This window comes from Mixophyes fleayi, chromosome 3 (assembly GCF_038048845.1).
Source record: "Mixophyes fleayi isolate aMixFle1 chromosome 3, aMixFle1.hap1, whole genome shotgun sequence".
Classification (NCBI taxonomy): domain Eukaryota; kingdom Metazoa; phylum Chordata; class Amphibia; order Anura; family Limnodynastidae; genus Mixophyes; species Mixophyes fleayi.
This window is the reverse complement of record NC_134404.1, coordinates 268,217,378-268,289,466: the sequence shown is the minus strand read 5'-3', so window position 1 is coordinate 268,289,466 and position 72,089 is coordinate 268,217,378.

Below are 72,089 nucleotides of genomic sequence, written 5' to 3'. Positions count from 1 at the left end.
TTATGAAGAGCAAAGTCAGATATCATTAACCACGAGACAATAAGTTGCAATGCTGGCTATCAGGAAACAGGAGACTGCTGAACTGCTTAATGTAAGGTCAGAAGCCACTGACACAATTACAGGAACCAGGAAGCTAGCGTGTAATGCTATCACTAGCAATGAGTGCAGGACAGGTGAGAGCTTATAAAATGCTGCCTTCCATTCATAACTCAGGGGGAAACACACCTGCATTACATAGCATGTTTAAGTAAAAGGCTTTTGTTGTATACAGCAATTAGTGTAAAAGAATTTCTCCCAAATAGTGCCTTTTGGTAACATAACAAGATTCTTACTGGAATACTGTTTTTGTGTCATCACTATCAGGACATTTATGTTTTCCTGCAGAATGTAAGTGAAATATATCAAGACACCATCTTTCTAGGACCTGCTGATGACCTCTATTATGAAGATTATTGTCCTATATTGACCTACTGTTATTACTACTCAGGATCGTGGATACATGCTAGTCTTCCAAAGGCTGCCCTGCCCAGTTTGTATTCTAGTTATTTACTTGTGGCTATATTTATTACTAGACTTTTCCTGGCAATGACCATCTTGCCCACTGACATGACCACTTCCTCTCAGAGACCATCTTAGATCCTATAAACCTGACTATTTCCATTGTCACTGTAGAACTTTGCAATTGGTAGTGCTTACATTAGCGGTATAAGCATTTTTTTGTACTTCATTGCAGACATTCTCTCTGAACTCTGGCCATCGCTGCCAGCCCTATTTCCTGACCTCTTGACTGAACTTGACCATTCATTTATTTTACAAATCTGAACCAAATCTATATCAGCTTCTGGTCTAGCCATTGTAGCCCACCTATCTACCTTGCATTGTTGCATAAGATCGGATAAATGACTACTTCCTGGAAGATTAACTGAAGGATCCAGGTGAAAAATTACAAGACTATCTCCCCAGACCTAGAGTTATATAGTTTTTTTTTTCTAGAGTGTTCAGCTAGCTTTTAGTAATCTCAGCCAGGGATAATGATTGGTGGTTGACTTACAAAATATAGCATGATCATGAGCTAAAACTGTGAAAGAGTGTTGCTTTCTGCATTGCATTATCTTTAAACTGCACAGCATACAACTTTAAGAATTTAACAAAGGTAAATGTGATTAACCAGCTATGCCCTGACTGAGCCATGTGTTTGTCTGTTCTGAGGATGGTAATTGAAAGTTGAAACAGTTGCTGATGTATTTTGTATGTTGACTTATGTACTGCTTTTTGTTGCACATCATAAATAAACGATAATAATAATAATAATAATAATAATCATAGGCCTGATTCATTAAGGAATGTAAATGCAGATATGGTGCTATATTTTGTGCAAGCTCACACTGTGCATGCCCAGAACCGGACCATATGCCAGTGAATACAGCAACGTCCAATTTATCATTTACTGCAAAGTACTCTTACTACAGCCTACGATGCCATGGGCGGAACGGAGAGGGGGCTGGCCGTATACATATAATGTAGAGTAAGGGAGTGCTAAGCTCGAGCACACATAGCAACATCCGTTTCAAGCATTGAGCTTCTCAAGGTACATGTTTTACTGTTGTATCATTTGCACCAGCTACAGGTCTGGGGGTAAATGTATCATCTTCCGATTTTTTCAACTCGCCGGAAATTTGCGACTTTGCATTGAAAATTTATATGGTAGCTATGTACAGTGTCTGTATGTGCAATTCACTGGAATACATTGTCTCTCAGAGTATCAACCCTCATTATTATTTCACCCATAGGGGGGAACTCAATTGGCCGAGAGGTTTTTTTTTCTGCAGCGTAAAAAAAAACAAAATCCCACGCGGGTTTTTAACTGCTATAGCGACCATTTTTAGTTAACGCAGCGTTAAAACTTGTGCAATTCAATTAAAAAAGAGCTAACGCTGCCCCTGCGTGTTAATAATTGGTGTAAATATATTTAATTAGTGATTATTTTTTTTTTTCATGTTTGTTTTTTTCATTATTTTTTTAAACAAAATCAACTTTTACATATTATGCATTACTGATAAACATAGTTTATCTTTTTTTTTTCATTATTACATGATTTCAAATAGTTTTCTTAGGTTTTTTAATTTTTAGCACACCCCAAAGTCGTGCAAGATAAAACAGCATATTGGCCTGTTTAACGCACCGTGTTAAAAAACAATTGAAAAGCTTTTAACGCGGCAGGCTCTCACCTACTCTATACTTTCAATAGACCTTCTACTGGAGCGCAAAAAAAACCCGATGTGTTAAAAATGGAAATGAATCGCGGGTAAAGTTAACCCGCTCAAAAATGATAAAAAAAACAGTGCTAAAATGATTTAACGCGGTGTTAAAAAAAAAACTTGCGGTCATTTGAATTCCCCCCCATAGTGTAATAGTGGAGTTTGTAGATAGGGGAAAATTCTCCTGCCACTCTCTTTCACTTCTATTCTCCTAGCAACCCCTCTTATGGTCCCTCATTTAGCTCATGCTGAGACACTGAGTAATCACATTGTGAAGGATAATCAAATTTTCCTCTCTAGAATTAATTATCACATAGATCTGGTCCAGCTGCATTCTGTACCATAACACTCTGCTTCTCTATAACATCTTTTGTTTTGAAATCATAATGTCCTCTCTCTTCTAATCACTTGACTGCCGACAAAACTCAGTTGAAAGGTCTCTCTCTCATTACTCTCACACTCTTGACTCCTCCTACTCCGGGAGTCAAGTGCACAATTGTTTAAAAAGCTGATGTAAATTGTCCCTGGATATAGTTGCCTGTAAAATGACTGTGATGAATTTGCTTTGTCTATGTAATAGTGAGTGCAAGGAGCACTTATTACAGCTTCCGACTTGGGGGAGTGAAGTCGGTGGAGAAAGGGCATTTTGAAGTACTCAATGTACAAAATGGACATGCCAAACTCGAATGCACGAATCCATGGCCGTATCAAGCTGTATGGCAGTGTCTCTTGCACCAGCTCTGGGGCTAGTCTTAGTCCCAATCAGTACTAATAGTAGTCTTGTATACAACCTAATACATGATTTTGCAATCACATCAACTATAAAAAGTATTTATTTGTTTAGTAGAGATTACCAACATTCTAATAGATGTATTTCATTAAAAAAAATCACTGTTTTATCATTAACGACTTTATTATTACCAGTTGACATTAATTATATATTTTTTTAAATTTCCTACGCTTTCTTTTGAGAATGTTTAATCAACAAAGGAATAAGGCGTATCCTGCAGCATGTTGTGAAGTAGAGAAAAACAGACCAACACCCGAATTCAACAGCGCATGTATCTTGATAAATTCAGCAGTCCGGAGCTCACGAATATGTGAGTAAAATATGGAGCACAACTTGCTGTCAGAATGTGTGCCTAATAAGTCAGGCCCAAGGAGGCTAAAAAGGTAATCAGATGTGCAAATGCACAAGCTGAAGAGAAAATGGCCCATTCAGTAGGTGAAGGGAACAAAACACTTTTTTAGGTATATAAGTGAAAGCAGAAAAACACGAGGAGGAAAAATAAGGCTAAAGGCAGAGAATGATAATCTTGTTGAGGGAGACAAGGTAATAGCAAATCATCCTAATAATTATTTTTGCTACAAAAATAGAGGAGAAGGGGCCACAGTTAAGTTTCAAGTATATTCATAAAACTGTTGCAGATACAAGTACAAGTACAGAGGAGAAGGTCCTAACAGAGCTCTCAAAACTAAAAGTGGATAAATCAATGAGGTCAGATGGGATACATCCAAGGATACTAAAAGTGCTTAAAGGGGTGCTGATAACATCATTAACAGAATTATTAAAGCAGTCACTAACTACAGGATTAATTTCAGACGACTGGAAATGAGTGAATGTCCCACTGCACAAAAGTGGAAGCAAGGAAGAGACAAGAAACTACAGACCAGTGAGCCTTACATCAGTAGTAGGGAAATTGATAGAAACACTATTAAAAGAAAGAGTTGTAGAATATCTAAAATCTAGTAATTTATAGGATCCCAAACAGCATGGGTTTACTGGGGGGAGCTCTTGTCAAACAAATCTTATTGACTTTTTTGACTGGGTAACTAAAGTAATAGATGAAGGAGGTGCCATAGATGTAGTTAATTTAGACTTTAGTAAGGTTTTTGACACTGTCTCACATTGCAGATTGTTAAATAAACTCGAAATCTTGGGATTAGATTCTAAGATGGTTAAATGAATAAGATCTTGGCTGTAGGATAGAAAACAGAAAGTTGTAGTTAATGGAGTGCTGTCACGAGCTGGGTAGTTGGAAGGCCTCACTTGCTGGTATCAGCGCTACTACATAAGGAGGCACTGAGTCTAACCACGCCGGAGTTTTGGACTTGGCCAATGGGATGTGCCGGTTGCGGCCCTCCCAGGTAGCTATCAGCGAGGTCTGGTGAACAATCGTAGTCGACAATCCGGGGTCAAAACGGAGCGGGTAAAAAGGTACAGAGGAATCCGAAGAGAGTAGTCAGGCAGGCAGGGGTCAAATCCAGGAAGACTAAACAAGCACAGGGGCAAAACAGGAGCCAAGAGACTGGGACTAGAGGGAGACTAGATATTCTGGCACCGTAGTGGTACCAGAGTCTAATTTATATACTGGTGCTCCCTGTTTCATTGGTGGACGTGGAGGTCGATGGTCAGCTGGTCTGACCGCCTACAGGAAGTGCCGCTTGGCGTCTGCATTGCCTAGCAATGGAAATGCGATGTTCGGGCGCATGCCGAAAGTGACGTCCCATTGCTAGGCAATGGGGCGAGCGGCTGGGAAGTGGACGTCCGTCCCCGGCACCAGGTAAGAGTGCGGGACGGCGCCTGACAAGTGAATTCCCAGGAGGGAAAGGTTACCAGTGGATCCATACTTGGACCAGTGCTTTTTAATATCTTTATTTATAACATTGCAAATGATATGGTAGGGAAAGTATGCCTTTTTGCAGATGACACAAAGATATGCAACAGAGTAGACACACCAGGGGATAAATGTCGCAAACTGCGGATTTTGCAAGTGATCTATATTCTGTGACTTTGCAGGGGAAATTTAAAATGTCAATGTCTGTAAAGGCAAGTAAATAATAAAAAGAAGAATAGCAATAATATTAACACAAGAGACAGTCAATAAAATGAAAAAGACCCTCCCATCACTACAACTGATTCAGTATGTAGCATCCTGATTGTCTTCTTTCAACTTATTACATCATGGTACTTCTCATATTACATGCAACCTTGTCCTCATATGATTGTTGAGGGTACAGGTTTCTATTCCTGACTACTTTAAAAAAGGGTACACGCAGACAAAAAGGAGATTAAGAATGATTGCAAATAGTAGATAGTTTAAGATCGGCCCTGCAATGAAAAATATCAAAATCTTAGGGCACATATACTGCAATATGTCATTAAAGGGATTCTACTGTATGGCAGACTGTATGGTATGGTATGGTTGTCACATTCCAAGGGGCAGGTCCCATCTTACTGTGTGAACACAAACATGGAAGGTCCAGTACTGCTTAAACCTCATTACAAGGTCTATATCTTACTGGGCTTCTTGATGATGGCTCCCACTTCCCCACTGACTGCAGTGCTGTACACACATAGGTTCAAACCTAAGCAGATATAACACTTATAAAACATTTTATTTTTTAGAATATGACACTGTCTCATAGGGACTACAATAAAATCACCAGAAAAAACACAGATTGACAAATACAGTTCCAACATTGAAATCAACTAATTTACAGTTCTGCAAATCTTCCTGAAAATACAGTGAATGCTTTCTTGCCTTCCCACCATGAGAAGGGGACCATGGAAATTTCTCCCTGCTTTCAGTGTGTAGTCAATTTACAATAGCTGCATTCATAGCACTGTAGCATTGCCTCTGTCCTAAGCACTAGTAATTTTCCTCTTCAACCATCTAGGGTAGAGCCAACCCTCCAACCAGACATTCCATTGTTACAGAAAATAAATACTGTGAGCCCTTACTACCACATGTTAAGTCCTAGGGGCATTGACTACTAGTGTGTATATCAATTTATATTGGAAATGGAGCTACTACAGATGAAGCAACCTGTAGGTGGTTCTAGGAGGCTCATTTCTGGCATCCCACCAGCAGTGATATCTGGAGAGTAAGATACACTAGGCAACTCAAAAGCACTAACAGTCAATGTACATGATTATTGTACTATTGTACTATTATACTGTTATTGAACTATAAACTACATGATATTGATGCTTGTTTAACACTGCACAATAAACCTCTTCTTTAACACATTAAACTTATTACAGTATTCATGAAATAAAGACACAGACACTGATATTCACTTAAATAAGGTCACAGTTGGCAGAGAAAGCAAAATGCGAGTTCAGCTAATCAGACTAATACTAAACCAAACTAGTGTATGAGCAAATGGTCTGGAATCCACTAAACCAAGAATATTATCCTTACTGAATGGCCAACACTTAATTTGGCATCAGAGAAACTACACCCCCTCTAGACTCACAATTAGGTGCTTACACAAAACAGGTCCAAGAGCCACTTTTACTTCGATGACATCAGTGACCTGTGGCCAATCAACGAAAGCTTCTTGATTCAGCCACTGACAGCAATGCATTCCTGCCAATGCTATGGTCATAATTTCCAGTAAATCTGTTACATAAAATGCCACAACCACTCATCCGTAAAAGGGACCCCATCTTGACTAAACAAACAAGCCTGGTCCACTGTAATTAAGGGATGTTTAATTACCATACCACCGAGTGCCCTAATGACACAGCCAGTAGCCCTATTAAGTTTTCCCAGCAGACTCCTCATAATGGGGGCAGGAATATCTCTCCCCAGATCCTGGGGATGACATCAGACCAGCACAAGATTACTGCTGGCCATCTATTCTTTATTACCTTAAAATCCTCCCTGATTTTGATCAACAACTCTAAGGATTGAACAAACAGCAAAGCCTTGGGTTACCGAGGGGAAGGGTCAGTCACATCACTGTAGTAGGTCTAGTAGGTCTTATATATCTGTGTAGACATCAAACTGCCATCCCTTTGACAGTAACATAAATGCACATTATTTTGCTAGTATACATGATCTTGCAAGAAATGTTTTTCTCATACAAGCAATTTTGTGAAAGCACAATATTAAGTATTATATTTTTTAGAAAAGGTTAATAAAGTATATGGTCACAGGAAGAGATTAGATTTTACAGCAATGAAGGAACTGAAATATATTGTGAATTCTAAAACTTCTACTTCAACTGATTGAATTTATGAAACTCATAGATTTTTTTTCTGTCTGCTACTGCAGATCATTAATTTTTACAAGGCTAAGGTTTTCAGCAGTGGAAACTTTTTCTCATTCATGACATACACTTGAAAAATATTAATACTTTCTGCATTCCCTTTTCCCGCAATAGGGAACCATTAATGTTTGACAAAGAATATAATAGGAAGGCTACTTACTAAGAGCATTTGTAATTTTGAAAAATATATGATTCTTCCTTTTTAGTACATTTAAGCACATTTTATATTTCCCCTAGAATCTTGTGTGCATCAAAATAGCATCTGATTTTAATAATTGAAATAGTAAATGTTTATGCAGAATGCTCTGTGGATATATTAAAAATCCTCCATTAAAAGTGAAATAATACTTAATTTTAATATATAAATATTAATTATCCTTTTTTTAACTTCCCATTTTTTTCTAATTAAATGCAACAAAATTCTACATCAAAATTTACTAAATTAAATATTATTTGCATAATAAATGTTTGCTTTCTTAGTTTTTTTGTGCTCTTCTTTCTACTTAATTGTAATTATTTTCTAATATTAGAGATGTAGGGCCTCATTTAGAGTTGCTCTAAAGATGCACCAAGAATGTTCACACAAAAATGTGTCTTTAGATAGGTGCAACCTAAAATAGTGCATGGATGCGTCCAGGGTAAAGGAGCAGCTAATTTAAAGTTCAATATATAGATAAAAGTTGCACATTAGAGTTATGTACAGAGTTACTGTGTAATACTATGTCGTACAGACCATGTAGTAAAGTGTTATATTATGCATATTGTTATGTTTGCATTTGCCGCTACTAATATATATTGTCCAAAGCGATTATTGTGGTTTCAATGCACAAAGAAATTTAATAGCAAAAGATACCAGAATTACAGCAAACTATGATGATGAATGAGAATGTATAACAAAATACAGGAAAGTATAATCGAAAACATTACACCTGCGCCCCTGGATCCAAGGTACAGCTTCAGAAGTCTGCAGTTAAAAAGATTTAATACTGGGCCAGGGACTTGCTTAAATACAGTTTGAGTTAACATAAACAGTGATGATGTCACAAATATACACAGATAACACTAAGAAAGTTCTTCATTGGTCTAGGGTTTATGATGTTCTGTAGACTGCTGGTCATAGGCCAGTTCGTTTGATCTCTCTCCAAAGGCGGGGGGATATCAAGTGCATCTGAATTATGGCCTCTCTTGTCATAATGTCACAACATGTGAGATTTATTTACGAATGAGTATCGCCTTGTCCATTTCCAACTTGCCTTCAGCTCCTTGGTCATCAACTCCTCCTCCTGATCCACTCCCTCGTCTGGCTTTGCCACCTCCATTTTATCCTCCTGGGCATTGCCAGTTAATGCTTGCAAATATATAAACATTTTAACTTCTCGTGTCGTTTGATTTGCTGTTTTGAAAATGACATTATATCTGTATACATGTAAATTATGTCTAAATTTCAAGGAAACAAATATTTTAATACACCAACATTATTTGATTATATATGCAAATATATGTGCAGTAACATTGAAATGAAAATATATTCATAGAGAATACACATCGGAAACATTGGAAATAAATTTTCTATATCACACATATATTGTTATATGTGTATTTTTAATACATGAACTAGTGTAATATTAATGGTAGTAGGAAGCAATGGTCCCTGCATCCTAGCACACCTTCAAATAGAGAGAAAGCAATATATAGCAGTATAGACAGTACATAAGATAATAGTGACAAGTTTCAACAGAAGAAAACATTAGCAATATCCTGAAAATATGACATAACAAGATGTGAGTAATGTCCGTACATAAAATTATATGTTGACTGCAAGATGTTCCATTACCAGCACACCTGAGGCCAATCATGTGCAAAACCTTTTACAATATCCTGAGATAATTGTTTTGTAACTTGCCCATAAAGAGACACTGCTTAGTTTATTTATATACACCACACAAAACTCTAATCTGAAATTACAATTAGAGATGCTCATAAATTGATTCTCAAACTGGTTTAACAAAATGATTATAACATTTTAAAGTTTGATAAAATATCTCAAATTTTCGGTTGATTTAAAAAATATAACCAAAATCAAGAAAGTTTTGACTATGTTCAATCTAGTTTGATGCATGTTCAAGCCAGTTTGAGCATGTACAAGCTGGTTTTCACAAGATTAAGCAAGTTCACACAAGGATTTTGTTGGCTTTTAATTTAATGTAAACTGCAAACATTGAACATCGAATTTCGAATGCAGTAGTGTTCAAAGTTTGATTTAAAAGAAGTATGTTGAAATATTTTTTTAATATTTAAAAATATTATTTAAGTATTGTTTAAAAACAATTGAAAATAGTAATATAGATATGAGTGTGAATGTCGAACCTTGAGGGCAAACTAGATCTAGAATGCAAATCGTGAATCTTGGAGACTATTAGCAAAAGCAGACTGCAAATTATAAATGCAAACTTTGAATGTCAAACTACAATTTCAAATAAGGGTCTCTCGACGTCTCTACCATGAACATAGTCATGACCAGCAGACCTGTGAAATGCTATTGAATTTTGAACCAGTACATTACATTTTCAAGCATGAGAATCATTGTACAATGTAATATTAGAGTACATTTTTTATAATATCATTATGTATTAAAACAATCACTTGTTTTCTGAGCAAATGTTAATACATAATGAGTTCAGTAACCATCATACTAAACTTTAAAGGATGACTTTCTATTTTCCTTATAATATTCCTGATAGCACATTGCTGCTACCAGTTTATATTGCTCCATTACCTCCATCTCATTTCTTTTTGTTTAATTTTGTTCTGTGTATTGAAGTTGTCCTCGTATTTTATAATGAGGAACAATTCTGCTTTTGAGAAGTTTCTGTTTTTGTACTTGACTAAAAGCTGTTCCTGCCACCACAGCTATCACTATCTGTGATGAACAAGAGGAACAGAAATGTAACACAGCCAATAATTTAGTCAGTGGTGGCAATGTAACATGTGATACAAGCAATGTCATCTATCTGTTAGAGTCTCCATGTGGAACTCAGTACATAGGATGGTCCACACGTAAACTCAAAATTCAAATTATTGAGCATGTAAGAAATATCATGAAAAACTTTCAACTACATAGTGTTTTTCAACATTTTACAAAGTTTCATAATAGCAATACAGCAGGACTCAAATTTCTAACGAGCAAACAAGTAGAAAGCAGCTTGAGAGGAGGTGATTTTTTCAAAAAGATAGATAAGTAGGAGGCTTTTTGGATGTCTAATGAAAGACATTAGCACCTACAGGGATGAATGTAGATTTTGATATAAAATCACTACTGAAATAAGCAGGGGCGTGTCTTAATAACTCCCCCATTTTTTTCATTTTTTTTATAACAATGTCCACGTCCCCTACATATATAATGAAGTGCGAGGATAATATCCAATAAGCATCTAACATGCTATACTGTATCATTTGCATCTAAATATTAGCCATTAAGAAATAATGATCTCTTTTATATATACAAAGCTATATAAAATTATGCTTGTATAAATTTCATTATAGTTTATAAATTAACCTCGTAGATACCATTGCACTGACTGACAAAAGATTTTCACCATATATATCTGCTGAACAACAGATATCTGTTTGTCCAGTTGGGAGCACAAATTATAAATTATAATATTACTAAGTTTAGTTATATAAATCATAGCAATTAGTTCTAGACTATAATAAATAAGAATTGCATATCATATTTCATGATAAAATTTGATAGGCTGATATTCACTTATTTCTTTATTTTTCTAACAATACTAATCCAATATTTGGAGAGATTAATTTTCATTATAGACATGCATAAATGCTTCATAGGTATATGATAATCTTGATAAAAGTAGGACTCATAACTACAAATTAAGAACAAATTATTCTTAAGTAGAAATAAATAGGTCTCTTTTTACTGAGGACCACAATTTTACCAAGAAGTTTAATTAATTAAACAAATAATAATATTAGTTACGCTTTGGGATGTGAAAGGCTTAAAAAGTATTAATGTAGGAAGTTAATTAAAATAATATACAGTATTTACATAATATCTGGAGCACTTTACTAGTGACCACTTATAAACTATTGATTTTTAATGTGTAATAGACAGTAACAGTAACACTAATGGAAGGTGAACGCTATATTAGTTATCGAGTAGATGTGAGATCATAGAAATTTGTGATAAATAGCACCATTATATATAGTTAATTGTATATTAATTAATACCATGTGTATACATTCCGAGTAAATTTTTATAAATGTTTATTTTTATTAAGCCTTTAGTTCAGTATCTTACAATGGAAATTAGACATTAATGAATCAAACACAGGTGCAATAAGGCAAACTGCACAATTGTTAAGTAACAAATTCAGAACATGGGCTGGACCTTTAACAATACTCATTTATAAAGAAGCTACTCCATGGACAAGTCAACCACTATGCCACTATGGAAAAGTTCCACAAGGAAGGAAACATGTTGAGCCCACTCCATATACTAATCGGTTCTGCGGTATTGAAAGACTGAGAGACCTTAGCAAGGAAGGAAATGCATTGAGCCCACTCTATATAGTAATCGGTTCTGTCGTAATGAAAAACTGAGATACCTTATTTATACTTGAAATGTTGTACTACTTCTGACAAACCGTTTTGATTTTCAATATGACTTCACAACATGACTGAGATAAATCCAGCAAGGAGTGTGGACGATTTTCACTGATAGTTTAAGGAAATTTTACATTTGTTGACTGTTTTCAAATGCAAACAGAGTTTTATCCATGTATGTATATACGTTGATTTAAATTTACATTAACAGCCAGTTGAGACTTATCCTGATTTGAGCGCTGGAAGCATTTGTGTATAATATAGTGGTGGCATTGCTGTCTGGATACTTATCAGAGATTTAAGGTCACTCTGAATTGGTTTAAAAGTTTGTAGGATAACCGTATCACCTACTTGTCACGCACCCAATGAGGCCTTCCCAAAATGTTTTAGCTGCTGAAGCTCCACTGTTAATATTTGAAGCAACTGCCCCTATAAAACTCATTAACAAAAAAAGACAAGAAAAGGATGTTACATATGTGGATTATACAGCCCAATATTTAATACATTTTAAATGTGAACACAAGTTTACTTTAATGCAGGGACCTCATGCTGAACATATGCTTCACACTTCTCACGTAATTATTAACAATGTGCAAAGTGTTTTTAAAAAATGTATATAAACATACATAACATACAGTAAATGTGTGATATACCTGTGGCATATAGCATATATGTGCATTGTAAATTATAACATTTTCAAAGAAATCTGCTTATCTAAATAGGTACATCTGGTAAAAAGATACATAAGCCATCTTCGTCAACACATAAACTTGCACAGGCTTTTGGATATACAAAAAATATGCCTACTAAAAAGGTGTGTACACACTTAAAAGAGGGCACATTTCTACAGAGCGTGTTTAAGTTTTGTACATCCATACCATACTGCATTTGCACGTCAACATCTGGTCCACTTTTTCAAGCAAAAGGAGTCACTAGTACAAGATATGTATAACAATAAGTACAGGCAAAAGCAGTACATCCAACTCTAAATGATGCCCATAGAAAGCAATTTGCTACAAGTGATCAAAGGGGCAATATCTATTACAGCAATATGCTCTATAGCACCTTCACTAAATTTTTAGCAGATAACTCTCATCTTAAAGCGGGAATTTTGATAGTTTAGAATGAATAATTGACCTGCTACTCCACCTTTTATATGATCCCTCCCCCCCATTCATGACTAGCCAGTCATTCTGTCATCAGTTATTTTAGGAATCCACTTAAAGTATATTGAATAGTGGGGTATTTAAAATATGAAATACAGACTTTTCTAATTTACTGTGTTTAAAAAGAACCTTTGTAATTTTTTTTTCCTTTCTGTTTCCAAATCTATACATAATGAAAAACAATGTTGCAGGAAAAATAGCATAAATATGACATACATTTTTTACTATTGCTAAAAAAATAGTTAGACGATATCATGTCACTGAAAGAGGATCCGGACTTTCAGTCTTCTCGCTCCGGGACACAGCTTCCCCCTCCCTTTGTTTTTTCGTTCGGATGTATCACTCAGACAGAGGACAATCCTTCTGAAATGAGGTGTGCAGTGAAGGAAACAACTGAGGAACAGGATCTGTGGCCACGCAATCAGGTTCTGCTTTAACAATATACTGTAACGGTTAATCCCATATATGAATTGACAGAATACAATTTGATGGTTGAAGGGAAAATGTCTTTAAATGTTAAGTTGTACTGCAATTTGATGAATTGTCAAATGGTTGAGAGACACAATTGACCTTGATTTTATGGAATTAATACTGCAATTGTTCTGCAAATGCTCATTATGATATTATAGATTGTTTTGAGTGATGTATCTTTATATCCCATGATGTTTATTTTTTTTATTAAAAGAAATTACAATCCCTGTCCTTAGCAAATTTATGTTGTAGTACACGTGTAAATTAAATTACACAAAAGATCAACAATTTTTTATGCTACTTATTATGTGGCTGAATTGCTTATATTTGGAGAGCCATCTGAATTACAGAGGTATTCTGCATCACTCTTTGTAAGAGTGTTCTATAATTGAATTAATTAATACATTGCTTTCAAGCAAAGACCTCTGCTTATTAAAATCTTTCAATACTGTCTTACTAAGTTCCCTCACAGTACCGCACTGTGACTTTGGATTTTTGCAAAGGACTAACAATGGACTTAGAAACTATCAGTTATTGTTGTCAGAGGAGAATGTGTGAATGTCTGAATCAATTTATAATTAGCCCTTCTCAGAATATGTCAGGTAATATTATATAGATAAAAGTACAGAACCAGATGCAAGTGCTAAGGCAATTCTTATCAATTTTTAAAATTATTTCCATGGATTCTACTGACTTATTAAATAAAAAAGAATAGATGGAGCTGTACATATAGATAAGACAATCAGTTTCAGGCAAAGCATATATTACATTTTTTTTTCTTCAATATGCAAATTTTTACAGTAAAGCCCTTCTTCAGATTACAGTTTATAGTTCATTTGGTAAGATAACTTTGCAGCATTAGAACACATTATAGCTATATAAATATAAATTGTGAAACCGTAAATACTGGAATTATATCCAGTGATCAAGTGTGACAGGGAAGATTCCTGCATCTTACAAATGCATAAAATACATTATTCCTGCTTCCTTATATGACACACATTTACAAAAAAATATAATTTCTTGAGATATGCCATGTGTTAATATTAGAGATGCTCACTGACCCCCCTGTTTTGTTTTTGTTTTTGGATCTGAATTACCTTCTGGTTTTGGTTTTGATTTTTTACTAAATTTCATTTTTTAGGGTAAAATCACATAATTTCATTATTATTTTGTGCCTACATAATTATTAACCTCACTAACACTAATTTCCAGTCATTCCATTTTTAGGAGAGGTAGCATGTACAATTTATCAAGCAATGCAGTTCATCCACAAGGAGTGACACTTTTGTGGCTGAAATGCTTATTTTCTTTTGGCCCTCAATAAACAAGATAACAATGTCACCCACAATTAGGAGAGACAGCATGAACAATTGATCAAGCCGAGCAGTTCATTCACAAGGAGTGGCACTTTTGTGGCTGAAGTGCAAGTCCAACATGGCCCTCCATAAACATACTAACAATGGGCTTGTTAGAGTAATGGCAGAAACACACATCAGTGCCAGGAAAGATTAAAGGTGCAAGATGGAATTGTCCTTGGGCCCTCCCACCGACACATATGTTGGATCTTACAAAGGACATGCACACTTTAACAAACCAAGCACTTCAGCAACAAGGGCTACCACTTTTGTGGCTGAAGTGCTTGGTTTGTTTGGGCCCCCACTAAACCAGCTATCAAAGTCCTAAAGGCAGGTTAGACCAACAGTGCTGTCAAATTAATTCTACACTGTCAAGATGTTGTCGTCATCATCTTCAGCAATATCCTCACCCTCATCAGTGTGTACATCATTATCACAGACTATTAATTCATCTCCGCTGGAATCCGCCATTAGAGAATTGTCAGTACTTAGATGTATTTGCCGGTAAAGGCCTTCCTCATGGAAAATGTAGTTCGTTTTGATGAACATCATCTTTTAAACATTTTTAGGAAGTAACCTCCTACGTCGATCACTGACAAGGTTCCCGGCTGTGCTGAAAACTCTTTCTGAGTACACACTGGAGGGTGGGCAGCTTAGGTATTGTAAAGCAAGTTTGAACATGGGTTTCCAAATGGCTTGTTTTTCCTCCCACTATGGAAAGGGACTGTCTGACAATTTGATTTCTATGAAAATAATCCACCGCCATCCTTTGCATGTTAATAGTAGGATCGGATGGAGTTATGGCTGAGGTCACACTTTTTTTGGTAAAATCTTTCAAACCAGCCCAGATGTCAAACTGTTGTGGTCTGCCACCTGCATCATCCCTGCTTCTCTTTAGAAAGTGCAATTTCTTATGAGCAGCAGCTGCCTGAGAAACTGAAGGAGGAGACGTCGTCAAGCCAAGGACCAGTTGAGCAGTCAACTTGCTGACCAAGAGCTCCTTGCATCTGTTCAGATCTCGGTCATTTGGAAGCAAAGAATCGATGTAGTTCTTAAAACTAAGAACAAGCACAGTCTCCAAAACATAGTGATTCGACTTCAAGATTTTAATAACTCTTGGATCATTGCGAAGCGTATTAAGTTTTTGATCTACAAGGACAACATACTTTGCGGAATTGCTTCTTTCATCTCCTCCTTCAGTTTGTCAAGCTGCTTTTACATGTCACAACTTCAAATGATTTCAGCACCTTGCACAACACAGAAAGGAATCTCCACTGTGCAAGACTGAAATAAATTCCAGCTCCTTTACCCAATGTCATGGCTTGTGCAATACGCTAGTATGGCTTTGCGCTGTTCCTCTATCCTCTGAAGAATGTATAGGGTGGAATTCCACCTTGTTAACACGTCTTGCTTAAGTTGGTGGCAGGGCAAATTAAATTGTTCTTGGAGCTGCTGCAATCTCCTACAAGCTGTGGCATCTCCTGCACCTCACGGTTATTATATAACAGCGCTATATTAGGATTTCAGCACTCAGAAATTAGGCTCTTTTAGAAGTGGGTATGTGAGACCCCAAACACTTTGTAGTGCAAATTCAGAAAAATACAGTGCTATATTAGGATTTCAGAACTCAGAAAATACAGCTTTTTTTATAAGGGGGTATATGAGACCCCAAACACTTTGTAGTGCAAATTCAGAAAAATACAGTTCTATATTAGGATTTTAGCACTCAGAAATTAAGCTATTTTAGAAGGGGGTATATGAGACCCCAAACACTTTGTAGTGCAAATTCAGAAAAATACAGTACTATATTAGGATTTCAGCACTCATAAATTAAGCTCTTTTAGAATGGGGAATATGAGACCCCAAACACTTTGTAGTGCAAATTCAGAAAAATACCCACCCTCCTATTTCTACTCTATCACTTTGCCTGCTCTATACTGTGACCTAACCCGTCTCTGTCCCTCTCACAAATGGCGCTAGGTCGCTGTGGAGGCGGGTATTTATTGATTCAAAAACTTGCGAGATCCGACGACGTCACAATGATGTCTTGCCTTGTTTTGGAATCCAAATATGCGCGAGAGTATCTAGCCGACTCGGCTCGGTACTCGGAACTCCAAAGTTCGGGTGGGTTAGGTTTTAAGGAAACCGAGCCTGCCCATCTCTACTTGAATCCCACACGGTAAATTACAGCATAAGTGAACATACACCCCTGCTGGCCTGAACGGGCACGTTTGCAAAAAATTATACCCAGGACATTCCCACAAACTATCCTAACAGAGATATATATCAAAATGAGAAGAGTCCTGCAGCCTGACAAACTCATGTGCCATGTATTAACCGCTTACTGCATTGTTTTCCTGCTGACTGTGCCTTGTCTGAATAAGGAAAAGAAAGTTAACAAAATTAGCAACACAGCAGAGCATATATAGACTAAAGAGTCAGGAGGGAAGGATTTTCCTGAGGCAAAAAGAATGGCTTTCTGTTCCTGCCTTACTATAAAGGCCTGCTTATCCACTCCCCTTCAAACCAATTAGATAACTCAAATTCAATCTAAGAAAATTAACCCTTTTCAGCAAAGTACATTGATATACCACAAGCCTAGCATTTAGTGCATTTATCACTTGACAGGTTTTCATTTATTTTAAACGCCAAATAGCTGATAATCTCCCAATGCACAAACCCTTCCTACATCTTATTACCTTATCTATTACCTGACGAAAAACATACAAACACTTGGTTAAATTTTGGCACACTGAGGAAACATATTTATTGTAAATGATGGTGGCAACAAAAGCAGATGCTAATTCAGTTAAACAGTTAATGCCCAATCAATAAAGGGATGGCCAACTGGCCCTAATTCCCAGGCACTAAATTATGGCGTAAGTGAAACTACTCAACTTCTGGCCTCAACGTGCAGGTTTGCAAAAATCGATACCCAGGGCATTCACACAAATGACTCCAACAACGACATATATCAAAAGGGGAAAAATCCTGCGACCAGACAAACTCATGCGCCACATACAAACCACTGACTGCATTGCTTTCCCGTCAAGAGCTGATGTCTTTTAAAGGACAATCAGCCATCCGCCACCAGACCTCAAAGATTCTGATAGAAAGCCAGAAATTTGCGCAATAAGCAAACCTAACCCTTCATCCGTGAATTGCACCCCATAAGGCCTATAAAGCTGAAGCAGGCCAAACTGAATAGACGGGTGTTGAATTATCAAGCCATCGGAGCCCCTCAAGAATTTAGAGACTGAACTTTTGACCTGACTCCTGACCCTATTCATGATCAGAATGATGTGGGACCAGCATATCTTAACCGCTGACCACCCAGCAGCAATGAGCCGCAAGTCAACAATAACATGCCTAATAAGGCCCACCACCTTACACTTACAGAAATAATTCCCTCTTAAATGAACCACTAAGATGTCAGGAGCCCACCCTCTGGCAATCATCTAAACCACTACATTTTTTTAAGCTGGCAACTGGCAGCCTATTGAATGAAAGAGTGGCCAACCACCCAAATCTGTACTGGCTTTAGGGGACTCTCTGTAAATCAGACAACATTCCAAATATCAATACAATTGCATATAAAATGCTTAACAAGAAAACATTGTAACATACATAGCAGCAATAAATGAAGAGATGCATCCTTTAATTTACAGCAGGCCCTGTCAGTGAGCCAAATCCTAAAGGGAAAAACCATGAGGGGAAGGTACGACAAAACCCATGTGAAGGTTAAAACCGTAAAAAAAAACTTGGACATGCTATGAGGTCTTTCCTTTTGAAAGAAATCATTTCACACCCACACCTGTAAAGGTGAAAAGCGAACCAGTCTAGGGTTGCCAAGTGGAGAGTGACTACTATAATTTAGTGTGTCTAACTGCTTAATGTCTGCCTAGCTGCTTAATGTACTTCACAGAGGACCCTTCTACTACCACCGAGGTGGGCGCACGAGTTATGAAGGAATGTCTTCCGTAGTCATCAGCATTAAAACCTATTAAGGACACACATTCCTGAAAATGAAGCTAAATTGATATTTGGTCAGGGGAGTTGAGTCCAAAGCAGCCAAACATGCCCCCGAAGGGGCCTAACCACCAGTAGGCCCTAGCCAGGTCGACTGGGCAAATATCCATATCTAATTGAGCTGCCATCGTGACTCAGCATCCCTGTTTTGGATTTATGTAAGTTACATAGTAAGAATGCATCTTGCATGATCACATTTTCAACTGAAAAAGCAGTGCCAAAAAGCAAAGTCCAAGCTGCACCAATAGGTTTACGCAACATGGTAATGTAAATAGGCTGCCTATTATCTCCCCTGGGAGGCTTAGTCCTACCCTTCCCCCCCCCCTTCAATGCCTTCGGATTTAAAAATTCTTTAGTAAAATCCACCTCCATGTAATTGGGCCATGAATGAAATACCAGCCAGCACGGATAACATTAGAGTTATAGAAACGCTCAATGTAAACTTGTGCCAGATGACATCAAGAATGCATTGTTGCTGTCCAGTGTGCTGACAAAGAAATACACCCAGTTCTGCCAGAACACCCTATATGCCCTTAAGTTGGAATGGGCCACAGATGTCCTCACAAGTCCTTCTATATTGGTTCGATCAGCTGCAAAAGTTATGAAAGACAAGTAGTACCATTAATATCAGCTGTGGGGGCAATCTCCCTGAATTTCCCCCAGTGAAAATGAAAAAGTGCACCTGCTAATTCATATTAGCACTCAGCACATGTCTGGCATGGAAACTAATAATGTGCTTGAGACAGCACAACACTAAATGCTTGATCAATCTAATCTCAGAGGAAGGGGGTAGCGCTTTGTTTATTTATGGACTGGACCACCCCTATATTGTTATTCCAGAATGTGATGTCACAGTCCTATTACCAATGTGCCCACAGCTCTACCACAACAATGATGTGGAACAACTCCAAAACTTAAAGGCTGGACACTAATCCAGACATGGTGCATGCCGAAGGCCACGGGGCAGCGCACCATGACCCTTGGAGATATGCCCCAAAACCTTTTAAGTCCACTGCATCTGTGAAAAACTGGAGTTATCGTCTATAAACTTAAGGACTGGGTCATATACGCCACCCCATTAAAGTCAGCCAAGAAACGCAGAAATTTTTCTTAATTTCCTGGGAGATCCTGATCTGGACATGAGCTTTGGATGCCTCCGCCTTTGCCCTCTGTAGCTCCCTACAAAAAACCCTACCCATGAGGATAATGTGACAGGAAAAATGTAGGCAACTACTCAGCAACTACTGATCCTGTCGAAGGGACACTTTACCCACCACCCAGATTGATCTAATCAGAACCTGCAATTTGTCTACTTTGTCCATGGGAAGGTGGCAGCAACCCGCCACTGTGTCAATCTTGAAGTCAAGGAATGACAGACAATGACAGTATTTAACTTATATGCAAAACAGAATACTAATTTGCACGCCTTGCATTGTAACATGGTTTTGTCCAGGAGACTGAAATAAGAAGTTTCTCAAGTTAAGATCCTTAATTAATCAGGCCCTTGGTGTGCATTCTGGCACCCATCTTGAATAAAGAGACTAAATCAATCTGTTGGAATATAATGCAGAATGTGGCATATCTGAGTCTTTTAAGTGCCTTAACCAGTCCTCATCTGTAATCAGACCCAAATCCATCTCCCATTTAAATTTAAGTGTGAGCAGATTATCAGGTGCCTTTATAAAGTTTATCTTGGAGTAAAGCGTATCAATCACCTGTCTATTACCCATAATAAACAGCAAGTTTTTTTTATAATAAAAATAGAAAGTTGTTGGGGGGATACTCTAAAATAAGAGTGAACTATGTGTCTCATTTGCAGGTATAAGTTCAAAGTCTTATTGTAGCTGGGCAAACGTTTTAAACACTCCTTTTGAGTATATGTGGCCCAGGCAGGACACACCATGTCTGAGCCAAATGCTACCACCAGTTAGCATTTGTAGCTCTTTCAGCTTGCTATTGTCCTAGAGAGACATGTCGGGGTCATATCCCTCCCCACTCAAAATAGTACCTGTGACCAGACCTCTACAGCCTGCCTTATCAAGGGAGCGGTTCTCCTTCCTCATCTGCCTGCTATGAGTAACTGGTATGGCTAATTGGAGGACTCCATCTGCTCAGTCAGGAAACCCAAAAGGGCGCAGGTGTGCTAGGTCCAGATTGATTCAATTAGATGAAACAGTTGTGCAGTGATGTAATAGAGTCTTAGGTTGGGAGGGGCCAGTCTGCCTGACACCTTGAAGCAACAAAGGGTATTCAGTTTAATTCATAGTCTCTTTGCCCCCCAAATAAAGGATGACACAAATTTATATATAGAAAGGAATAAACTATTTGGGAATGGCACAGGTAAATGTTGCATAACATAGAGGTACTTTGGATGGATAATCAGTCTAAATAAGTTGATTTTCACAGACATTGTGAGAGATAGTCTAACGCAGGAGTAAGATCTAGATTTAAAATATGCATTAATGGGGTCTGCGTTAAGTGCTGTAAGTTGTGTGGGTTGCAGAGAAATCCAGATCCCCAAATATTTAAAGCAAAGTGTACATGGTAGGGAGTGAGATGGCCAGAGAATTGTCTGAAGTTGTCCACTACAGATAGGAGGTTACTAAGCGAGTGGTCTAAGTCATGAAGGAACAGGAGCTTGCCATCTGTGTAGTGGACAATTTAATACACAACCGCCAGTTGGAAGGCCCACAATTCCTGTGCACGTGCATATAAGGACAGCCAGTGGTTCTATAGCTACAGCAAACAGGGCTGGAGCTAGTGGCACCCCTGGCGAGTGCCTCTACCCAAACAAAACAGGGTTGTGGTGTAGCCAGTGACACCCTGTCTAGCCACCATAGAGGAATATAATAACTTCAACCACATGATTAAAGGGTCCCAGAGACCAAAGTGGACCAGCACCTGCCACAGGTAGACCCACTCAACCGAATCAAAGGCCTTGGCCGCATCAAGAGGCACAACCACTGCCCCTGGCTTAGCTAAATGGGCGATCTAAAGATGTGTGAAGAGGTGGAGGAGGTTAGTCGCAGTAGGCCTAGCCTGCATGAGCTCCGTCTGGTCTGAGTGGACTTGCTAACCGATTACATCATTGAGCCTGATAGCTAGGGTTTTGGCTAGGATTTTAACATCTGATCCCAGGAGAGAGATGAGCAGGTAGAGATGGGAAGGAGGGGATAACTTCCTTGCTTTGATGAACACTACTATGAGGGCTTCGAACATTGAGGGAGGCAACGCGCCCATTTCATACAGACAATGGAAACATTCTAGTAGTTGGGAGATTAAAAAGTTACAGAACCTTTTATATACTTCTATGGGAACACCATCAAACCCTGGTGCCTTTTTATTCGGAAGTGTGGCTATAGCTGCATACACCTCTTTGACAGTTATAGGTGCATTAAAGAAGTCCACTGAGCCCTGGGGAAGACGGGCGAGGCATATATTATTCAAATAGGACATAGGTGACCCGTACAATGTCTTATAGAAGTGTCAAAAGGTCTGAGCTATATGCTTGGCTTCGAAAGTGTCTAGTGTTATACTCATTCAGGATAGCTGGAATGTTTGTTCCAGCTAAATAATCCCGGGCCAGGCATGCTAAATAACTACCCCCCATTCCCACCAAAAGCATTGTTATTAGGACTCCAAAGTGCAAGATATGATGTTAGGGAGATCTTTAAACTATTCCCTAAGTAGAACATGTAAGTAAATCATTACTGTTGAGGAGAATTGATTTCTGTGCAATGTTGTTTACATTATTAAAGTTTAATTACAACATTAAATGACATAAGATGCATAACACCAGTTTACATTTGTTTTTTAAGGTGTCATTTGAAAACAATGGATAGCAGTAGATTATATCATTTTACACCTAGCATAAGAATGAGATATTTTATATTGTTAAGGTCCCAATTACTTATTACTTTCTGCTTAGCACCTCATAGCCCATGGAGACCTGAATAAATGCCTTTTCATTAAAAAATAAAAATATTTATTAACAGCATACAATCAAGGTACAGACAAACATCCGAGGTTAAATGACATTAGGATAAAATTTGTTACAACGTATTGTTTGCAAGTGAGTGCAAAGTGAATGTAACTGTACAATAAAAGCAAGGTAAATAAAACATTTTGAGGCTTGGTTTTTATGTTAATTAAACAGAAGGGAAAGAATAATAAAGGATGAGGGAGCTAAGAAAGAGGGGAAGAAGAATAGAAGAAAAATCGAATGAAAAGGGTGTGGATGTGTACCAGAGCTGGATTCCTGTGATAATACTGCCCCAACACCGACAGAGGAAGCATCTACTTCTACTAGGAAGGGTTTGTTCTGATCTGGCTGAGCAAGCACGGAAGCAGATGCAAAGCCTTCTTAGGTAATTCAAAGGTGGAAATGGCCTCCGAAGACAACTTCTGGGGGTTAGCTGACCTTCTTGTAAGGGCGGTGATGGGAGCAATGATGGAGGGAAATTGTGGAATAAACTGCCGGTAATAGTTGGCAAAGCCAATAAATCTCTGAATAGCCTTTAGGCCCATTGGTTTTGGCCAATTGAGAATGGCGGATAACTTCACTGGATCCATCTGAAGACCGGTTCCCGACACAATATAGCCTACAAAAGGAATCTGTGGAACCTCGAAGACACAATTCTCGAGTTTACAATATAACTTATTGGAACGTAAGCGAGATAAGACTTCTTTCACATGAAGACGATGAGATGGTAAATCAGGAGAGAAGATTAAAATGTCGTCCAGATAGGCTACCACAGAAATGTAGAGGAGGTCTTGAAAAATGTCATTGATAAAAGACTGGAAAACAGCAGGGGCGTTCCAAAGGCTCGAAGGGCATAACTAAGTACTCAAAGTGCCCTTCTCTAGTACAGAAAGCAGTCTTCCACTTGTCACCTGGGCGTATGCAGATGAGGTTATACGCCCCTCGTAGATCCAACTTAGTAAAGATCTTTGATCCAGCGATCCTGTCAAAAAGCTTGGATATAAGTGGTAAGGGGTACCTGTTCTTGACGGTGATGGCATTCAATCGCCGGTAATCAATACAAGGTCATAAGGTGCCATCCTTCTTTTTAACAAAGAAAAATCCCGCGCCAGCGGGGGAGGTAGACTTCCTGATGAAGCCTCGCTGGAGATTTTCAGTGATATAAGTAGACATTGCTGAATTCTCAGGGAGAGACAATGGATAAATTCTGCCCTTAGGAAGCAGCTTATACCGTAGTAACTCAATAGCGCAATCCCAGGGGCGGTGAGGAGAAAGAGATTCAGCAGCGGTTTTGCAAAACACATTCAGGAAGGAGATGTAGAGAGATGACACTGGAGGGAGGATTGTCCAGGTTTAACGCTGGAGAGGCAGGACTTGAAGCATCGGGGGCCCCATGAGATAACCATCGCACGATTCCAATCAAATTGGGGAGAATGAAGCTTGAGCCAAGGCAATCCCTAGAATAACAGAATTCACAGAATGAGGTAGAACCAAGAACTCGATAACTTCAGAATGTAGTATCCCTACCGTCAGCCGAATGGGAGCGCAGATGTGAGAAACAGAACCATTGGAAATTCGATTCCCATCCACAGCGGTGAGGAACAGCGGCTGAGGCAATATTCGAGAGGACAATTGGAGTTGTGATGCCAGTGTGGCAGAGATGAAATTTCCGGCAGAGCCGGAGTCCAAAAAGGGCCAACCAGAGTATCCAGGAAGATGGGCATGAGGCAATCAGTGCCGGAATTAGAATAGGGAGTAGTCACCCCAACTCTTAGGTCGGCCTCCCTGCCCCCGACTAGGAGGGAGCGTTTCCCGGTCTCTTCTTGGAGCAAGAAGAAATAACTTGACCTGGTTCCCTGCGGTATAAACAGAGATTCTGCTTGAAGCGTCGCTGACGTTCTTCTGGGGAAAACGGGGAATGGCCAATCTGCATGGGTTCCTCCAAAGGTGCAGGGTTCTGAAACAGAGGAGCAGGGCGTGGTGAGATTCGTTTGGTAGAGCAGAGTCGCTCCCGAAAACGCAGATCAATGCGATTGCATAGAGAAATTAGGGAGTCAAGATCAGCAGGGAGTTCACGTGACACTACCTCGTCTTTGACGCGGTCTGCAAGGCCTTGGCAGAAGGTAGCCACTAAGGCTTCATTATTCCACCTGAGTTCGGATGAGAGTGTGCGAAATTGAATCGCGTACTGACCGACTGTCAGAGATCCCTGGCAAAGGTTCAACAGACTGGAGGCAGCAGAAGATACCCGGCCCGGGTTCATCAAACACTCTCCGAAAAGCCTCAATAAATGTAGATACATCAGACAAGAGAGGGTCGTTCTGTTCCCACAGGGAGGAAGCCCAGGCAAGGGCTTGTCCAGATAGGAGGGATATAATAAAGGCCTCCTTTACCCGCTCAGAGGGAAAGGATGCAGGGTTACACTCGAAGTGGATTAGACACTGGCTAAGGAATCCTCTGCATCTCTTGGGTTTCCCATCAAACTTGTCCAGCGGGGAAAGCTGTAAGGAAGCGGTAGAAGCCACAACAGAAGAGGATGTGGTAGCCGCGGCCCCAGAGGTCGTCACAGGAACAGCTTGAGCAGGGGTCACAGAAGCCTGGAGAGATTTGAGACGAGCAGCGACACCCTGGATGCACTGGAGCAACTGCGCCTGTTCGGACTCCTGTTTTTCAACTCTGTGGGCAAGGTGGAGAAGTAGGTCTCTGGCAGACGGTTCACCGGGTGTTTCAGTCGACATGGCCAGAGCAAGCTGTCACGAAGAAGATTGCAGCATCTGCGGGTATTGGCACTGCTACACTAGGAGGCGCGGAGTCTAACACGCCGCCGGTCTTCACCAGGGACCCCCGCAAGGAAATGTGGACTTCGCGGCGAACGACGTGCAGGTCGCGGCCCTCCCAGGGAGCTTCCTGTGAGGTGGCGAAGGTTATCGTGGTCGTACAAGCAGGAGTCAGGAACCGTGCGGGCAGATGCAGTACAAAATCGGGAGGCAGAGAATGGTCAAACAAGCCAAGGGTCAATCCGGTGAGTAATATGCAGGACCAAGGGAGAATCCAAAGGAGGGTCAGGAAGAGCCGGGTCGGTACACAGGAATACAATCAGACTATATGATATATATGAGGAGGCTAGAATACAAGTAAACTAGTTGCTCTGGCACCCTAGTGGTGTTAGAGCAGGTACTAAATACACAGGGGTCAGCCCTAATTGGTGGGCAGTGGATCGGCGGTCAGACGCACTGACCGCCGACAGGAAGCTGAAGAGCGTGTCCCGTTGCTAGGCAACGGGCGCGTGTGCGCAGGAGCCGACCGGAAGGAGCGTCCCCATTGCTTAGCAACGGGGCGCTCCGGAAGAAGAAGACGACCATCCCCGGCAAGTGAGGCACAGGGACGGCATCTGATAACGTGTCCCTTAAGTCTTTGGGTGAAAGCCTGGCTAAAGTTAGACAAAATAAGTGGAGCCTTAGAGACCTTACCATCAAAGGGAAAGTATCAAAACAAATGTATTGGTGCTGCACAATGAGTTTCTTCCATTTCTGCAGTACATAGCCCTGGCTGTGTCCATTTCTGAAGTTCTGCATGACCATAACAAGGGCAGTCTTTCACTATATCTGGGGCTCTAACATGGACAGAGTAAAGCGGGTAGTTATGTTCAAGAAGCTCCTAAAAAGTGAAAAAGGGATCCCAGACATTCTCACAATGCTCCAAGTCCTCTTTGTCTGTAGCTTTATCTACAGAACTCATCTTGAGGTAAATAATGGCTCTCTGGGCAACTCTGTGTCTCCCTGCTTCCTCCAAAGCCTCCAGAGTAGACATTTGGTTTTAGCTGGATGTAGAAAAGTTTGTGAGCACCAGCTGGAGGGAAGCACAGCTTGAATTGTGGAAATGAAGGACTATTCACAAGTTCATCAAGACTAAGGATATGATGGAATCTATATCAGGGCTGCCTGCTGCCACACTAAAGACTGTGTGTGAAAATGCGGTGGGTCATCAACAGACACAATGACTTGGCATGGATGGCAATCCAAGGCAGTTTGCCCCACAGGACTTTTATGCCCACCTGAAATCTTTATAGATATAGCCATTGTCCCGGGTGCATAGTAAAAAAAAACATCTGTGCACTTCTGTTTTGACTGCCTCTCTGCACAGGCCCTTTTAATTGGTCTAGAACATGATCCCAGATACAGTGTGCTCCAATATAGTCTTTTGTACCAATTGGTACTTTAAGCACTATTTTATTGCACAAATAACTACAGGGGGATTTCACCAAATAGAGCAGTAAACTACATTGTATCCATGGAGTTCATTGATTCATTTTATCAATGGAGGCTGACATGCAACAAAGGGATTGTATATAGTCCACAACCAAATCAGAATCCTTAAGTATTCAGATATTTGACAATATTGGGAAACAAAATAGAAAAGAAATAAGCTCATAGGTTTTGATCAAAATACAAATTGATACCTCACATTTTGTTAGCTACATTCAGCTTTGCAATAGTAAGCATAAGTGCTGACAACAACTGTTTCTTGTTTGTATTCATATAGGGCAATTATACTGTCATGCCAGCTGGTGGCATGGAATTTATGGGATTAATTGAGCACTGGCTTATTTCTTGTCTTGACTGCTGTCCATCCAGCCCATTGAAAGCTGTATTTGTTGCATGTCAGCCTCCATACCTGCATTTCAGTGTTGTTTGAAGCATAGAGGTTAGTGTAGGTCATGCAATAAAGAGGATTTTGGATATTAGGTTGCAAGCTTAAATATTTTGATCAAAGTATAAACTTATACCTCTTACGTATCTTTTTATATTATACTTATATTTTAAGCAAATGTTCCAGGATTAGTGTCAGCTTGTTCAATGGTGGAATCCTTCTTGCTTCTTGATTAGGAGAACTGGCAGATCTGGAAGAAGATGAAAGAATGGTTACTCCTCTGAATTTCTTCAGGACCAGAGCTCCCCTCTCAGGAATTTTTGCAAAAAGGGATCTAGTATCTGCAAATACTTGAAGCCTGAAAGGGAAGCACCATTTGTACTTCTACCTATACTATTTAAATGCCATTGGCTTAAAGGGCTGGTATGCAAATGACTTTTAAGGAGTAGTGTATCCTCCTGAAAAGCAGTGTATTATTTACATAGTCCTATTCATTTTCTTTTTTGCCATTTAGTAGTTTATAAGGGTCTGTTATTTTTTTTTATTTTGGGGGGGGGGGGAAATATCCCAAAACATCCCTAAGGTATTTTATCCTAGTAATAATCCTAAAACAAGATACATGGGCTATGTACTTTCTTTGCTAGTGGTTTGCTAGTGGTTTTGATGTTAGTAAGCCCAGAACAATGTTAGTTATTATGTAATTGCATAAAGCAATTGCAAGTTCTATAATATGTAGAAAAACAACCTTTTACCAGATTTGTTTTTCATCTATTTTTAGCAAGTAAATTATGTTCCAATATTCACATTTAAATGAATGGAAATAGCATATGTTCTTAAGTCTGTCAGGTGCTTAAAACCACATTTTATTATTCAATTTATTTTAACTGTTGCCTGATAACAGACGTTTCAATGTTCTATTTGAATAGTTACATCTCATATTTTCTGTCTTTATATTTCTAACTTTCATTGATTCTCATAATTATAATAAATCTGCAAAACACAATTGGACGTGACTGTTATTGTGCAATATTATTTTATGGTTATGTATATATTGCAGAGACTTCTGGATCGGTCAGTTTAGGTTTCAGACTGGTAAAATTGATTTGACACTCATTATAAAAAGTCTGTTCGCTTCAGGTCCAATTTCAGGGATTTCACATAAACAACTCCTTTGCTTGAAGCTCCTTAGAAAGAAACTAAACTGAGAAAAAGAAAATATAATGATATATGTTACTCATATATGTGACAGTGTAAAAGAGATTTCTTATTTTTAGTACATACTGATTTGCATCACCTGTACAACTTAGCTTCCATGATGATTTCTTATTGTACAGCACATCATATCTGAAATTATTTTCTATAAATATCTATTTTAAAGTGTAGTACACAAGTAGATGAAGTAGTTAAAGCCATGTCTGCTATTGCCTACAGTAGGATAGTATTTTTGCTACATCTCACTCTGACTAGGTGGAACAAAACACAGAGGAGAGGTGTAGGTGCAGATGCAGATAATAACCTCCTCAACTTTGTCAGGATGCACATTTAGCTTCATCTGACCCTTTTTGAGACTGGGTTTTTAGCAGGATCATCAATGATATCAAGATCACACTCCATACCACAAGTAAATAAACTATTCACAATCATGCCTCAAATAGTCCAGACTGATTAGAAGAGTAATCCACAGTAATTGTTTGTCAAAAGAAAAATCAGCCCCACAGAATGAAATCGGCCAGAATGAGAACTGTTAGTCTTCTCCACTTCTAACACCCCAATGTGATTGCCAACATTTTTGTCTATGGAACCTACGTCCCAATTTGGCTGGATGCTGGGAGAGGAGCTAAGCTGATAGATAACTGTCACTTGTTTCCTTCCCCTGTGTCACGATAAGAGAGGAGGTTACTAGCAGGTATTTGCGCAGCTGAGCAAGGAGGCGCGGAATCTAACGCACCCCCAGTGTTCACCAGGGACCCCTGCAAGGGTGTTTGGGCTTCACTGCAAAAGGGTGCGCAGGTCGCAGTTCTCCGAGACAGCCACCAGCATAGTAACAGAGTGGACTATGCATAGTCAATCAAACCAGGTCAGAACCAACGGGAAGCAAGGCACAAAAGGAAATTCCAAATGGAAGGTCAGAGCGAAGCCGGGTTAGAAACTGGATCAGAAACCAAATACAGACAAGGTGCTGGAGCAGGTTGAAACAATGCTCTGGCACCCTAATGGTGCCAGAGACTCCCTTATATACCCCTGTGTGGCTCTGACAGGTGGGCAGATTATCGGTGGTCAGAGACGCTGACCGCTGACCGAAAGTTACAAGACGTCCCTTTGCCTAGCAATGGGACACGAAAAGGACCGCACATGAGCATGGCGGCCCGGAAGTGGGGGAATCGTCCCGTTGCTAGGCAATGGGATGCAATGATCGGAAAGACACAGAGGGTCACCTCTTGCACCTAGTGTCAGTGCGGAGGCGACGCAAGACAATACCTCCCTCCCCTCTTCCGGTAACAGAACAATTAGTAGACTGGCCTTCTTGTCCACCCAAGATCTCTCTTCTGAGCCATAGCCTTTCTATTGAAACAGGAACTGTGTTCTGCCACGAATAGTACGGGAATCTAGGATAAGCTCAACCTCATATTAATTACCCATAAATAATTTGACAGGAGGAAGATGATTTCAAGAAAATTCATTAAGAATTAGAAGTTTGAGCAGAGATATATGAAAGGATTTGTGGACACGGAGAGAGAGAGGCAACCAGAGTTTGTAAGTAATAGCATTGATAATATGCGAGATGCAAAAAGGCCCAATATAACGGGGTGCAAATTTCATAGATGGAACTTTGAGTTTGAGATTACAAGTGGACAACCACACCTTGTCTTCAACATGAAGAACTGGATGGGTTCTGCGATGGCGTTCAACAAAGAGTTTATGTCAGTTGGAGGATTGTAACAATTTGTCTTGAACCTGAGATCAGATCCTGGAAAAGTCAAGAACCATACCTTGAACAGCAGGGACAGGGACACTGGAATCCTCAGTAAGACAGTATGTCTACCGAAGATAGTGAAGAAGGGAGATACACCGGTGGATTCTTGCTGATTGTTATTATGAGAGAACTCTGCCCAAGGAAGATGATCACTCCAGGAGGCTTGATGGTCCGACTAATAACAACAGAGGCAAGTCTCCATATCCTGGTTGACTCGCTCAGTATGACCATTGGACTGGGGGTGGTAGCCTGAGGAAAATTTTAGCTGAGTATGTTTGCCAAGATGTTTGCCAAGACGTTTGCAAAGGAAACCCACAATTTAGAGAAAAATTGTATTTCTCAGTCAGAGATGATCTCTAAGTGACAACCATGGAGGCGGAAAATGTTGTTGATAAAAAGGAGAGCAAGCTCAGAGGCAAGGTAATTTCTTGACAGGAGCAAAGTGTGGCCACTTTGCTCCTGTCTGGGTAAATCCACCACTGCCCAGATTGTGTTGAACCCATTACTATTGGGTAGATGTGTGACAAAATCCATAGAAATTCCATCGAGATACTGGAACTGGAAGTTGAAGAAGAAGCCCAGCCCACCACAAGAACAGGCTTGTGGTGGGCACAAACTTCACAGGTAGCAATATATTTGTGGACATCAGAGCCCAAAGAAGGCCACCAATAATTACGGGATAAGAAAGCAATGGTTTTCTTAATGCCCGCGTGACTGGCAAATAGGGAGTTGTGGGCCCAGGATAAAATATTGGAAGAAAAGATGGATATCTACAAAGGAACGCCCAACTGTAGGTGTCTTAGGTGAGGACTTGGTGAAGGCTAGAATATTGAGTAGACTGATGATGGGTTTCGGAACGGAAGAGCAGGAGTCAGTCGGATCAAAAGACCTTGAAAGAGCATCAGTCCTAACATTCTTGAAGCTGGCACAAAAGGTCAGAATTAGTTGAAATCTGGAAAAGAAGAGTAACCAATCGGCCTGCCGCGGATTCATACATTGTGCTGACTGTAAATAAGTGACATTCTTATGGGCTGTGAAAACCATGAAGCTTGAAGGCCAACTCGACGGATATGAAGTTCCCAGCAGATCCAGAGTCCACAAAGGTTGACAACTGCCGGGAACCGACCGGTGCAAGGAGGACTACAGACATAAGGAATTCGTCATCTTTAGTGGAGTAGGGAGTAGTTTAAACTGAATCCTAGGATGATCCCCCTAACATTGCCAAGGATGGAGCGATTCCAGGTCTCTTGGAACAAGAATATAGGTGGTGACCAGACTCACCAACATAAAGACAAAGATGATTTCTGATGCATCTGTCTCGTTCCTCCTGGGAAAAATGGGATGTGCCTATCTGCATTGGTTCCTCGGATGAAGCTACGGGAGATTGAAACTGTGGAGCCAGATGAGGAAAGGTTTAACAAGAGCGGTCCCTCTCTTGGTTACGTTCTCTATCCACCTTGATACATAGAGAAATTAAATTGTCCAGGTTAGGTGAAAGATCATGGAAAGCCAGATCGTCTTTGATGCATTCGTTTAAGCCTTGCCAAAAGGTGGCTATGAGTGCCTCATTATTACAACGCAGCTCAGAGGCAACAGTCTGAAACTGTACTGCATATTGGCCAGCAATTAGGGAACCTTGATGAAGAGCCAACAATCCAGAAGCAGCAGATGAAACCCAGCCTGGCTCATCGAATACCTTCCAAAAACTCTCAATAAAACGAGAATAATTCTGGAGCATAAAATTGTCCCTCTCCCAGAGGGGGGAAGCCCAGGCTAGAGCTTGACCCGTGAGGAGGGAAATTATGTACACCACTTTGGAGCGTTCTGAATCAAAATTCTCAGAAGCTAAGTCAAATTGGATAGTGCATTGGTTGAGAAAGCCCTGGCATGTTTTGGGTTCACCTTCAAACTTTTCAGGCAAGCGAACACATAGACCTCTGGAAGTTGAATTGCTGACGTTAGCAGCTGTAGCAGAAGAGGAAACTGTGATGCTACAGACACTGGGTTCGCAGGCAAGTATCCCTGAAGAGTGTCCAGACGGGATACAACCCCCTGTAGGCACTGCAAAAGTTGAGCTTGATTTGACTTTTGCCGATCCACTCTCTGAGCGAGATGAAGCAGAGAATCTTGAGTAGAGGGATCATCCTGACCACTCATTTTCTTGGCCAGAGTATACTGTCTTGGTCAGAGAGGATGTTACTAGCTGGTATTTGCGCAGAGACTAATGCACCCCCGGTGTTCACAGGTACCCCCGCAAAGGAGTTTGGGCTTCACTGCAAGAGGGTGCACAGGTCGTGGTTCTCCAAACAGCCACCAGCATGGTAACAGAGTGGACTATGCATAGTCAATCAAACTGAGTCAGAACCAACGGGCAGCAAGGTACAAAAGGAAAATCCAAAGAATAGTCAGAGGCAGGCCAAATATCAGGAAACCAGGGCTAGCGGCAAGGTACAAAGCGGAATCCAGACGGAATGTCAGAAACTGGGTCAGGAACCAAATACAGACAAGCTGCTGGAGCAGGTTGAAACCAATACTCTAATGGTGCCAGAGACTCCCTTATATCCCCCCATGTAGTCCCTGATTGGAGGGCAGATTATCGGCAGTCAGAGACGCTGACCACTGGCCGGAAGTTACAAGGCTTCCCATTGACTAGCAATGGGACGCAAAAAAGGACCTCGCCTGCGCTTGGGGGCCCGGATGTGGGGGAATGGTCGGAAAGACACAAGCGGACACCTCTCGCACCTAGTGTCCCTGGTCTTTTTAAAAATATTTAAAATCTGAAGATCACTTCTGATGGCCTCTGTGTACAGATATCTTCTGGACAGTTAAGCTAGAAATTATCTGGCCACTTGGTCCCTTAGGTTTCACCAAATTGGACATTGCTCTCAATCTGTTAGAAATGCAGTGGGAGAAAGAATATGCTTGTGTTGTGATACCACATGGTTTATTGACTTCAACAGCAGATAGGGAACAACAACAGATTAACAGTACAGTGCTGGCAATGATGATATACATGATAATATGGAGATACATGGTGTAGCAGAAAATCGCTGGCAAAAGACAGTTACTGGTAATATAGAAATATTTCTGACACTGATTCAGAATAGCAAACAGTCTCTGTTATAGATGATGATCGCATAAGGCATGTATGCAGAAAGGCTGATGATAACACAAAAAAAACACAAACAGTTGTGCACTCAGAAAGAACAGCAGAACTAGTGAGACAGGCTCGGAGTCTCTCAGTGTGGATGGAAGAAATGATGATCCGAGAGTGAGTACTGTAGCATGTAACTGTAGAAGAGCTACCTGTTAGTAGTGTGCTGCAGACAGAGGAAGTGTTCATAAAGCAAAACAGTCTGTGCCAGAAATCATTGTAATCAGAAGCCAGAGACAAGAACCAGTGCCAATGGAGATTCAGATCCAGAGATCAGGAGCCAGAGGTCTACATAATGCAAAGCCAGGGACTGAGAGCCAGAAATCAATGTAATACAGAGCCAGGGGTCATGAGCGAGAAACCAACTAGAGCAGAAGGTACAGGACCAAAAGTTAGCATTTAAATTATATCACCAGCAAGTATATATTTATATACCAAGCTGGGAAAAGAACAAAAATCACATGGAAATCATTTGTGGTAGGATTTCCTCATGTCTGGCTAATTACAAAACAGCAAAACAAAAATCTGCAACTGATTAACAAAGTGGTGAGCTTCATCAGTTCAAAACTTGAGTTCAAAATTATTAGAACTAAACTAATGCTATTTTTGACCTACTAGTTAGTATTTTAGTCATCTAGTTTTCTCACTAATGCCAAACTTTACAAAGAAATCATTTATGTGTTATAAAGCATACTAGCTCAGTGGCAGAAAGCTAATAAAGTAACATAGTGCCATTCAAAATATGCATATACATGCTCATATCTCCTTTAAAAAAGAGCACAGCATTTCAGCATAGTTCTGACTATATTCAAATCCAAGCAGATCTCAAGATACAATTCCAATTGAAACTGGGTGTAAGTATGTTCTGCCTAAACATTATGTGCCCTATGTTGACAGACAGTATAGACTGTAGTATACACACATGCACATGTGTAAAGTCACATCAGAATGAATTTTAAAAAATCATTATAAGCTAAATGAATAACTATATAGTCTAAAAAAGTTACTAGGGAATTTAATAAGCTTGCTTACAGAGGTGAGTTTTCAGTAAAAAGGTTTTGAGGCTAGTGGAGTGTGGATGAGTGAAACAAATCTTAGACATGGTGGTGAGGTCGATTTAGGAGATATTTTGAGACAAGGGAAGAGCTGTTTGATAGTGCTAAAGGCTTTCTAGGTTATTGGAAGAACAATGTAGGGACTGACCTATAGGAGCAGTAGTTGTAGAATGTTTTGCAAGGACACTGTGCTCTATATTAGGGATGTGCACCGGCGACTTTTGAGGTCTCGTGTTTTGTGTTTTGGATCCGGATTTTCATTATTTTTGGGGTTCGGATTTGTCTCGCAAAACACTTGACGAAAGGTCTCGGTTCGGATTTAAGGTTTTGGATTCGGATTTTTTTTTAAAAAAACATAAAAAAATTAAAAATCAAGTTTTTGGGCTTATTTTCACTCCTACGCTATTATTAACCTCAATAACATTCAATAACAAGCATTTCCACTAATTTACAGTGTATTCTGAACACCTCAAAATATAGTTATTAGTCCAAAACGTTGCAACGAGGTATCTTTCTGGACTGCGTAGAAGAGTGGGTCACCACAATATATATAACAAGAAAACCATCAACTTGTATGATTCGCACCAATAAATGTACCTGGACTGCGTAGAGGAGTGGGTCACCACAATATATATTAAAAACCCTGAACTTGTATGATTCGCACCAATAAATGTACCTGGACTGCGTAGAGGAGTGGGTCACCACAATATATATTAAAAACCCTGAACTTGTATGATTCGCACCAATAAATGTACCTGGACTGCGTAGAGGAGTGGGTCACCACAATATATATAACAAGAAAACCATCAACTTGTATGATTCGCACCAATAAATGTACCTGGACTGCGTAGAGGAGTGGGTCACCACAATATATATTAAAAACCCTGAACTTGTATGATTCGCACCAATAAATGTACCTGGACTGCGTAGAGGAGTGGGTCACCACAATATATATAACAAGAAAACCATCAACTTGTATGATTCGCACCAATAAATGTACCTGGACTGCGTAGAGGAGTGGGTCACCACAATATATATTAAAAACCCTGAACTTGTATGATTCGCACCAATAAATGTACCTGGACTGCGTAGAGGAGTGGGTCACCACAATATATATTAAAAACCCTGAACTTGTATGATTTGCACCAATAAATGTACCTGGACTGCGTAGAGGAGTGGGTCACCACAATATTATTAAAAAACCCTACATAGGTCTGAATTCCACCCAAAAAGTTTATGGACTGCGTAGTGTAGTGTTCCCCACAATATTATTTAAAATTTTTGCAGCAACAGTCAACGTTGTTTAATATCTGATACACCTCTATCTGGATTGCATAGTGGAGTGGCCCCGGTACCCAATTTGGTACTGGGGCCACAATACCTCCTCCAAACATGGTACAGACCATTCGTCATTGAGATCCCATCAAGTATGTTAAAGACAGACAGGGTCGAAGTGTTATTGGTTGACTTTGTAAACCAAAAAACTGTCCCTGTTGCACATAGTCGTGCAATGAAGACTGACTTTTTCATTTAAAGGCACCATCTTTCAAGTGTAGTGTTTGTAAGTCTAAGTCATATTATACTTTTGGTAAAATTGGTTTATTTTGTTCCTCTTTATGGTAACTACTAATAGAATTAAAGTATTAAATAGAAGCGGCAGTTCCTCTTTATGGGAATTAGTAATAGAATTAAAGTATTAAATAGAATTAAAGTATTAAATAGAGTGGTATAGAGTTGTAGTGTGGTATAGATAGAGTGGTCCCCACAATATAATAATAAAACCCTCAACTGGTCTGAATTCCACCAAACAAGTATCTGGACTGCGTAGTGGGGTGGCCCCGGTACCCAATTTGATACCGGGGCCACAATAAAATAAATACACCCTCAACTGGTCTGAATTCCACCAAACAAGTATCTGGACTGCGTAGTGGGGTGGCCCCGGTACCCAATTTGATACCGGGGCCACAATACCTCCTCCAATTTCCAAGTGTAGTGTTTATAACATCTTAACACTACACTAATTCTAGCACGTCAAAACCTCTTGTTTTAAATAATGACAGGGCATTTAACTTTTGATTTAATTTATTGAATTTGTTGGCATTTTCTTTTACTTTTTGAACATGGCAAACGACTGTTGAATGGTCACATAATGCCAAAAAAAAAGTTGCAAGATGGAATTGTCCTTGGGCCCTCCCACCCACCCTTATGTTGTTGAAATAGGACATGCACACTTTAACAAACCAATCATTTCAGCGACAGGGCCTACCAAACAACTGTGGCTGAAATGATTGGTTTGTTTGGGCCCCCACACCAATAAAACAATTCATCTCTCCCTGTACAAACTAAACAGGCTCTACTGAGGAAAGATGTCATCCTCATCCTCAACCTCTGATTCCTCTCTCCCTACAGTGTGTACTTCCTCCTCCTCACACATTATCAATTCGTCCCCGCTGGACTCCACAACCACAGTCCCTCTGTACTGTCTGGAGGGCAGTGCTGTACTTCATTGAGGAATTGATTATTCATTTTTATAAACATCATTTTTTCTACGTTGTGAGGAAGCAACCTCCTTCGCCGCTCACTGACCAGGTTCCCCGCTGCACTAAAAACTCTTTCCGAGTACACACTGGAGGGGGGACAACTCAGTTAAAAAATAGAGCCAGTTTGTACAGGGGCTTCCAAACTGCCTTTTGGAGTTCTACCACGTCACTACCTCTAGTTAATTTAGATTGCAAGGCTTGTAAATATAAATACTTTGAAGATAAAAAAAGCAGGCTGCACAGACTGTTGAGCTAGAAAGTGAAATTAAATGGACCACGTTACTTTGGTGGCTATCTATGCCCCCCCCCCCCCCGCCCTACACTTGTAGTTGAATATAAATAAAGCAGTCTGCATAGACTGTAGAACTAGAAATTCAAATATACAAAGAAATGGACAAAGGCAGTTTGGTATCTGTCTGCATCAGATACCCTCTCCACTAGGAGTAAAACAGGAAACTTTTCAGCCGTTATATAATTTAGAATATAAATAGAAATTGAGAAAGGCAATTTGGTATCTGTCTGCATCATAATCATCAACATCCTCCTCAGCGCCAGCTACATCAATATCCTCCTCCCAGTGTACAACATTCACACCTTCATTAGCCAAATCTGTAACTGGACTGTGGGTGATCCTTCCAGCATATGCAGAGGGCATGCTGCAAATGCTGGATGGAGTCACCTCTTCCCGTACAGTGATGGGAAGGTCAGGGTTCACAACCAACAACACCCTTTGACTCGCCTTGGGGATTTGTGATGTCATCTGTTTAGAAGGCAGAGTTCTTTGCTGTTTTGTTGTTGTTGCTGACAGCATAACTCTCTTAAATTTTTTGTAGGGGGGGGGGGTGGGCTTAGATCCTTGGGTGAAGCTGGACCACTAGTCATGAACACGGGCCAGGGCCTAAGCCGTTCCTTGCCACTACGTGTCGTAAATGGCATATTGCCAACTTTACGTTTCTCCTCAGATGATTTTAAGTTTCTCTTTTAGCTATTTTTTGAGAACTCGGGCTTTTTGGATTTTACATGCCCTATACTAGGAGACTGGGCATCGGGCTTGCCAGACGACGTTGATGGCATTTCATCGTCTATGTCATGACTAGTGGCAGCAGCTTCAGCATTAGGAGGAAGTGGGTCTTGATCTTTCCCTACTTTATCCTCCAAATTTTGGTTTTCCATTATATGTAGCACAAGAGAGCGTACCCCTAAGCCACACACACTCGGCAAAGCCTTTAAAAATTATATGCGGCACAGGAGAGTAGCACTGGACTTATACTGCTGAATCAGTGAACTTTGTAATAGCAGTACCACTGGACTTTTACTGCTGAATGTGTGAACTTGGTAATATTGCAGTACCAATGGGCTTATATACTGCTGGATTGGCTTTGCAAATTTGGTTATAATTATTTTTTTTTTTAATTTTTTTTTTTTATTTTTTTTATAACTTTTTTTTTATTTTTTAAAAACTTGGGAATAATGGGGAAATAACTATGCCCTTAGAAGCACAGAGCACAGGACAGAGCACCACTGGACTGAACAGGACACGGCACAGGACCCAGCAGCACTACGGAACTCAGCAGGACAGAGCACAGGACACAGCACCACTGGACTGATACTGCAGAATGTGTGAACTTTGTAATATTGCAGTACCACTGGACTTTTACTGCTGAATGTGTGAACTTGGTAATATTGCAATACCAATGGGCTTATACTGCAGGATTGGTTGTGCAAATTTTGTGGTAATTAAAAATAAATAAATTAGTTTTTGGTATTTTTTTAAATAACTTTTTTTTATTTTTTTAAACACAGGGGAATATTGGGGAAATAACTATGCCCTTAGAAGCACAGAGCACAGGACACAGCACCACTGGACTGAACAGGACACAGCACAGGACCCAGCAGCACCACTGACCTCAGAAGGACAGAGCACAGCACACAGCACCACTGGACTGATACTGCAGAACACAGCACAGCACAGCACAGCACAGAACTAAACAACACAGCACAGAACTAAACAGCACAGCACAGAACTAAACAGCACAGCACGAGATCTACCAGGACAGAGGACCACCTAACACACCCTCCCTCTACCCTGATCAATGCCCGAGTGAAAATGGCGGCGACTAGCGGGGAATTTATAGGATCCGAGTATCGCGAGATCCGACAACAGGATTATGAGTCAGAGCCTCAGTTTCAGATTTGAATTTGGCGCCAATACCCGGATCTGTCTCGGATCCGACTCGGATCGGCAACGTTCGGGTGGGCTCGAATTTCAGAAATCCGAGTGCGCTCATCTCTACTCTATATAGATTGTGGGGGTGAAAGTCTGATTAGTGGAGGACCATTAAGAAGGTTATTGTAATAATCAATGTGGGAGATTATTAGTGCATGAATTAAAGTTTTTGCAGTTTCTTGTGTGAAATACTAGCTTTTCTGGAAATGTTTCTTAGATGTATGTAACAGGGTATCACAAGGTTTATTATGGTGTTGTAAACAGAAATAGAGTCAGTTTTTAAAAAATTGAGGTGGTGAAAGGATATACAAGATGAAGTGCAGAATTACATTCATCAGATGGTATGAAATCCAAAGAAGATCGATTCATTTAGATATCTTCCACATAGAGGTGATACTGAAATCCAAAGGAGCCTATTGCTTTTTCAAGAGAAGTAAAATAGACAGAGAATATGAGAGAGCCAAGGGCCGTGCCCTGTGGTACTCTGATAGAGGAAATAGAGAAGAGGTGGATTCAGAGAAACAAACAGTGAAGGAGTGGTTTATTAAGTAGGATGAGACAGTGGCGGATCCAGGGGGGGGCGATCGGGGCGATCGCCTCCCCTAGCAGGGGCTTGCTGCCGACAGCTGCACACTGTGCAGGTCCGTTCAGCAGTGACAGTGACAGTGTGCTGCCCGGCTGCTCTGATTGTGTTTTAAACACAATCAGAGCAGCGGGACTGCACACTTTCACTGCTGAACGGACCTGCACATACTGTGCAGCCGCCGACAGCCTTAGAACACAGAAAGGGGGCGGGGCCTAAATCGCCCCCCCCTAAAATCACCCCGGGTAGGGCAAATGTCTGGGTCCGCCCCTGGGATGAGAACAAGGATTGAACAGTGTCCTTGGAATTGTATAATTTATATAAGAATTGAGTCATCAACAGTATCAAGTGCCAACACAAAGGGCCAAGATTATTACAAGTTAGTAAATCATTTTGTAAGTACTGACTCCAAATAACATGATAATGAAAATTGTTTTGTAAGCATGTCAGATGCATCAAGAAATATAGAATCAAATAGCAAGTTAGTACAGATCAGAACATAATGCAAACAGGCATGCAATTCCAAGCACAAAAGAATATTTTGGATATTTGTTGAAAAAATACTGGAAAATGCAAAAGGATATCAAATAATGTAATTTCCATGGCAGGCCAAAAGGGTCAAGGAACAGAACAATGTAGAAGTCTGTGTGTCAGGCACCATCTCCGCACCTCCGCTGGGTGCCGGAGACGGAAGCCCTCTGGCCGCATCTCACGTCCCGGGAGGCGTTCACAGCGGGGCGCGATCACATGCAGGCGGGACTCGCGCATGCGCGATACGCCACTTCTGTTGCCTAGCAACAGAGGCGCCACCCGGAAATCCATTGGATAGGGCTTCCTGTTTGGGACTATTTTAACTCCACTCTGGCACCATTATGGTGCCAGAGTATTGGTTCTATCAAGCTCCAGTGTTGTTACAGTTCCTAGTTTGTCTCCTGTGTTACCTGATTATTGGCTTGTTTGACTACTCTTCCGGATCTCCCTTGTACTTCATTGCACGCACTGGTATTCGACCCTTGGACCGTTCCTGATTACGCTTTGTCTTCTCTCCGTGGTACCGCACTTCTCTGGTTTCGACTCAGCCTGTCTGGCTACTCTCCATTCATTGCTCTGGTACCTATCTGGGAGAACCGCGACCTGCGCATCACACGCAGCAAAGCCCATACCTCCTTGTGGGGGTCCCTGGTGAACACCGATGGTACGTAAGACTCCGCGCCTCCCAGTTTAGTGGTGCCAATACCAGTCAGTGATATTCCTAGTAAAAGACGTGACACTGTGAAGCCAAGATCGAGACCAGATAAAAATAAAGGAGAACCTGTTGCAAAGTGGTGGAAAGTAACTAAATAAAAATAGAACTGAAATTTCTGTAGGAGGCTTAGTTGAGTCAAAGTGCAGAAAGACTGGTGTAGGTGAGCTTGCAGATGATCAGTTTGTGGTCTGAGAAAGGGAAAAGTGGGTAAAATAAATCAGAATCTGAAGTATGGAGAAACCAAGGTCAAGGCCGTGGCCTTTGTGATGAATAGAATAATCATTCCAATGGGAGAGGCTAAGAGAGAAGGTATTGAGAGAGAGAAGTTTGGAGGCACAACGAGAATGTCGATCATCAGTTGACATGTTAAAATTACCTAAGACAATGGTGAGACATTGATGGAGATGTCAAAGAATAATAAATGTGTTAGGCAGGCCGATAAATGTGCAATGAATTGTGGGGATAGTCTAGGGCGGCGTTCCCAAAGTGTGCGCCTCGGCTCCCAGGGGTGCCGCGGCGCTGTCACTGGGGTGCCGCGAGCCAGCTATAGGAAAAAACAAAGAGCACATAAACTTACCAATCCGCGCGGCGCCGGGACCCAGCAGACTCCTCTCTCCCGCAGCTGTCACTGAATATTGACGTCAGTGATAGGAGTCTGCTGGGTCCCGGTGCCGCGCGGATTGGTAAGTTTATGTGCTCTTTGTTTTTTCCTATAGCTGGCTCGCGGCAGAGGAGTGAGAGGGATCGTGACAGCGGGCAGACAGAGGGGCAAAGGAGGGTGACAGCAGGCAGACAGTGGGCAGAGGGGCAAAGGAGGGTGACAGCGGGGCAGACAGCAGGCAAACAGAGGGGCAAAGGAAGGTGACAGCAGGGCAGACAGCGGGCAGACAGAGGGGCAAAGGAGGGTGACAGCGGGGCAGACAGCGGGCAGACAGAGGGGCAGAGGAGTGTGACAAAGGGGCAGACAGCGGGGCAGAGGAGTGTGACAGAGGGGCAGACAGGGGCATAGGGGTGTGACAGCAGGGCAGACAGCGGGCAGAAAGAGGGGCAAAGGAGGGTGACAGTGCGGCAGACAGCGGGGCAGAGGAGGGTGACAGCGGGGCAGAGGAGTGGGACATCGTGAGAGGGGCCGTGGAGGGGGGACATCGTGAGAGGGGCAGAGGAGTAGTACACAGCGTGAGAGGGGCAGTGGAGGGGGACACAGCGTGAGAGGGGCAGTGGAGAGGGACACAGCGTGTGAGGGGCAGTGGAGGGGGACACAGCCTGAGAGGGGCAGTGGAGGGGGACACAGCCTGAGAGGGGCAGTGGAGGGGGACACAGCCTGAGAGGGGCAGTGGAGGGGAACACAGCCTGAGAGGGGCAGTGGAGGGGGACACAGCCTGAGAGGGGCAGTGGAGGGGAACACAGCGTGAGAGGGGCAGTGGAGGGGGACACAGCCTGAGAGGGGCAGTGGAGGAGGACTCAGCCTGAGAGGGGCAGTGGAGGGGGACACAGCGTGGGAGGAGCAGTGGAGGAGGACACAGCCTGAGAGGGGCAGTGGAGGGGGACACAGCCGGAGAGTGGCAGTGGAGGGGGACACAGCGTGAGAGGGGCAGTGGAGGGGGACACAGCCTGAGAGGGGCAGTGGAGGGGGACACAGCCTGAGATGGGCAGTGGATGGGGACACAGCGTGAGAGGGGCAGTGGAGGAGGACACAGCCTGAGAGGGGCAGTGGAGGGGGACACAGCGTGAGAGGGGCAGTGGAGGGGGACACAGCCTGAGAGGGGCAGTGGAGGGGGACTCAGCCTGAGAGGGGCAGTGGAGGGGGACACAGCCTGAGAGGGGCAGTGGAGGGGGACTCAGCCTGAGAGGGGCAGTGGAGGGGGACTCAGCCTGAGAGGGGCAGTGGAGGGGGACTCAGCCTGAGAGGGGCAGTGGAGGGGGACTCAGCCTGAGAGGGGCAGTGGAGGGGGACACAGCGTGAGAGGGGCAGTAGTGTAACAGAGTGCAGAGGGGGGGGACATCGAGAGTGAGGGCAGAGGAGGGGGGGGCATCGTGAGAGAGGGCAGAGAAGGGGGGACAGCATGACAGAGAGCAGAGGAGGGGGGACAGCGTGACAGAGGGGGCAGTGTGTCTGGATGCAGAGGGGGCAGTGTGTCTGGATGCAGAGGGGGCAGTGTGTCTGGATACAGAGGGGGCAGAGTGCCTGAGGGCAGAGTGTCTGGATGCAGAGGGGGCAGTGTGTCTGGATGCAGAGGGGCCAGAGAACCTGAGGGCAGAGTGTCTGGCTGCAGAGGGGTCATTTTTGTATACAACTAAATAAGAATTTCTGTCCTGACCTAAATACTTATTACATTTTTTTGACCCAACTACTTCTAAAACAGGACTGCTCAATAATTATTTTGATGGGGTGCCTTGAAAAAATTTGGAGACTCTAAGGGTGCCGCGAACTGCAAAAGTTTGGGAACCACTGGTCTAGGGAGTTGTTAGCTCACAGCAGCATACAGAGAGAAGGGATTGAAGATCCAGACAAGATGTCCTTCTAAAGAAGGGAACATGGGTAATGAAACATTTGGTAGAACTGTGAATGTACAGCATGGGTAAATGAGCAAACCAACCCCACCATCTTCTTTGCCTCCAGGTATGGAGGTGTGGGTGAAGTGAAAGTCACTTTGTGAAAAGACTGCAGCTGACATATGGTCTAATTGTGTGAGTATGTTTCTGCTATTGCCAGATTATTGGCATTGTTTGATAGATTAAAGATTTGTTTTCTTTTAAAAAAAACAGCACATGAGTTCAATAGGGCTCTTAGAAAGATTTTGAAAGTGATATAGTTAAGGTTTGCTGGAATTCTATAGTGTGCTGAATCAGAATGACATGTATGGGAGATGCCGAGGACCTAGAAATAGTGATATATCACCAATTGTTATAAGCAGAAGGATTGAGAGGTAGAAAGATAATGGTAAGATTTAAAAGATTTAAAAGATTTTCTTTTGTGGCAAAATGTTGAGAATATTACAACTAATAGTGCATATTATAAGGGAGTGAAGTAGTGAGGGGGTAATATTGATAAACTTCAATCTCAAGCCTTACACCAGCTTAATCGGTTCAAGGAAAAAAGGAGTCCCTCTTTCAAACAACACTCTATGGACAAAAGTATTTGGACTCTTGACCAATACACCAACAGGGACTGTAAAGACAATATTGAAATACATATACTTTAATATGGAGTTGGTCCCCCTTTTGCAGGACAACAGCTTCTTGGAAGGCTTTCCACAAGATGTAGGAGTGTTTCTGGGGGAATTTGTGCCCATTCATTCTGTAGAGCATTTATGAGGTCAGGCAGTGATGTTGGACGAGAAGGCCTGGCTCGTAATTTCCGTTCTCGTTCATCCCAAAGGTGTTTAATGGGGTGTAGGGCAGGACTCTATTTTGGCCAGTCAAATTCTTGCACACCAAACTCATCGAACCATGTCTTTATAGCTCTTGCTTTGTGCACTTGGGCACAGTCATGTTAGAATAGAAAAAGGTCTTCCCCAAACCGTTGCCACAAAGTTGGAAGCATAGCATTGTCCAAAATGGTATACTGAAGCATTAAGATTGCCTTCACTGGATATAAGAGCCCTAGTTTAAACCTTGAAAAACAGCCCCATACTATTATTATATTTCCTGCAGGGCTGCAGCATCTAATGTTCAGAGAGAGAGACAGATTTTGTAATCGACCTTAAAGGAGTAATGTCTGTAATGCTGATCGGCAAAGAATTTAGATCTAAAGAAGACTTGATGTAGAGCAGAATAAACCTTTTTCCAAACAACTTTGAGATGGGAGGCAGTATGGCATAATTCAGGCCGACCGGAAGGATCTAGAGAAGACAAGGAATAGGACCTGGGATGGAAACAAAAGTTGCAGAAGAATGGAGATTTATGAATGGAGGAGTGACAGGCATTGTTGTAGATGAACTCCTTCCACAGGAGCAGGGTGGCCCAGTCATTTTTCAACTTCAAGACGTACAAACTGCTCGATGACTGGTTGTCCCTTTCTGTTTGCCCATTAGACTGCTGTGATACGCTGAAGACAGACTGAGGTTAATCCCAAGCAGAGTATAGAAGAATCTCCATAACACAGTGATAAACTGAGAGCCGCAATCCGATACAATATCAATGGGAAGACCATGGAGACAGAAAATATGTTGAGTGAACTAGGATGCTTTGGTTCATGCACATAGTAAGTTGGTCATAGGAATTATATGGGCCATCTTGTTTAACCGGTCTACAGTCAACCAGATGGTATTGTGGCCTGACGACCAGGGTAAATCTACAATGAAATCCAGGGACAGGTGTGTCCATGGGTTTTCTGGAATAGATAAATGCATCAATTGACATATCGGACAGCTTCGTGAAGACTTGTTTTTAGTGCAAACCTCACAGGAGAGAACAAAATCCCTGTTGTCAGCAGACAGGGAGGGCCACAACACAATACAGACAAGGTTCTTGATGATCTTGGTAAAATCAGGCTATTTGGAGGTTTTACAATCATAAGAAGAACTGCCTTCCCTAAGGGATCTGGAATGCAGGGGTCTCCGTAGGTGCCAGGACTTGGGCAAGCCCCATAGAATGGTGTCACGGGCACTAGGAGTCTTGCCCAGCATCTCACCAGTTGACTATGCTTACCAGAGGGGTGGAGTTTGCACAGTGGTCCTCTGGCAACAGGGTGAATAGTGGAACGTATATAACAGCAGATGGAGAGAGGATGCCAATGGAATTGATGATAGTCAGTGACTTGCAGCTATACTGGTAAATGAGTCAGCGACTTGCAGCTATATTGGTAGAGAAGTCAGCGACTTGCATCTATAGTAGAAAGGCAGGTTTGAACCACGAAGACCAGGGTGGACGTGAGCAGGTTAAGTAAGGTAACAGGAGAGTCAGTGGTCTGCGGATAGCAAGTTGTACCACTGCTGTGAAGGGAAGACTTGTCCAGGTGCAGGTAGGTAGCGGGGAAGTCAGTGGTCTGCGTACAGCAAGTTGTACCACTGCTGTGATGAGAAGACTTGTCCAGATGCAGGTAGGTAACGGGGAAGTCAGTGGTCTGCGTACAGCAAGTTGTACCACTGCTGTGATGAGAAGACTTGTCCAGGTGCAGGTAGGTAGCGGGAAAGTCAGTGGTCTGCGTATAGCACAATCAGAGCAGCCGGGCAGCACACTGTCACTGCCAAATGGACCTGCACATACTGTGCAGCCATCGGCAGCAAACCCCTGCTGGGGGGGGGCGATTGCCCCGATCGCACCCCCCTGGATCTGCCACTGTACACATGTGTGTTCATGAGGTAAAATTACCTCACGAAAATGAGTTTGACCCCTCAACTCGTCAATAATGTCAGTATACCAAATTTCAGCCCTTTTTGAGGTTTTTTTCCACACACACTAAGAATTTAGTAGGTCAGTTAACCCGTGCATGATACTCATGCATTCTAGTCAAATCAAGCTACTTAAGTTGTTAAAAACTCCCCACTGTCACCCCCGGCAACCACCAACCACTCCCAACTGTTACTTCTCCTTCAAGAAATATATAGGTCAGTGTATAACTCTGCCCAGCAGGTGGCGCTGCAGCTTGTTTTTTTTTCTTCACACACAGACAGACTAACACACGCCACTAGACATTTATATTATAGATAGATATATATAGATATATATATATATAGATATATATCTGTAAATAAAATTGTAAAACATTAATACATAAAACACACTTCATTATGCACTTCCTCTCTTACCTGATCGTGCAGCGTAGACTACCTGGTGTTCTCTTTTGCTTGTTCTTGGAGTGCTGTCCGTTGGCTGGCTTCTGGAAACTTGGGAGCCCTGTATTTAAAAAAAATTGCAAAAAATATTGCAAAAATTGTATTATAGTGCAAAATTTTAACAAACCCTGAATGATACAAAACCACCCCCTAGTACAGACAGACAATAGAATATATGAAAATTATTTACACTCCTATAGTAACATCTACCAGCCCTGTCTATCTAGTATTTAGTATTCTAGTGACTGCTGAAACCACAGTCAGCATCAACATCACCGCCACACAATACAGAAATCCTACCCCCTAAAGCTATTTCATCACCTCCCCACCAATCCATCCCCCCTGTCATTTTTATCAACCCGCACCAGACAGTTTATGACCCCACCTATCCAATTCACGAACCCCCCCCGTAGCCAGTTCCTTACCTCCCCATTTCTTTTTCATTAATCTCCCTTATGCAATTCATTAACCCACCCTCTAGCCAGTTCATTACCTCCCCATTTTCACTTCATTAATCCCACCCCTCTAGCAATTTCATTAACTCCCCCATCCAATTCATATGCCCCCTCTATCCAATTCATAAGCCCCCCCCCTCTAGCCAGTTCATTAATCCCCATTTTCACTTCATTAATCCCCCCCTCTAGCCATTTCATTAACTCCCCCATCCAAGTCATATGCCCCCTCTATCCAATTCATAAATCCTCCCCCCCTCTAGCCAGTTCATTAATCCCCATTTTCACTTCATTAATCCCCCCCTCTAGCCAGTTCATTAATCCCCATTTTCACTTCATTAATCGCCCCCTCTAGCCATTTCATTAATCCCCCCCATCCAATTCATAACCCCCCCCTCCAGCCAGTTCATTACCTCACCATTTTCACTCCATTAATCCCCCCTATCCAATCCATACTAGCAGATCATTAATCCCCCAATATCCAATTTATAAGATCCCCCCCCAGTCATCTCCCCCCTCTCCACATCCGATGTGTCACCCCCCTGACATTTAACAAACACTTACCTTGCTGTCTTCTGTTCTCCTCTGACCAGACGCCGGCGCTTCTGTCATCATCACACGCAGCTAACAGCATCCGACACTGTTAGCTGCGGGCGAGCTCTGTGTGATTAGTGTGGTCACGTGAGATGTGAGATCTCACGTGACCACACTAAGCAATAAACTGATAGGGCAGCTAGCAGCATTGGATGCTGTTAGCTGCGTGATTGGGTACAGGAACATGCGGGACCGCCCCTTTGAGACCAGGGGCGGCCCCATTAGAGGAGAAAGAAGCCGATCACCGGCACTTGAAAAAAAAAAAACAGCTTGTCACTGTTCCGTGCTGCGCCCCCCAGGACTCAGCGCCCCAGGCTGCAGCCTGATCAGCCTAGTGGTTGATCAGGCCCTGCCTCTCTGACATGCAGTAGGTGTTTTGCCAGGGATTGGGAATAAACCAAAATGTTGTCTAAGTAGACTATGGCAAATTTGCCCTGGAAGTCCCAAAGGACATCTTTGATGAGGTCTTAGAAGACAGCTGGTACATTACAGAGACCAAACTACACGATTAGATATTCATAGTGGCCTGACTGAAAAAAAAAAAGTAATAAAAAAGTAATAAAAAGTAATAAATAAAAGAGTGTCTATTATGTGTCTATTGTGGTTTATTTCAACAATATCTTCTTTTCAGACTTATCGTCTGTCAGGATTTCCCAGGTATGACCACGGAGAGAGCGTAAGTGGTTAAAGTGGCTTTATTAAGAACACAAATAACAATCCACCACGGATTGTGGCACAGATATACCGAAATGGAAAGACAGAGCAACAGTTCAATGGGATCAACAATATAGAAGAATTAACAGATCTGTTAGATGGTATTCAGCGCAGCAGGTGTAGAGAGAGCAACAATAGCAGATCTAGGAATAGCGGTGCACTGCAACCACAGGTAAGTCTCACAAAGGAAGTCCAGTCCTGATGAGAGACCTGAACTCACAGAACTTGGTAATGCAGACTGGAGCTGACAACTTGGTAATGCAGACTGGAGCTGACAACTTGGTAATGCATACTGGAGCTGACAACTTGGTAATGCAGACTGGAGCTGACAACTTGGTAATGCAGACTGGAGCTGACAACTTGGTAATGCAGACTGGAGCTGACAACTTGGTAATGCAGACTGGAGCTGACAACTTGGTAATGCAGACTGGAGCTGACAACTTGGTAATGCAGACTGGAACTGACAACTTGGTAATGCAGACTGGAGATGACAACGTGGTAATGCAGGCTGAAGCTGGCAACCTGGTAATGCAGACTGGAGTTGACAACTTGGTAATGCAGACTGGAACTGACAACTTGGTAATGCAGAATGGAACAAACAAGTTGGTAATGCAGACTGGAACAAACAACTTGGTAATGCAGGCTGGATCAAACAACTTGGTAATGCAGACTGGAACTGACAACTTGGTAATGTAGACTGGAACTGACAACTTGGTAATGCAGACTGGAACTGACAACTTGGTAATGCAGACTGGAACTGACAACTTGGTAATGCAGACTGGAACTGACAACTTGGTAATGCAGACTGGAACAGACAACTTGGTAATGCAGACTGGAACAAACAACTTGGTAATGCAGACTGGAACAAAGCACATGGAAATGCTCACAGGAGTGACCTGATGATCTGGCCCAGGCTGTTTGAAGCAGGCAGGTTTATATAGGCCTCATGCAGGTGATACAACTCCCAGTGATCAAGGAAAATAACCAAAGTAGCACAGTGGCCCCTTTGGTGGGCAGAGGTACTACAAGTAGAATGCATAACATCCAATAGAGTCACTGCAGACAGCAGCTGCAGAATGCAAATTGTGACATCGTCTCATTGTGTACACGTTAAGTATAGTACTCACTTGCCTCTGCAAGCATCTTCTTTCCTGCCTGCTACATCTCTGCCATATCTCATCCATATTAGAGAAGGCGAGGGATGGAAGATCTATTTTAACACCCAGTCAGGCCACTATGAATATCTAATCGTGTAGTTTGGTCTTTGTAATGTACCAGTTGTCTTCTAATCTCATTCTAATCTTCTAATCTCATTCACAAAAGACTGAAAAACCACTAGGGCATTACACAGGCAAAAATACATAACTAGGTACTCGTAATGCGCGTCACGAGTGTTGAACATGTTCATGCATTCATCCCCCTCTCAAATATGGATCAAACTAAAGGCACCACGAAGATCAAGTTTAGAAAAACTCTTGGAACCGCTAATTCTATCAAAAAGTTCAGAGATGAGAACAAGCAGAAAATGTAATTTGATGGTAATACTATTTAACTGGTGGTAGTCTATGTAGGGACACAAATAACCATTTTCTTCACAAAAAGAGTCCAGCTCCGGCAGGAGAAGAGGACATCTGGATAAACCTTCACTGTAGATTTTTGCCAATGTATTGGGAAATTGCTTGGGCTTCAGAAATAGAACAAGGGTAGATCCTACCTCTAGGGATCCACATACAAGGAACCAAGTCTATGGCACAATCCCAGGGACAATAAGATCTTACAATCAACTTTGCTGAAAACATCCAGGAATGATACATAAACTAATGGTAGAGCAGGTTCAGGAGAGAGATATGAGAGGCTGTGTGAGGAACTGCGGGATGCACAGAGTAGAGACACCTCTCATGGCATTGAGGTTCCCAAAAGAGAAATTGAGCAGGTCCCTAACGAGTTGGGAAGCATGGGTTCAAAGCCAGGGTAGCACTATGAGGGAATTGCTGGACCCAGGCAGGAGCAAAAACTTAATCCACTCTTGATGCAAGACTCCCACGGACAGCTGAATGGGAGAGGTGCAAGTGTAATGGAAGGGACTGCGCTACCACACTAAATGTATGCTGCAGCCTGCGGGAGGAGTGAGGGGGTATGTCCCAATCCCCAGTATAGTAATAATAGTCAATATGCTTCCAGGCGCAGTGTTGTGGTGAATACAGATGTACAAGGACCTGTTTACGGCGTACAGGACCTCAAGCAGAGAGCGGTCGCCGAGGAAACAGCTGCAGCTGAGAAGAGACGAGAGACCAGCGGACTGGAATTCTCCGGGGAATCACCAGATTTAAGGTCAGTCTCCGAAGCAGCGCAGCAAATACAAATTACTAGGCAAAGGACACGCTACATATTCCTGAATAATGAACTCTGCTACTAAGCTAGACCAGGTATGTGACTGGAATATCTCACTAGCCAAAATTGGATGTAAAAACGCTGGCAGCACTAAGACGTGGGTTTCTAAAAGTGAACACTAGAGGAACCAACTCCGTCCTGCTTAAAAATCTGCCACTCTGTCTTTGATTGGCACTATAAGCATATCTGTGGACTTATATAGTCATGTAAGGTACACACTGTTGTTCTATTGCTTATCTTGATATATATTGCTATTGTTACCAGTGACACTGTATAACTTGTCGTTATTTGTATATAGCATGGTTATAAGGGGACCCTATAACCACATATGTTTTTATTTGACTATACTCAATGAATTAGAGTGATTGTTTACAAAAATTGTGCGATACACAAAACTAGATTTGCACATCTGTATTCACCCCAACATTGCGCCTGGGATCATATTGACTATGAATGGGGGAGGTGACAATGGTAATGTAACCATTGATGACATGGTTACCATCCGCAGCGGTAAGGCAATACAGCTGTGGCAAGGACTAAATGGGAATACGGAGCTATGAGGCAAGAGCAGAGAAAATACATTTTCTGGTGGAGCCACAAAAGCTGAAGTCCCATAAGGGCCACAAGAAGCATTCATTTTGATGGTCATCAGAAAATCAGAATTCGGGGGAAGAACAGGTGGTATGTACATTAGCTCCTACTGCGGCCTCACTCTAGCTTCCTAGAATGAGGTGCTTCCCGGTTTCTTAGGTCAGGAATTCAAAAGGTGACCAGAATCTATGCAATATAGGCAAAGATTTTGTTTAAATCACCTCTCCTGTTCCTTTGGCATTAAGTTAGCATCCAATCTGCATAGGCTCATCAGGTGGAGATACTGGATTCTGGCAGCGAGATGCATAGTGTCTAGCTGAGGTCCTCTTCTGGCTGCATGCCCTAAAACATAGATCCATACAAAGTGAAATCAAAGAATCCAAATCCTAGGGAAGCTCTCTGGAGACGAGTTCATCTTTAATGTGGTCCGTGAGACCCTGCCAGAAGGAGGTGACAAGCGCCTTGTTGCTTCATTTTAATTCTGATGCCAGCATTTTGACCAACGGGGAGAGCTTGTTGACTCAGGAGGCTAGAGGCTGCTTAAGAAACCCACCCAGGCTTATCAAATATTTTCCAAACTGTCTCAATAAAGGCAGCAGAATTCTGAAGAAAAGCTTAATCTCGCTGTTATAGTGATGAGGCCCACACAAGTGCTTGACCACTAAGCAAGGAAATAATAAAAACCACCTTATCCCATTCAGAAGGGACGGGTCCATGATTACATTCAAACTGGATAACACATTTTTTTAGGAAGCCTCTACATTTTCTCAGGTCACCGTCATTCTCTGGCGGGGTAATGTATAATGTGGAAGTAGCAGCGGGTGTAGAGGTAGAGGTCGGTGTAGTTGCCATAGTAGAAGGCACTGTAATGGAGAGAGAGGCAGAGTGTTCTGTAAAGAGTCCAGACTTGATACCACCCCTTGAAAACATTGCAGGAGCTGAGCCTGCTCGGATTCTTGTTGGTCGACTCAGCAATTAGTGGGTGGAGGGTCCATGTACCATCCGCAGAAATGGCCAGTGTATGCTGTCAGACAACGGATGCACTACTTAATGGTATTTACACAGCCCAGTCTGGATGCATGGAGTCTAACGCGCTTCTGGTCTTCACCAGGGTCCCCCACAAGGGAGTTTGGATTTAGCTGTGAGAGACACGCAGGTCGCAGTTCTCCAGGAGGCCTACCAGCCAAGTAACAGAATGCTAATGGATAGTCAGTGAAGCCGAGATCAAGCTGAGCGGGCAGTGAGGTACACATGGCGAATCCAAAAGCATGGTCAGACATGCAGAACCTAGAGACAGTGTCAGGAATAACCAAGTCAGGAACCAGGAAGTCAGACCGAAGATAGCGATGAAACATCCAATATTCTAGAGCTTAGGGGACTTAATAACTTGGCACCCAGAGTCATCCTTAAATAGAGGGCTGGAATGCTAATTACCAGCAGTAGTGACATAAGCAGCTGCAACCGGTTCCCAAAGCACCATCCTGCATGCACAGAGGAGGCCTCCTGGCTCCCGGAATTGATGCGTCTGGTTGCTGAGCAATCAGACACAGCACCTAAACAGGAAGAAGGTGACCCTCCTTTTGCAGACAGAAGAACACAGGATTGGTGCCTCACACTGTAGTATCCACAGGTACAAGAAAAGAGGCTGAGGGTGTGAAGGAGGCTGGTGATTCCTTTTCAGCTTTTCTCTTCTTAAACCGCCTATCAATCTTAATGGCGAGCTGCATAAGATTTTCCAATGAGGTTGGTGAAGGATACTGCACCATGGAATCTTTAATCTGATTGGACAAGCTGAGACGGAACTGGCTTTGGAGAGCAGGATTATTCCACTCGCTTTCAGTGGACCAGTGCTGGAGCTCAGTGCAATATTCTTCATTGGTTCACTATCCCTGTTTAAGGCATCTTAGATATGATTCAGCGGATGCCATCCGATCAAGATAATCATACAATAACCCAAGGGTGTTAAAAATTGCATCTACACATTGCAGCATGGGGCTGCTAGGGCCTAAATTGAAGGCCCAAGTCAGAGGGTCACTTTGAAGGAGGAAAATTACATTACCCATTCTTTGTTGCTCCGAGCCAAAGGAAAAGGCTCCTAGGCAGAAATAAAGCTCAGAGATTTCCTTGAAGTTATAGAATAGCCTCCGGTCTCCGGGGGAGTATGACTGCAAGCGCTAGAGTGGTCTGGGAAGATTTTGAGGTCTGTTCCTATGCAGACAACTGAAGTGACAGCTCCTGAACCGCTATTAATAAGGTTTGGATCTGGTTGGTCAGGACCTGGGCTGGACTAGGACTGGTTTGACTGGAGTGCATCAAAGTGAAATCCTTCAATATATTTTTTGTCTGCGAATAAATACAGCTTAGTGGCAATGAACATAAGCCTTAAAAACTAAGTTGGTCATAGAGGTCTTTGCCTATAGCAGTCACCTTTTCGATAAAGTTATTTGCACTCGTAGGTACTAGAATGCCCCAGGACTTAACTTAAAAGCTTATATACCATCACTGTAGTGCAGTGGTTGCAGGTAAGGAAACCAGTGACACAGCCCATAGATAACTAATAACAGGCTGAGGGTCATGGGACAGAAGTAAGCAGGCTAGTCTCAGACAGGCCAAAGGGTCAGGGCTGGCAGCAAGCATGGAAATCCATGCTTGCAAAGGTAAGGGCAATCAGCATTCAAACAGTTACCAGAAAACAATCCAAGGGTCACAACACGAGTCAAATCAGAATGGCAGAGTATTCACAGTAAACAGGTATCAGGTCAGCAAGTATGTGGCACAAACGCTATAACCGCCAGATATACTAAGACCGACTGGCCTTAAATGCTGAAAGGAACCAATCACATTGCAGAACACCAGCCCTCTAAATTAGCAGCAGGCTGTTAATTCAGTAAATCCACTGTGCACGTGCTTCCCAGCTGTCAAACTCTTTGTCAGGATAAGGCAGTGATGAGAAGCGGTGGTAGTCAGCATATCGATGCTGACTACCCGACAAAACTTAGCCCGACATCTTGAGTCCGAACACCTGCTTCTCGATAAGTATCGATGACGACTGTTCTGTCCACCGACTTGAACAAAAAACGGTGAAGGAAGAAGCAGGCGCCACTTTATGATGTCACTGACATAGGCGGCGGTATTATCAATGCTGTTAGGGAGGTAATGTAAGTATGCGCCCATGTACAATGTAGTTTACATAGCCTTCTACATTGTACATGGGTGCATACTTACATGTATACCTATATGTAAATAATATATATCAATGAGTGCTATATTCTTTTGAGATGTTAGAAGTTTTGTGTGAAAGAATGCAAATATCGAAATATACTTCTAGATGAGCTTGCATTTTAGCTATAGATTTTATTCAAAATAATTACAAGAAATATACCAATTTACCTTACGAAAATGTATATTTAATTTATTTTTTAAAATAGGGTTAATTGAAAAGATTTTTTAAAAAGATTTTCTGCTACATTGTTTTAAAGTAATTTAGATGTATAATTTTTTCTTCAGTTATATCCACTATAACGCCCCCTCCTGAATCCTCTATCTTATGTGATACAACAAAGGTATATCTATACACTAATAGGTGACTACAATATTTTATGTATGATCACAGTATATTGTTCCAACATGCATGGATGCATTCATAGCTCAGAATATAGCAAAAGTAAAGTCTGAGGAAATCATGTAGATAATTATTTATAAAATTTAATACCTAAGTCTTATTTTGTTTCCGTCTTTGCCTACATTTGTTTTACCTTGACTTTTCACACTTGTTGCTTGGTATTTTAATTTATAAAACCTGGCCATTGCATTCCAACTTCTTTTATTGCAAAATACCAATTATGCAAATTATCTAAAAAGTGTAACATGGGCATAAAGCCTAAACCATTGTTCTCACTACTCAATGTACCAAATAATGAATATAAGCAGGAGCTCATTGTCTTGCATTATCATTTTAACACCCACATCAAGAAATTTATCATTCCAAAAAGGGCTTGTTAACTAACCTCTGAGTGATTTGAATACAATTATGATTTTCTTATTGAAATGAAGTTACAGAATAAAGGGAAAAGCACAAATAACAGGCTTCCATGGAAGCTATAACCTGAAACATGAACGTTCCCCCAGAACAGAAGAAACAGAAACAATTTAACATAATAAGACTAATCTAGCCTGTAAATATGTTAGATATGTCTAAGAATTTAAATGATACATTCCAACGTACAGCAGTTGTCGGTACAAATGCAGGGATCTAAATTTAATAAATAGAATGGCCACTGCTGGCCATATATAAATGTCCTGTTTGTAGTTGTGCAAGTTCAGTGACATACACAGATGAAATCTATTATTTGAGACAACCTGAGTGACTTAATCCAGAAAGAACCTACATCTGCCGCAGCCTAACGCTGCACTGCTTCTCTAACTGCACTGGATATTGCAACTAGGTATTTATTTGAACTCCCTCAAATTTGCTGCCATTTACTCTTAAACCCCAGTGTTAAACAAATTACTTTTATTACTCTCCTTTCATGGCATTATCTTTAGGACTATACCACCCTTCACCCTTCCTACATCACACACCTTTGTCCACATTGCTCCTTCATTATTTCACTTACCTCTATACAACACTGAACTAAACTTTTGTCCTATTGATATTCATTAACTGGAACATCCTCATCCTATCACCAGAAAATAAAAGGTCACACTTATTGCAATCATCTTATCTATCTTTCTCTCCCTCTGCTTCTGTTAGCTGGTGAAATAAAACATAATCCAGATCCCCACACAATTAGGGATGAGCGCACTCGGATTTATGAAATCCGAGCCCACCCGAACGTTGCGGATCCGAGTCGGATCCGAGACAGATCCGGGTATTGGCGCCAAATTCAAAAGTGAAACTGAGGCTCTGACTCATAATCCCGTTGTCGGATCTCGCGATACTCGGATCCTATAAATTCCCCGCTAGTCGCCGCCATCTTCACTCGGGCATTGATCAGGGTAGAGGGAGGGTGTGTTAGGTGGTCCTCTGTGCTGTTTAGTTCTGTGCTGTTTAGTTCTGTGCTGTTTAGTTCTGTGCTGTTTAGTTCTGTGCTGTTTAGTTCTGTGCTGTTTAGTGCTGTGCTGTGCTGTGCTGTGCTGTGCTGTGCTGTGCTGTGCTGTGTTCTGCAGTATCAGTCCAGTGGTGCTGTGTGCTGTGCTCTGTCCTTCTGAGGTCAGTGGTGCTGCTGGGTCCTGTGCTGTGTCCTGTTCAGTCCAGTGGTGCTGTGTCCTGTGCTCTGTGCTTCTAAGGGCATAGTTATTTCCCCATTATTCCCAAGTTTTTAAAAAATAAAAAAAAAGTAAAAAAAAATAAAAAATTAGAAATTAAAAAAAATATATATAATTATAACCAAATGTGCAAAACCAATCCAGCAGTATAAGTCCATTGGTACTGCAATATTACCAAGTTCACACATTCTGCAGTATCAGTCCAGTGGTGCTGTGTCCTGTGCTCTGTCCTGCTGAGTTCCGTAGTGCTGCTGGGTCCTGTGCCGTGTCCTGTTCAGTCCAGTGGTGCTGTGTCCTGTGCTCTGTGCTTCTAAGGGCATAGTTATTTCCCCATTATTCCCAAGTTTTTAAAAATTAAAAAAAAGTAAAAAAAAATAAAAAAGTAAAAAAAAAAAAAATAAATATAATAATTATAACCAAATTTGCAAAACCAATCCAGCAGTATAAGTCCATTGGTACTGCAATATTACCAAGTTCACACATTCTGCAGTATCAGTCCAGTGGTGCTGTGTCCTGTGCTCTGTCCTGCTGAGTTCCGTAGTGCTGCTGGGTCCTGTGCCGTGTCCTGTTCAGTCCAGTGGTGCTGTGTCCTGTGCTCTGTGCTTCTAAGGGCATAGTTATTTCCCCATTATTTCCAAGTTTTTAAAAAATAAAAAAAAAGTAAAAAAAAATAAAAAATTTAAAAAAAAAAAAAATATATAATAATTATAACCAAATTTGCAAAACCAATCCAGCAGTATAAGTCAATTGGTACTGCAATATTACCAAGTTCACACATTCTGCAGTATCAGTCCAGTGGTGCTGTGTCCTGTGCTCTGTCCTGCTGAGTTCCGTAGTGCTGCTGGGTCCTGTGCCGTGTCCTGTTCAGTCCAGTGGTGCTGTGTCCTGTGCTCTGTGCTTCTAAGGGCATAGTTTTTTCCCCACTATTCCCAAGTTTTTTAAAAATTAAAAAAAAGTAAAAAAATAATAAAAAATTTAAAAAAAAAAAAAAATATATAATAATTATAACCAAATTTGCAAAACCAATACAGCAGTATAAGTCCATTGGTACTGCAATATTACCAAGTTCACACATTCTGCAGTATCTTGTACTACATATAATGGAGACCAAAAATTTGGAGGATAAAGTAGGGAAAGATCAAGACCCACTTCCTCCTAATGCTGAAGCTGCTGCCACTAGTCATGACATAGACGATGAAATGCCATCAACGTCGTCTTCCAAGCCCGATGCCCAATCTCGTAGTACCGGGCATGTAAAATCCAAAAAGCCCAAGTTAAGAAAAAGTAGCAAAAAGAGAAACTTTAAATCATCTGAGGAGAAACGTAAAGTTGCCAATATGCCATTTACGACACGGAGTGGCAAGGAACGGCTTAGGCCCTGGCCCGTGTTCATGACTAGTGGTTCAGCTTCACCCACGGATCTTAGCCCTCCTCCTCCTCCCCCCCCCTACAAAAAATTGAAGAGAGTTATGCTGTCAGCAACAAAACAGCAAACAACTCTGCCTTCTAAAGAGAAATTATCACAAATCCCCAAGGCGAGTCCAAGGGTGTTGGTGGTTGTCAAGCCTGACCTTCCCATCACTGTACGGGAAGAGGTGGCTCGGGAGGAGGCTATTGATGATGTAGCTGGCGCTGTGGAGGAACTTGATGATGAGGATGGTGATGTGGTTATTGTAAATGAGGCACCAGGGGGGGAAACAGCTGATGTCCATGGGATGAAAAAGCCCATCGTCATGCCTGGTCAGAAGACCAAAAAATGCACCTCTTCGGTCTGGAGTTATTTTTATCCAAATCCAGACAACCAATGTATGGCCATATGTAGCTTATGTAAAGCTCAAATAAGCAGGGGTAAGGATCTTGCCCACCTAGGAACATCCTCCCTTATACGTCACCTGAATAACCTTCATAGTTCAGTGGTTAGTTCAGGAACTGGGGCTAGGACCCTCATCGGTACAGGGACACCTAAATCCCGTGGTCCAGTTGGATACACACCAGCAACACCCTCCTCGTCAACTTCCTCCACAATCTCCATCAGATTCAGTACTGCAGCCCAAGTCAGCAGCCAGACTGAGTCCTCCTCAATACGGGATTCATCCGAGGAATCCTGCAGCGGTACGCCTACTACTGCCACTGCTGCTGTTGCTGCTGTTAGTCGGTCATCTTCCCAGAGGGGAAGTCGTAAGACCGCTAAGTCTTTCACAAAACAATTGACCGTCCAACAGTCGTTTGCCATGACCACAAAATACGATAGTAGTCACCCTATTGCAAAGCGTATAACTGCGGCTGTAACTGCAATGTTGGTGTTAGACGTGCGCCCGGTGTCCGCCATCAGTGGAGTGGGATTTAGAGGGTTGATGGAGGTATTGTGTCCCCGGTACCAAATCCCCTCGAGATTCCACTTCACTAGGCAGGCGATACCAAAAATGTACAGAGAAGTACGATCAAGTGTCCTCAGTGCTCTTAAAAATGCGGTTGTACCCACTGTCCACTTAACCACGGACATGTGGACAAGTGGTTCTGGGCAAACGAAGGACTATATGACTGTGACAGCCCACTGGGTAGATGCATCCCCTTCCGCAGCAACAGCAACAGCTGCATCAGTAGCAGCATCTACAAAATGGCTGCTCATGCAAAGGCAGGCAACATTGTGTATTACAGGCTTTAATAAGAGGCACAACGCTGACAACATATTAGAGAAAATGAGGGAAATTATCTCCCAGTGGCTTACCCCACTTAGACTCTCATGGGGATTTGTGGTGTCAGACAATGCCAGTAACATTGTGCGGGCATTAAATATGGGCAATTTCCAGCACGTCCCATGTTTTGCCCACACCATTAATTTGGTGGTGCAGCATTACCTCAAGAGTGACAGGGGTGTGCAGGAGATGCTTGCGGTGGCGCGCAAAATTGCTGGACACTTTCGGCATTCAGCCAGTGCCTACCGCAGACTAGAGGCACATCAAAAAAGCATGAACCTGCCCTGCCATCACCTCAAACAAGAGGTTGTGACGCGCTGGAACTCCACCCTCTATATGCTGCAGAGGATGGAGGAGCAGCAAAAGGCCATTCAGGCCTACACAGCCACCTACGACATAGGCAAAGGAGTGGGGATGCGCCTCAGTCAAGCGCAGTGGAGACTGATTTCCGTGTTGTGCAAGGTTCTGCAGCCATTTGAACTTGCCACACGAGAAGTCAGTTCCGACACTGCCAGCTTGAGTCAGGTCATTCCCCTGATCAGGCTGTTGCAGAAGCAGCTGGAGAAAGTGAGGGAGGAGCTGGTAAGCCATTGCGATTACACCAAGCATGTAGCTCTTGTGGATGTAGCCCTTCGTACGCTTTGCCAGGATCCGAGGGTGGTCACTCTTTTAAAGTCAGAGGAATACATTCTGGCCACCGTGCTCGATCCTCGGTTTAAAGCGTATGTTGTGTCTCTGTTTCCGGCGGACACAAGTCTACAGCGGTGCAAAGACCTGCTGGTCAGGAGATTGTCCTCTGAAGAGGACCGTGACATGCCAACAGCTCCACCCTCATTTTCTTCCACATCTATGGCTGCGAGGAAAAAGCTCAGTTTTCCCAAAAGAGGCACTGGTGGGGATGCTGATAACATCTGGTCCGGACTGAAGGACCTGCCAACCATTGCAGACATGTCTACTCTCGCTGCATTGCATGCTGTCACAATAGAAAAAATTGTGGATGATTACTTTGCTGACACCATCCAAGTAGACATGTCAGACAGTCCATATTGTTACTGGCAGGAAAAAAAGGCAGTTTGGAAGCCCCTGTACAAACTGGCTCTATTTTACCTGAGTTGTCCCCCCTCCAGTGTGTACTCGGAAAGAGTTTTTAGTGCAGCGGGGAACCTGGTCAGTGAGCGGCGAAGGAGGTTGCTTCCTCACAACGTTGAAAAAATGATGTTTATAAAAATGAATAATCAATTCCTCAATGAAGTACAGCACTGCCCTCCAGATACTACAGAGGGACCTGTGGTTGTGGAGTCCAGCGGGGACGAATTGATAATGTGTGATGAGGAGGTACACACTGTAGGGGGAGAGGAATCAGAGGTTGAGGATGAGGACGACATCTTGCCTCAGTAGAGCCTGTTTAGTCTGTACAGGGAGAGATGAATAGCTTTTTTGGTGTGGGGGCCCAAACAAACCAATCATTTCAGCCAAAGTTGTTTGGTAGGCCCTGTCGCTGAAATGATTGGTTTGTTAAAGTGTGCATGTCCTATTTAAACAACATAAGGGTGGGTGTGAGGGCCCAAGGACAATTCCATCTTGGACCTTTTTTTTTGCATTATATGACCAATCAACAGTCGTTTGCCATGTTCAAAAAGTAAAACCAAATTTAAAAAAATACAAGAAATTAAACCAAAAGTAAAATGCCGTGTCATAATTTAAAACAAGAGGTATTGACGTGCTCTAAAACTACTGTATTGTTGTTTATATTTTATAAACACTACACTTGAAAGTTTGAGTCTTTCAATAAAAAAGTAACTGTCCATTGCACGAATATTTGCAACAGGGACAATTTTAGGGTTAAGAAAGTCAACTAATAACACTTCGACGCTGTCTGTCTTTATAAACACTACACTTGGAAGTTGGAGGAGGTATTGTGGCCCCGGCACCAAATTTACTACCGGGGCCACTCCACTGTGCAGTCCATATTTAGGTGTATCAGATATTAAACAACGGTGACAGTTGATGCCCAATTTTTTAATTATATTGTGGCCTCGGTACCAAATTGTGTACCGGGGCCACCACACTACGCAGTCCAGATACTTGTTTGGTGAAATTCAGACCAGTTGAGGGTTTTATTATTATATTGTGTGGACCACTCTATCTATACCACACTACAACTCTATACCACTCTATTTCATACTTTAATTCTATTTCATACTTTAATTCTATTTCATACTTTAATTCTATTTCATACTTTAATTCTATTTCATACTTTAATTCTATTACTAATTACCATAAAGAGGAACAAAATAAACCAATTTTACCAAAAGTATAATATGACTTAGACTTACAAACACTACACTTGAAAGATCGTGCCTTTAAATGAAAAAGTCAGTCTTCATTGCATGACTATGTGCAACAGGGACAGTTTTTTGGGTTTACAAAGTCAAACAATAACACTTTGACCCTGTCTGTCTGGGATCTCAATGACGAATTGTCTGTACCATGTTTGGAGGAGGTATTGTGGCCCCGGTATCAAATTGGGTACCGGGGCCACCCCACTATGCAGTCCAGATACTTGTTTGGTGGAATTCTGACCAGTTGAGGGTTTTATTATTATATTGTGTGGACCACTCTATCTATACCACACTACAACTCTATACCACTCTATTTCATACTTTAATTCTATTTCATACTTTAATTCTATTTCATACTTTAATTCTATTTCATACTTTAATTCTATTTCATACTTTAATTCTATTTCATACTTTAATTCTATTACTAATTACCATAAAGAGGAACAAAATAAACCAATTTTACCAAAAGTATAATATGACTTAGACTTACAAACACTACACTTGAAAGATCGTGCCTTTAAATGAAAAAGTCAGTCTTCATTGCACGACTATGTGCAACAGGGACAGTTTTTTGGGTTTACAAAGTCAAACAATAACACTTTGACCCTGTCTGTCTGGGATCTCAATGACGAATTGTCTGTACCATGTTTGGAGGAGGTATTGTGGCCCCGGTATAAAATTGGGTACCGGGGCCACCCCACTATGCAGTCCAGATACTTGTTTGGTGGAATTCTGACACGTGGAGGGTTTTTTAATTATATTGTGGCCTCGGTACCAAATTGTGTACCGGGGCCACCACACTACGCAGTCAAGATAGATAGATGCGTATTGCGTATCATAGATAAAGTACATTCAGTGGTGTGGGGCAAATTGAAAAATATTCAAAATGCACTGACATTATCAAAAACAAGAGGTTGTCACACGCTAAAACTCCAACATGTATATGATGGAGAGGATGGAGGAGCAGCCGTATGTGTAGTGTAATGCAGATCTGTTGAAGGTTTTTTATATATTTTATTGTGGTGCCCAGTGCCCACTCCTCTACGCAGTCCAGGTACATTTATTGGTGCGAATCATAAAAGTTCAGGGTTTTTAATATATATTGTGGTGACCCACTCCTCTACGCAGTCCAGGTACAATTATTGGTGCGAATCATAAAAGTTCAGGGTTTTTAATATATTGTGGTGACCCACTCCTCTACGCAGTCCAGGTACAATTATTGGTGTGAATCATAAAAGTTCAGGGTTTTTAATATATATTGTGGTGACCCACTCCTCTACGCAGTCCAGGTACATTTATTGGTGCGATTCATAAAAGTTCAGGGTTTTTAATATATTGTGGTGACCCACTCCTCTACGCAGTCCAGGTACATTTATTGGTGCGAATCATAAAAGTTCAGGGTTTTTAAGATATTGTGGTGACCCACTCCTCTACGCAGTCCAGGTACATTTATTGGTGCGAATCATAAAAGTTCAGGGTTTTTAATATATTGTGGTGACCCACTCCTCTACGCAGTCCAGGTACATTTATTGGTGCGAATCATAAAAGTTCAGGGTTTTTAATATATTGTGGTGACCCACTCCTCTACGCAGTCCAGGTACAATTATTGGTGCGAATCATAAAAGTTCAGGGTTTTTAATATATTGTGGTGACCCACTCCTCTACGCAGTCCAGGTACAATTATTGGTGCGAATCATAAAAGTTCAGGGTTTTTAATATATTGTGGTGACCCACTCCTCTACGCAGTCCAGGTACAATTATTGGTGCGAATCATAAAAGTTCAGGGTTTTTAATATATTGTGGTGACCCACTCCTCTACGCAGTCCAGGTACAATTATTGGTGTGAATCATAAAAGTTCAGGGTTTTTAATATATATTGTGGTGACCCACTCCTCTACGCAGTCCAGGTACATTTATTGGTGCGATTCATAAAAGTTCAGGGTTTTTAATATATTGTGGTGACCCACTCCTCTACGCAGTCCAGGTACATTTATTGGTGCGAATCATAAAAGTTCAGGGTTTTTAAGATATTGTGGTGACCCACTCCTCTACGCAGTCCAGGTACATTTATTGGTGCGAATCATAAAAGTTCAGGGTTTTTAATATATTGTGGTGACCCACTCCTCTACGCAGTCCAGGTACATTTATTGGTGCGAATCATAAAAGTTCAGGGTTTTTAATATATTGTGGTGACCCACTCCTCTACGCAGTCCAGGTACAATTATTGGTGCGAATCATAAAAGTTCAGGGTTTTTAATATATTGTGGTGACCCACTCCTCTACGCAGTCCAGGTACAATTATTGGTGCGAATCATAAAAGTTCAGGGTTTTTAATATATTGTGGTGACTCACTCCTCTGCGCAGTCCAGGTACAATTATTGGTGCGAATCATAAAAGTTCAGGGTTTTTAATATATTGTGGTGACCCACTCCTCTACGCAGTCCAGGTACAATTATTGGTGCGAATCATAAAAGTTCAGGGTTTTTAATATATATTGTGGTGACCCACTCCTCTACGCAGTCCAGGTACATTTATTGGTGCGATTCATAAAAGTTCAGGGTTTTTAATATATTGTGGTGACCCACTCCTCTACGCAGTCCAGGTACATTTATTGGTGCGAATCATAAAAGTTCAGGGTTTTTAATATATTGTGGTGACCCACTCCTCTACGCAGTCCAGGTACATTTATTGGTGCGAATCATAAAAGTTCAGGGTTTTTAATATATATTGTGGTGACCCACTCCTCTACGCAGTCCAGAAAGATACCTTGTTGCAACGTTTTGGACTAATAACTATATTGTGAGGTGTTCAGAATACACTGTAAATTAGTGGAAATGCTTGTTATTGAATGTTATTGAGGTTAATAATAGCCTAGGAGTGAAAATAAGCCCAAAAACTTGATTTTTAAACTTTTTATGTTTTTTTCAAAAAAAATCCGAATCCAAAACCTTAAATCCGAACCGAGACCTTTCGTCAAGTGTTTTGCGAGACAAATCCGAACCTCAAAAATAACGAAAATCCGGATCCAAAACACAAAACACGAGACCTCAAAAGTCGCCGGTGCACATCACTACACACAATACAGAAATCAAGTAAACCTCAAACACATCACCTGTCCCCTGTCTCTTCCAAAGTGCTTTACATGTGCCCTTTGAAATGTGCACTCTGTTTGTAACAAACTTACCTCCATACATGACCTATTGATCTCAAACAACCTAAATCTTCTGGGAAAAACTGAAACCTTGCTTACACAATCACCTGCAGCCCTTTCACATAGTGGCAACCATTTCAACCATACCCCCAGACATGGAGGCAGACAAGGAGGTGTGGTTGAACTGCTTCTCTTCCCACAGTGCACATTCACAGTTCTACCAAAATGTCCCATCTCTTAATTCACATCTTTTGAAGTACAAGCTATTCATGCTATTCATATTTTTAATACATTATGCATGTTGCTGTGATCTATTGCCCTCCTGGACCACACCAACAGGTTCTTCACAATTTCTCCACATGGCTCCTTCACTTCTTATCTTCTGACATGCCCATCATCATCCTGGAATTTTTCAACATCCCCATTGCTAATCCCTGTTCCAACACTGCTTCCCAATTACTCTCTCTAACCTCCTCCCTTAGCCTCTCCCAGTGAGTTGAATCCTCTACTCATCAGTATGGCCATTGCCTTGATTTTGTTTTCTCTAGAATATGCTCAGTTTCTGATTTACTTAACACTCCTTTCCCTCTCTCGAATCATCACCTTATTAACTACACACTCACCCAAAGTACTTTAACTTATCCACTGTCAAACTCTACCAAGCTTCCTCATACCTGCAGAAATCTTAACTCCTAATCTTAAATGATTCCTTCACTGCTCTCTACCATTCCTATCTAAATGCTTTGGACACTGCAAAGAATATATACTTTCAATCACTCATCTCTGCTCAGACTTTTAACCCCAAACACCTTTTTAATACTTTTAAAACTCCTCTCAACCCTCCCGCCCCAAACTCTTTGACTACTATCAGTACCCGGAATCCTCATTTCTACTTCAAGGACAAGATTGATAAGATCAGACTAGAAATGGTATCAACTTCCTCGGTAAGCAATCAGCTGATTTCCTTCCCAGCACCCTCTCACACCCTCTCTTCATTTGATCCTATAAATGAAGATGAAGTATCTTCTATGTTATTATCTTAGTATTCTACCTCTTCTCTACTTGATCCTATTCACTCACAAATGTTAAGATCCCTGTTTCCTGTTATCTTTCCACCTCTAACTAAAATTTTGTAATCTCTCTCTCTCCCTCTCTATTGGTAACTTCCCATCATTATTGTTAGCAGTCGCGGTGGCCGCGGGCACCGCCGCGACTCTCACCTGGTTCCTGTAGGCGTCCCGGTCGTCGCTATGGCAACCGGGACGTCACTTCCTGCCTTTACCCGACCGTTGCCCTGGCAACGGTGGGACGCTAACTACAGGGGCGCTGCGTCCCGGCAGCTGGGAACAGCCGGGCGCATGCGCAGAAGCGCCCATAAGCCTGTGGGCTGATTAATGTGGCAGGATTGAGCCTGCCCATGTGATTTCAGAGCTAGGCTCTGATTGGCCACTACTGGTATTTAAGGCAGTGAGGTCTGCAGCCTCACTGCCGGTTATAGCGTTCTGTCCTCAGTCCTGCTGCCTGCTTGTGCTATCCGTTTGGTTCTTGCTACCTTGGATTTGACTACCCGTGTTTTGACCCCTGCTTGTTCTTGGACCTGTGACCCTTCTCTTCTGACCTCAACCTTTTGCCTGGATTTCGGATTTTGCTTCTCTGCCTGTGTGTCTGACCCTTCGCTTGTTTCTGGATTTTGCATCTGTGCCTGTGACCCTTTGACCTAGGATTCTTCTTAACTACAGCCCGCCAATCACTCCACTACTGGGTACTCCTTTAAGCTAGTATACGTTACTCGACCCTCGGTCGGCCCGCAGCCCAGTCTGTCCCCACCACTAAGGGCTCCAGCGAACACCGGGCCCCCGTGTTTCACTGTACTGGCTTGGGAGTTCCTAACAATTATCATGCATGCAGTGATTACTCCTATTCTGAAAAAACTAAATTCTGACCCAAACTCTTTCTCAAATTACCCATCTCTCAGCTCCCATGCCCCTGTAAGTCTCTTGAGAGAGATACCTACACTCACCTAACATGGTTTTTGCCCACAAACAACCTATTGGATCCTGTTCAGCCACAGGGCCATCTCTTCCATTGGGCACAATGGGCAGGTGCCCGGGGGCCAGGGGGCCAGGGGGCCCGTCTGAGGCAGCACTGAAGCAAAAAATCCTGCAAATCCATCCATTGTGGAGCGCAGCATGGAGGAGGAGACCAGGGAGAGAGACGGATCGCCAGCTGACCGCAAGGTAAGTATAATAAAAAAGTAAAAAAAAAAGTGATATATTGATATATATATATATATATATATATATATATATATGACACAAAATAGATACAAAAAGGCGCTAGGACACTGCACCAGTATAGTAGTATTAAAGTCCAATGTCTTAAGATGATTCCTTCTTATATGACACTTCCCCTGTGCGGGCGGCTGCCAATCCTCTGTAGCAAGCGGTGTAGCAGGAATAAATCTAAAAGTAAATGAGAAGAGGCGCACAATAGTGTAGTATGGCAAGTAAAAAAATCCCAAAAAGGAACCAAACCACCAGAAATGAGTGAGCCAGAGCTTCCCACCATGTGGGTATCAACAGTATCTAAAATAGATATGTATAGCTCATAGGATAGAAAGTCACACACAGCCAGAAGACGTTCAAAAAGGTATAAACAGGTCACACCAATAAAGATGTATGCGTACCAGAAGCCAATTGTTCAATGGCTTATCTGTAGGATATCCCGTAGACTGTGAGGATGTATTCAATCTTCAGCCACATTAGGTTATCCCATAGGTTACCTTTGATTTCTGCTAAATTGAAATGCTGCTGGAAGGCCTGTGTCTGCCATATATATATAACTTTTTTTTTAACATATATATATATATATATATATATATATATATATATATATAGGGGCCCGGAGCACTGCTTTGCCCGGGGGCCTATAATGTGGTTAAGAGGGCCCTGTTCAGCCAGGCTTTGGTTGCCAACACTCCACAGAGACTGCATTGACTAAGGTTGTCAATGGTTTGTTTACTGTTAAAACTAAAGGCCATTATTCTCTTTAAATTCTCCTGCATCTCTCTGCTGCATTTCACAATGTTGAGCACTCTCTTTTCATACAAACACTATAATTCCTAGATCTTCAAGACACTGTCCTTGCCTGGTTCACATCCTATATTTCTAATTACCCTTTCAGGATAAATTTCTCTGGATCCATTCCCGCTCTGCTTCCTTTATCAGTTGGAGCCACACACGGCTCTAGATCCTTTGCTGTTCTCTATCTATGCCACTTCTCTATGGAAATTAATAAACTCATTAGGATTTTAATATAATTTCTATGCAGATGATACACTATTTTAGCTCTCCTCTCCTCCTCTCTCACCATCTTTGTTGTCCTGCGTTACTAACTGTTTTTCTGCCATTTCATTCTGGATGTCCTGTTGACTCATATTCAGTCTTTCAAAAATATTGTTTATAATATTCCCACCCACCAACAGAAGTTACCTATCTAACATTTCTATTTCTGTTGACAACATGACCATAAATCCCACCCTTGCTGCCTATGTGTGATCCTTAACTCAGTACTACCCTTTGTTCCCCACATCGACTCTATATTTAAATCATATTGCCTACATTTAAAAAAAAAACAATTAAAAATATGCTTAAATCTTACACAAAACACTGCAAAAACTCTATTTCATGCACTCATCATATCCCGCATTTACTATTGCAATTCCCACTGCTCTTCCCCGAATCAGACTCTCATCCCTACAATCTCTTTTTCATGCAGCAGCTAGATTGATTTCCTTGCAAGTCGTTCTTCCTCTACTGAACCGCTCTGTCAGTCTCTACATTGGTTGCCTGTTTTTGACAGAATCCAATATAAAATACACTATATTGACAAAAGTATTTGGCCATTAATTATTGAGTTCAGGTATTTTAATCAGACCTGTTGACAGAGGTGAATAAAATCAAGCACCTAGCCATGTAGTCTCCATTAGCAAACATTTGTGATACAAAATGGGTTGTTCGAAGAGCTCATTGACTTCAAATGTGTTAGTGTGATAGAATGCCACCTTTGCAATAAGACGGTTCATGAAATTTCATCCCTGCTGGATGTTCAACAGTCAAATGTAAGTGATATTATTAGAAAATGGAAGCGTTTAGGAACAACAGCAACTCAGCTATGAAGCGGAATCCACGCAAAATCACAGAGTCGGGTCAACGACTTCTAAGGCGCATAGTAAGTAAAAGTTGTCAAAGTTCTACTGATTTCATAGCTGAAGAGTTCCAAAACTCCACTGGTATTAATGTAAGCACAAAAATTGTGCAGCAGGAGATTAATGTAATGTGTTTCCATGGCTGAGCAGCTGCATTCAAGCCTCACATCCCTAAGACCAATGGCAAGCGTTGGATGGAGTGGTGTAAAGTTCACCAACTTATCTACGGAGCAGTGGAAACGTGTTCTGTCGAGTGACGAATCAGGCTTGTCTGTCTGGCAGTCAGATGAGTGAATTTGGGTTTGGCGGATGCCGGTAGAAAGTTACCTCCCTGACTTCATTATACCAACTGTGAAAATTGGTTGAGGAGGGAAAATGGTATGGGTGCTGTTTTTCAGGGTTTGGGCTAGGCAACATACTCCAATGCAGTGCAATCTTAATGATTCAGCATACCAAGTCATTTTTGACAATGCTATGCAACATGACTGTGCCCCAGTGCACAAAGCAAGGACTCCAAAGACATGGTTTGATGGGTTTGGTGTAGAAGAACTTGACTGACACATACAGAGCCCTGACCTCAACCCCATCAAACACTTTTGGGATGAACTGGAACGGAGATTATGAACCAGGCCTTCTCGTCCAACATCAGTATCTGACCTCATAAATGCTCAAGAGAATGAATGGGCACAAATTCCCACAAAAACACTCCAACATCTTGTGGAAAGCCTTCCAAGAAGAGTGGAAGCTGTTATCACTGCAAAAGGGGGACCAACTCCATATTAAAGTATATGTATTTTAATAAAATGTCATTACAGAACCTTTTGGAGTAATGGTCAAGCTTCCAAATACTTAGAGTCCATAGAGTGTACTTCTCCTAATCTACAAGGCCATCAACAAAACTGCGCCAACATATACATCTCTGCACTTGTCTAAAAATATCTCCCAGCTAGACAACTCCGCTCTGCACATGATCTGTGTCTCCCATCCACAATAATTACATGCTCCCATTCCCATTTACCAGACTTTTTTTGAGCAGCACCCACTCTATGGAATTCTTCCCTCACACAATAAGACTTTCCTCTTGTCTACAAACATTCAAATGTTCTCTGAAAATCCACCTCTTCAGGCAAGCTTAAAATATTTCTCAACCACCATCTTAACCTCACTAGATTACCTTATTAACACACTTTACACTATTTACACAAGACAACAATCCTCTGACCTCCTGACCAACATTGCTGTGTGACTGGATCATATAGCATTCAAATCACTTTTTACTTTTGCACTATGGCTGGACCGAAATGCAACATGTAGACTTAGCCTCATGTCCCACTGACTGTAAGCCTGCGAGCAGGGCTTTCTTACCTCTTTGTCTATATTAACCAGTATTGTTTTATTACTGTGTTTGTCCCCAGTTGTATGCATGATGATAACTTGGTGAGACCCAAGATCATAGGTATACTTTTGTCACCTTTGTCACACAATATTTTCCCACCATATTTTTGCACAGCATGTTCAGTAACACTTCTAACCACTCAGGGTTTTCAAGCATTAGAGCTGCAGTCTTGTTACAGGATGAGCAGAAAACATGCAAGCACATAAAATTTCAAGGTAGACAATTTAGTATATCCCACAGATTTTAAGCTTGCAAGCAGGGCCCTCTTAACTCTCTGTCTGTTTAAAGTACCCTGTATTGTTTTATTGCTGTGTTTGTTCCGAATTGTAAAGCGCTATGGAATTTGCTGATGCTATATAAACAAATGTTTATTATGATGATTCAATATGCTGAGCATTAATGCCAATGCATCATGTGCACAACTGGTATGGTCCCTGGTAATCCTTTATAGACACAATATCCAGGTTGGTCGGCAAGCTCATCCAAATGTATGAAGAAAAGTAAGAATTTGTAAAATTTTACAAGTATAATAGTTTAGAATTTGCACAGTTTATCCAGCATGGAACATTAAAATGCAGACATCTGCACATCTAACTAGAATATATCTGTACATGTACATATTAAACCAGATTTTTCAATATGTAAATATGTGTACATTGAACAAGACTGAATGTGAACCTTAATACATTGGACTTGGGTAGATGTATAACTCATAGTGCATGATGCAGTGGATCAGACTGATTTAATGTGGTCCTCAACATATTGAACCAGACTGGTTGTGGAGTTTTAATCACTGGGTAGATTAGAAGACCATTTATTGGACTGGAGGTCAGTGAAATTTTGGCTTAATGATCACCTGAAAAAATTAGACCAGATTGGACCACAGTGGACAGATTTGGGAAGAATATGGATAAACCCCCTATATTTTTAGACAAATTATAACTTGTCTTGCTGATGTACAAAATACTGTACTTTCTTACTTTATTCTGATTTTTTTCACATAATTCTTAAATGTGCTATATGATTTGTTTTAATAGCCAGGAAATGTTTAGAAGTTGAGTTATTGGTGTAAGCAGCCACATCAGTTTGTAAGAATTGAGTACTATGAGTACATTTATGTATCCTCAACCTAA